We start from the raw sequence: 72,089 nt of genomic DNA, 5'->3' as shown, positions 1-72,089 counted from the left end.
AAAAAATGAGGTGAAGCGTCAAAATGCATTACACACTGAAAAGTACTTTCTATGTAAAAAATTGTGGTTTTCAAATAAACCCTAGCTGCTTCTGTGTATAACTTGGTAAATATAAGTAATTGACAAGATGGGAATTATTACTCTGGAAATATCAAGAGTAACAGTGATATGCCCATCAAAAATTAACAGTGCCACAAATTTCTTAGATTAGTTGTTTTCTTAGCAATATATGACATTTTTTTCTAGCCAGTAAACAACCAGAAAATGTAACATTTTTAATAGATAAACAGTATCTTAGAAATCATCTCCCTTAGTGACTAATAAAATTTTCTTTGAATAAAAACTGCTACTTTAATGTAATGTTTGTTTTAGTTATATGATGGCTAATAACAATAATGGTTATATGTATATGTATATTTAACTATTTAAATATATTATTCAACCAAAATAGTTAACTTTCTGTCATGGAAGCCTGTAATCTCCAGGAGATTAATAATAACAAGTGCTCTCAAATGTAAACATTGAGACAATATTTAGAAAATAAAGGGAATCTTTAATTATCAAATAAATCTGAGAAAGACCAAATTATGAAAGAGAAACATCAGATTAAAAAGTATTTATCTTGGTGGAAATATTTAATAGAGACAAAAATGCTTTAAATGAGCATAATTTATAAATTTATAAATAGAAAAGATATTGCCAGGCATGGCGGTTCACACCTATAATCCCAGCACTTTGTGAGACCGAGGCAGGTGGATCACGAGGTCCAGAGTTCGAGAAGAGCTTGACCAAGATGGTGAAACCCCATCTCTACTAAAAATACAAAAAATTAGTCAGGCATGGTGGCATGTGCCTGTAATCCCAGCTACTCATGAGGCTGAGGCAGAGAATTGCTTGAACCCTGGAGGCAGAGGTTGCAGTGAGCCAAGATTGCACCAATGCACTCCAGCCTGGGCAATAGAGCAAGACTTGGTCTCAAAAAAAAAAAAAAAAAGAAAAGAAAAAAAGATAGGTAATATAAGCAAGAATAGGATACTATTAAGAAGAAAGAATTATATATTGAAAAATTTATAATTTATTTGAGACTAAAACATAAAACTCAATAAAAATTCAATAGAAACACTAAATGGAATAATTAACAATTTAAGAATAAATTTTTGAGTTGAAAGTTTTATCTGGGAAAATAAAATTGTAAGTTGAACCAGAATTTTTATAAAATGATCTCCAAAAAAAACACAGAAAATAAAATAAAGACACAATGGAAGAATATATAGTTCAATACAGGCATATTGAAAACATTCACACTACCCTTTTGAAAAGTACCAGAAATATTGTCTGCAATAAAGAAGGTGATATTTTAGTGAATTTTGAAAATATTCTCAGGAATCTGAAGAGTAAATAGAATTCTTATAGGCAAATATCAGAAAAGTATCAAAAGATCCTCAAAACTTCTATTGGTTATACTAGATCGTAAGCAAAATGAAGCAATAGCTTTGAAAAAGGGTCTGAACAATAAATAACCTAAATAATTTAATACATAATGTGAAAGACTAAAAATAATAATTTTCAGATAAAAGTATCTTAGTGGGAGCCTACATAAATTATTATATAAAATAGTTGCTGTACTCTCTAGAAGACTAGAGAAATGCTGAACTCATACAACCCAAAGGAAAAAAAAAGAGAATAAATGAAAGGAAGACCAACAAAACCAAACACCTGGAAAACAAGTAAAAATGGAGTAAATTATAAAGGCACACTCTGAATATAAATAGTCATCATAATAACTGAGTTTAGATAAAATCCTTCTATAAATTTCCTCATGTTGAGTAAAAAACAAACAACTACAATATATGTCATCTTGTGCTTTTTAAAATGACACACAATGTGAACAAAGCAGGCAAATTTCTCCCCTCACAAAGACTGCATTCAATGGCATTATCACTGTGGATTCATCTCAGAAGTTTTAATTTTCTTGAGGATGTGGCTATTTCAGGTACCAGGTATCCTTGAGCAGCCCAGTACCATCAGCCCAGTATCATTCAAAATATGTCTGGACCCAAGTACATCAGGATCACTTTACATCAGGATCGCTTTGGGACACCTTTAAGAAAGTAGAAATCATGTTTTCTTTTTTTTTTAATCGAGATGGAGTTTCGCTCTTGTTACCTAGGCTGGAGTGCAATGGCGCTATCTTGGCTCATGGCAACCTCCGCCTCCTGGGTTCAGGCAATTCTCCTGCCTCAGCCTCCTGAGTAGCTGGGATTACAGGCACATGCCACCGTGCCCAGCTAATTTTTTGTATTTTTAGTAGAGATGGGGTTTCACCATATTGATCAGGATGGTCTCTATCTGTTGACCTCAAGATCCACCTGCCTCGGCCTCCCAGAGTGCTGGGATTACAGGCGTGAGCCACCACGCTCAGTCCGAAATCATTTTTTCTTAAAGAAAAGTCTGAAAATCTGCATCTTAACAAGCACCCCAGTACCACTTCACACAGAAATTTAAAAGCTACTGCTCCAGACATTTATGTTTAATATTTATTATGAGCAAATAAGAGGGAGAAAAATATTTGATGCTAAACTGACTTACTAATCTTATAACAGTACCAAAATTTTTGACTTGCCAAGAAAACTGAGTTCTTCCCCTTCTAGTGGGGTATTCTCAAAGAGGCTGCAGTAGTTTGGTATATTAATGATTTCCAGAACACATATTGAAAAATTAAATAAAATATGCTTAACAGATTTTGCATATTAATATTTAACTTTAAAAAATTAAATGAGATGTGCCAAAAACAATATAACATATAATTTTAAGGTAATAAACATAGAAAAATACAGGAAGAACAATGTTTACAAAGTGATTTATTGAGGTAATGTTAACATTACTGTAATAAGGAAATTACATATACATCAGAACATTCAAGAGAAACTAAGTTTTAATTCACAACTGAGAGAAAGCACTAAAAGATTGTGTAATATCCTTAACAAGAAATGTGCAGGCCGTATTTGAATAATTAATTAAGACTTTACTGAATTAAACAGGAAAGAATAGAATTCGAATAGATGAAGATAATTATGGTGCTGCTTTTTAGGAGGATAGAATATATTAAGTCTTCTTAATTTTAAACTTATAGCTTCAAAACAAATACAATTCTGGTAAGAGTCTAATGGAGAGGACCGACTCAAGATGGCGCAGTGAGAACAACCCAGGATTGAAGCTCTCAGTGAACACGCAGAGGGTGAATCAGGGCCGCATTTCCAGACATTGCCCACAGAACGGGGAAATTCCCAGATATAAAAGAGACACAGGACGCCAGGGCAGAGGTTTTGGCTGGTGCAGCTGGTGGCCGGCACGCAGCGCAGCGTAACTCCACAGCACTCCGCACAAAGCGCACTGGTCCGGGTGCCCTGTTAAACCGGCAATCTGAGACTTGAGAGGGCAGATTGGCATATCCATCTGATTGAACGGGACTTGGACAGTGAGCCCGGCCAGGAGATTCCAGGGAAACAGTGTTTGGGTCAGCGCAGTGGGACAAACAAAATGGAGATTTCAAACACTCCAGCTGGAGAGTTTCAGTGCGGGCACAGCGGTACCCAGGATGGTGCAGCTCAGTGGGGGAGCGGCGTCCACCATTACTGAGGCAATCCGCCCCTACTGAGGTAAACTCCCATTGCTGATGCAGCCTGCTGTTGCCGAGGCAACCCGCTACAACAGAGAGACCTGCCGCAGTGCCTAGCCTGTGGCAGCAGGGTGGAGACCTCAGCAGCAAGGCAGAGCCTGCAGCAATAGGGCGGACCTCACACCAGAAGGGCAGAGCCTCGGCAGGCAAATAGTGACTAGACTGCCTCCTAGCTGGGCAGGACAGCGCAACAGACACTCATAAAGAAAGCCCCAACCTCCCGAGACCGAGCATCCAAGAAAAAAAGTGTTTTTTTTAATGAGTTCTGCTGCAGCAGAATTAAACATAGAAGCCTAACAGCCCTGAATTAACAACAGAGCTCATAGCTCAGCACTTGAGCTCCTATAAAGTACAGACTGTCTCCTCAAGCAGCTCCCTGACTCCTCTATATCCAGAAGACTGACATTGGGCAGGCATCATTCTGGGACAAAGATAGAAGAAGAAGAAACTGGTAGCATCCCTCACTGTTCCACAGCTGCTATAGGTGCACACCAGACAAGCAGGGCCTGGAGTGGACCTCAGCAGTCGTACAGTGGAGGGGCTAGAATGGTATAAGGAAAACCAAGTAACAGAAATACTTCATGATCAACAATCTGGGTGTTTACTTAGAGACCCAACCGAAAAGTCAGCAACTACACAGACGACAGGTGAATAAATCCACAAAGATGGGAAGAAACTAGCGCAAAAAGGAGGAAAACACCCAAAACAAGAACACCTCGCCTCCTAGAAAGGACAAAAACTCCTCACCAGCAAGGGAACAAAGCTGGACAGAGAAAGACTATGACGAAATGACAGAATTAGACTTCAGAAGGTGGGTAATGAGAAACTTACTTGAGCTAAAAGAACGCGTACTAAATCAATGCAAAGAAACTAAGAACCTTGAAAAAAGGTTTGAGGAAATGATAACAAGAATGGATAACGTAGAGAGGAGTATGAATGAACTGAAGGAGCTGAAAAACACAATACGAGAACTTTGCAAAGCATGCACAAGTTTCAACAGCTGAATTGACCAAGCAGAAGAAAGAATATCAGAAGTCGAAGATCAACTCAATGAAATAAAACGCGAAACCAAGATTAGAGAAAAAAGCGCAAAAGGAAATGAACAAAGTCTCCAAGAAATGTGGGACTATGTGAAGAGACCTAACCAATGTTTGATAGGTGTACCAGAATGTGACGAAGAGAATGAATTCAAGCTGGAAAATACTCTTCAGGATATTATCCAGGAAAATTTCCCCCACCTAGCAAGGCAGGACAACACTCAAATTCAGGAAATAAAGAGAACACCACAAAGATATTCCACAAGAAGAGCAACCCCAAGGCACATCATTGTCAGATTCACCATGGTTGAAATAAAGGAGAAAATACTAAGGGCAGCCAGAGAGAAAGGTTGGGTCACCCACAAAGGGAAGCTCATCAGACTCACAGCAGATCTCTCAGCAGAAACTCTACAAGCCAGAAGAGAGTGGGGGGCCAATATTCAACATCCTTAAAGAAAAGAACTTTCAACCCAGAATTTCATATCCAGCCAAACTGAGCTTCATAAGTGAAGAAAAAATAAAATCCTTTGTGAATAAGCAAGTACTCAAAGATTTGTCACCACCAGGCCTGCTTTACAAGAGCTCCTGAAAGAGGCACTACACATAGAAAGGAACAACCAGGACCAGCCATTCCAAAATCACACTAAATGCTAAAGAGCATCAACATAATGAAGAATCTACATCAACTAATGGGCAAAACAGCCAGCTAGCATCAAAATGGCAATATCAAATCCACACATAACAATATTAACCCTAAATGTAAATGGATTACATGCACCAATCAAAAGACACAGACTGGCAAATTGGATAAAAATCCAAAACCCATCGGTGTGCTGTATCCAGGAAACCCATCTCACATGCAAGGATACACAGAGACTCAAAATAAAAGGATGGTGGGAGATTTACCAAGCAAATGGAGAGCAAAAAAAAGCAGGAGTTGCAATTCTCATCTCTGATAAAATAGACTTTAAAGCAACAAAGATCAAAAGAGACAAAGAAGGTCATTACATAATGGTCAAAGGATCGATACAACAAGAAGGGCTAATGATCTTAAACATATATGGACCCAATACAGGAGCACCCAGATATATAAGGCAAGTTCTTAATGACTTACAAAGAGACTTAGACTCCCACACAATAATAGTGGGAGACTTTAACACTCCGTTGTCAATATTAAACAGATCAACAAGACAGAAAATCAACAAGGATATCCAGGGCTTGAACTCAGACCTGGAGCAAGCAAACCTGATAGACATTTACAGAACTCTCCACCCCAAATCCACAGAATACACATTCTTCTCAGCACCACATCACACCTACTCTAAAATTGACCACATAATTGAAAGTAAAGCTCTCCTCAGCAAATGCAAAACAACTGAAATCATAACAAACATTCCCTCAGACCATAGTGCAATCAAGTTAGAACTCAGAATTCAGAAACCAACCCAGAACCGCACAGCTTCATGGAAACTGAACAACTGGCTCTTGAATGTTGACTGGGTAAACAACGAAATGAAGGCAGAAATAAAGAAGTTCTTCGAAACCAATGAGAATGAAGACACAACATGCCAGAATCTCTGGGACACATTTAAAGCAGTCTTTAGAGGAAAATATATAGCAATGAGTGCCCATATGAGGAGAATGGAGAGATCCAAAATTGACATCCTATCGTCAAAATTGAAAGAGTTAGAGGAGTAAGATCAAGAAAACTCAAAACCTAGCAGAAGACAAGAAATAACTAAGATCAGAGCAGAACTGAAGGAGATAGAGACACGAAAAGGCCTTCAAAACATCAATAAATCCAACAGCTGGTTTTTTGAAAAGATCAACAAAATAGACAGACCACTAGCCAGACTGATAAAGAAGAAAAGAGAGAACAACCAAATAGATGCAATAAAAAATTATAAAGGGGAAATCACCACAGATTCCACAGAAATTCAAACCATCATCAGAGAATATTATAAACAACTCTATGCACATAAACTAGTAAACCTGGAAGAAATGGATAAATTCCTGGACTCCTGTGTCCTCCCAAGCCTAAACCAGGAGGAAGCTGAATGTATGAATAGACCAATAACAAGGACAGAAGTCGAGGCAGTAATTAAGAGCCTACCACACAAAAAAAGCCTAGGTCCAGATGGGTTCACAGCCGAATTCTACCAGACACACAAAGAGGAGCTGGTACCATTCCTTCTGAAACTATTCCAAATAATCCAAAAAGAGGGAATCCTTCCTAAATCATTTTATGAGACCAACATCATCCTGATACCAAAACCTGGCAGAGACCCAACAAGAAAAGAAAACTTCAGACCAATATCCATGATGAACATAGATGCAAATATCTTCAATAAAATATTGGCAAGCCAATTGCAATAGCAAATCAAAAAACTTATCCATCATGATCAAGTAGGATTCATCCCGGGGATGCAAGGCTGGTTCAACATATGCATGTCTATAAATGTAATTCACCACATAAACAGAACCAAAAACAAAAACCACATGATTATCTCAATTGACGCAGAGAAGGTATTCGACAAAATTCAACAGCCCTTTATGCTAAAAACCCTCAATAAACTTGGTATCGATGGAACGTATCTCAAAGTAATAAAAGCTATTTATGACAAACCAACAGCCTATATCATACTGAATGGGCAAAAGCTGGAAGCATTCCCTTTGAAATCTGGCACTAGACAAGAATGCCCTCTCTCACCACTCCTATTCAATATAGTACTGGAAGTTCTAGCCAGAGCAATAAGGCAAGAAAAAGAAATAAAGGGTATTCAAATAGGAAAGGTGGAAGCCAAATTGTCTCTATTTGCAGACGACATGATGGTATACCTAGAAGACCCCATCGCCTCAGCCCAAAAACTCCTGAAACTGATAAGCAACTTCAGCAACGTCTCAGGATATAAAAATCAATGTGCAAAAAGCACAGGCATTCCTCTACACCAATAACAGACTTAAAGAAAGCCAAATCAAGAATGAACTGCCATTCACAATTGCTACAAAAAGAATAAAATACCTTGGAATACAACTCACAAGGAATGTAAGGGACCTCTTCATGGAAAACTACAAACCACTGCTCAATGAAATAAGAGAGGACACAAACAGACGGATAAACATTCCATGTTCATGGTTAGGAATAATTAATATCATGAAAATGGCTATACTGCCCAACATAATTTACAGAATCAATGCTATCCCCATCAAGCTACCATTGACTTTCTTCACAGAATTGGAAAAAACCACCATGAACTTCATATGAAGCCAAAAGAGAGGCTGCATAGTAAGCCAATTCTCAGCAAAAAGAACATAGCGGGGGGCATCACACTACCGGATTTCAAACTATACTACAAGGCTACAGTAATCGAAACAGCATGGTACTGGTACCAAAACAGAGATATAGACCCATGAACAAAACAGAGGCACCGGAGGCAACACAGCATATCTACAAGCATACAATCTTTGATAAACCTTACAAAAACAAGCAATGGGGAAATGATTCCCTGTTTAATAAATGGTGTTGGGAAAACTGGCTAGCCATGTGCAGAAAGCAGAAACTGGACCCCTTCCTGACACCTTACACTAAAATTAACTCCAGATGGATTAAAGACTTTAACATAAGACCTGGCTCCATAAAAACCCTAGAAGAAAATATAGGCAAAACCATCCAGGACATAGGAGTAGGCAAGGACTTCATGAACAAAACACCAAAAGCATTGACAACAAAAGCCAAAATAGACAAATAGGACCTAATCAAACTCCACAGCTTCTGCACGACAAAAGAAAGAGTCACTAGAGTTAATCAGCAACCAACAGAATGGGAAAAATTTTTGCAGTTTACCCATCTGACAAAAGGGCTGATATCCAGAATTTACAAAGAACTCAAACAGATTTACAGGAAAAAAACAAGCAAGCCCATTCAAAATTGGGCAAAGGAAATGAGCAGACACTTTACAAAAGAAGACATATATGAGGCTAACAGTCATATGAAAAAATGCTCATCATCACTGGTCATCAGAGAGATGCAAATCAAAACCACATTGAGATACCATCTCACGCCAGTTAGAATGGCGATCATTAAAAAATCTGGAGACAACAGATGCTGGAGAGGATGTGGAGAAAAAGGAACACTTTTACACTGTTGATGGGAGTGTAAATTAGTTCAACCATTGTGGAAGACAGTGTGGCGATTCCTCAAGGCCTTAGAAATAGAAATTCCATTTGACCCAGCAATCCCATTACTGGGTATATATCCAAAGGAGTATAAATCATTCTACTATAAGGACACATGCACACGAATGTTCATTGCGACGCTGTTTACAATAGCAAAGACCTGGAATCAACCCAAATGCCTATTGATGATAGACTGGATTGGGAAAATGTGGCACATATACACCGCAGAATATTATGCAGCAATCAGAAATGATGACTTCGTGTCATTTGTAGGGACATGGATGAATCTGGAGAACATCATCCTCAGCAAACTGACAGAAGAACAGAAAATGAAATACCGCATATTCTCACTCATCGGCGGCTGATGAAAAATGAGAACACATGGACACAGGGAGCGGAGTAGTAAACACTGGGGTCTACTGGGGGGAAAAGAGGAGGGCCAGTGGCAGTGGGCAGCTGGGGAGGGATAGCCTGGGGAGAAATGCCAAATGTGGGTGAAGGGGAGAAAGGAAGCAAAACACACTGCCATGTGTGTACCTACGCAACTGTCCTGCATGTTCTGCACATGTACCCCAAAACCTAAAATGCAATAAAAAAAATTTTTAATTAGAAAAAAAAGAGTCTAATGGAATTAAAAATGCTAATTTTTATTGATACATAATTGTACATATTTATGGAGGTACATGTAATATTTCGATTCATGCATACAATGTATAATTATCAAATCAGAGTATTTAAAATGTTCATCACCTCAAATATTTTTTATTTCTTCATATTGGGAAAATCCCAAGTATTTTATTCTGGCTATTTTAAAGTACACTATAAATTCTTGCCAGCTATAGTCACCCTAAAGTGCCACTGAAGACCAGAACTTATGCTTTCTATGTAACTGTGTTTTTGTTCCTATTAACCTACCTCTCCTCAATCCCTCCTACCCTTCCAATCCTCTGATAAACATCATTCTACACTCTACCTTCATAAGATTACCTTTTTTAGGTCTCACATAAGAGTGAGAACATACAATGTCCTTCTGTGCTGGCTTTATTCGCAGTAACATGGATACGAGTGGAGGACAGCATATTAAGGGAAAATCAATATACTAATCCTTAATTTTATATTGAAGAAACCATGTCCAAGAAAATAGAGGGCTAATTTTCCCAAATCAAAACATACCATAACATTATAATAGAATAATTGGTGTTTGCTTAGGATTAGGATTATTTTGCTTATTCTGCTTTATTTGATTCTGTATGAATTCCCTAGGACACAGACTCTGAGATGGTTTAATGTGTCAGTTGTTTATTTGAAAATACTCTTGAGATCAACACTTTAAAAAGGCAGAAGGATTGTATTAGTTCATCCTGACATTGCTGTAACTATCTGAGAATGGGTAATTCATGAAGAAAATAGGTTTAATTTACTCATGATTTCACATTTTGTACAGGGAGCATGGCTGAGGAGGCCTTGCAAAACTTACAATCATTGCAGAAGGCAAAGAAGCTGGCATGTCCAATGTGGCTGGAGCAGGAGGTAGAGAGAGCAAAGGGGGAGGTGCTATACACTTTAAAACACCCGGATTTAATGAGAAATTTATCACAAGACAGCACTAGGGGGATGGTGATAAACAGTTGGAAACCAACCCCATGAATTAATCACCTCCCACCAGGCCCCACCTCCAACACTGAGATTGCAATTCAACATGAGTTTTGGATGGGGACACAGCCAAACCATATTATTTCACCCCTGGCCCCTCCCAGATCTCATGACCTTCTCTCATTTTAAAAGACAATCATGCCTTCCAACAGTCTCCCAAAGTCTTAACTCATCCCAGCATTAACTCAAAAGTCCACAGTCCAAAGTCTTACCTGAGAGAAAGCAAGTCACTTCCACCTATGAGCCTGTAAAATAAAAAATAAGTCAGTTACTTCTAGGATACAATGAGGGTACAGGCATGGGTAAATGCTTCCATTCCAAAAGAGAGGAACTGGCCAGAACAAAAGGGCTACAGGCTCTATGCAAGTCTGAAACCCAGCAGGCCTGTCATTAAATCTCAAAGCCCCAAAATAGTCTTCTTTGACTCTGTGTCTTACATTCAGGCAACACTGATGCAAGGACTAGGCTCCCAATGACTTAGACAGCTCTGCCCATGTGGTTCTGCAGGGTACAGATGCCACAGCTGCTTTCATGGGCTGGCAATGAGTGTCTGTGGATTTTCCAGTGCACTGTGCAAGTTCTTGGTGGATTCAACATTCTGGGGTCTAAAGGATGATGGCCCTCTTCCCATAGCTCCAATAGGCAGTGCCCCAGTGGAGACTGTGTGGGGGTTCCAACCCCACATTTCTCTGCCACACTGCCCTAATAAAGGTTTTCCATGAGGGCTCAGCTTCTCCAGCAGACTTCTGACTGGACATCCAGGCTTTTCCATACATCCTCTGAAATCTAGGTGGAGACTCCAAGCCTCAATTTTTACCCTCTGTGCACTTGAAGACTTAACATCACAAGGAAGACACCACGGCTTATGGTGTGCACCCTCTAGAGCAGTGGCCTTAGACATATTTGGGGCCTTATTAGCTACAGCTGGAGTTGGAGCAGCTGGGAGTTTTTCTAATCTTCCTGTCTTCTTCTGGACCTTCCAAACTGTTCCAACCTCTGCCTGTTACCCAGTTCCAAACTGCTTTTACATTTTCAGGTATCTTTACAGCAATGTCTCACTTCTCTGGTTCAAATTTTCTGTATTAGTTCGTTCTCACATTGCTATGCTATAAAGAACTATTTGAAACTGGGTAATTTATGAAAAAGAAAGTTAAATTTGGGTTATGTTTCTGCAGGCTGTAAAGACAGCATGGCTGGGTAGCCTCAGGAAATTTACAATCATGGCAAAAGGCAAAGGGGAAGCTGGCACATAGTACATGGCTGGAGAAGAAGGAAGACAGGGAAGAGGGGCATGCTACACAATTTTAGAGAACCAGATCTTGTCAGAACTCTATCATGAGACTGCACTGGGGGATGGTACTAAACCACTAGAAACTAATTCCATGATCCAGTCACCTCCAACCAAGCTCCACCTCCAACACTGGGAATTACAATTTAAGGAGAGATTTTAGGTGGAGACACAGAACCAAACTGTATCAGGGATAAAACAGAATTGGATAGAGGAAGAAACTGAGCTGTAATGCAGGCCTAACAATTGCCCCAGCCCAACGTATGGCATGTTCTGGAGCTAGCATGGTTCTTCTGAGTTGTCCTCAATTTGGCAAACATGATCTTTCCACCTACAAATAAGGAGCAATCAGGTATACACTCTCCAGATAGGGCATGCTGGCCAAGGCTGCTCCCTGTAGCTGATGCATATAAGGATATATCTGCTGATTCCCTGCACCTGGGAGAAAAAAAGTGCTCTCTTAGAGTGAAGTCTGGAAAGTATTTCATACTGTTCTCACAGAATGTTAATGATACACTTGTCAAAACCTTATTATGTATTTCAGTCTCCACCAGAAAGCATAAAAGGTTTGCCCCCAGTAACAGTTTCTTTCAAAATGTTTCTCCTTAACACCTTTAACTTTCCATACTTGCAGCTTAACTTGTGCTTTAAAATATTTAAAAATATGGAGATTTCAGAAAATAAACAATTGTCACCTGTATGATAATTACTGCAGTCTCCATTTATAAATTACTTTTTCAATTAACAACATTTATATTCAATAAAGAAAACTAGCAAATGAAGTACAAGACGCAAAAATCAATACCAAAGAAAAGAGAGTAAAAACCATTCACAGATAGATTAACCAGTAATTTTCTCTGGACTACTTTCATCAGTTTGTTATACTTTCCCTACTTTGTTATCAGTTAACAATATAGAAAATATTATTGCATGTCAAGAATATTCTTAGATAATGTTTCTTCAACTTCTGTCCAGCATATCTTAAAAAGATATACGATATATTTGACTCTAATTTTATTTTATTATTTTTCACTATAAATAAATGTGTATATTCATGTCAGCCCACATCAGATTATTGTTTAATTTTAGATATCAAAGTTTTGCTCTTTCTTTTAAGTTACATGCTCAGGCAGTGGTTTATTTCATATTTAAAGTGTAAAGCACCCAAAATAGACATGTGCCCAGCTGAAGGCTGATGCGGCTGTTCACTGTTTGAATTAGAGTCAAAGAAAGTATCCTGTGCCACAGACCTTTGACTGTCTATTGAAGATTTTTAGGGGAACATTTAATAAAGCATTAGAGGGAAATATAAAGATAATATGAAGAGATCAGGAAATTTTAATAAAAATTAATTTAACAATAAACTTTGTACAGCTCTAGAAGATAAACGTATTTGAATTTCTGTTTTTATTCTATCACTTTGAGTAAAACAATGTAAGGGAAATGAAGTGATTACAAAGATTTTAAGATTGGCTGAAGTTTGATGTTGACATTAGATCTGAATGGAAATAGCTAACATAGAAATGTATCTCAAAACAAAAGTGGATGCTAACGTTTTATGGAAAGTGTTTCTCTTCCAATATAGAAAAGAATATCATTGGATTACATGTATAAAATTAAAGCATGATAATTTTTAGTGTGGTAAAATTGAAATTTTCTTTGTACAGTGTTAAGTATGTATCAACTTTCACTTTACATCAGCATAAAAATTTTAAAGCTTCCGTTTTATCTTCATTATAGAAATGCATGAGAAGAACCTCATTTCTCTTTATTCTTGCTATCATTTCTCATATCTTGTAGGGATTAAACAACACTAGGTCCCTGGTCTTTAGGTCTGACTTGCAGAACAGAAATCTGATAACTCATTCTTACATTTACGAAGGGAAAGAAAAATATTCATCTTCTCCTAATGTTTTAGCAGTCTTTTTCTTTTTTCCACAAAATGTCACTTTTTTTTCCCTGATGTTTAATTAAATTAACTATTGCATAGTTTACACAACTGAGATGGTCAGAGTGCTGATGTAGCAGTCTTTTCTAGAGTGGGCATATAAAATTCAGCAGAATATATACAACTTCAAAAAGAAAAATGAAACTCAGGGAAAACAACAAATGGGATTTTATAAACTTTATGCCTCATGGAAAGCAAAACATATAAGGGAATTCTAAAATTTAATATAGTGAGTAACCTATCAATTTATGTAAATATTGATGATTACATTTTCTATGTATAGTGCTTGTTTTTGGAAATAAATAGTTAATAAAAATGCAAAAGCACTGCCTTGTCATAATGAACAATAGTTAACAAAATGACATTGTTATTCATTCAGAAATTTAGTTGACTACTTGCACTTTATGGTGACAAGTTGTTGGTAAGTTCTTAGAAAAAATTGGTCAATAGAAGTATGCTAGAGAGCTGTCATATTTCTTCACATACCTTCTGTTGTGACTTTTGTCATGATGTGAGAAAATTAAAGCAGCCAATGTGTTCTTGATATTTCATCCTGAATGCAGAAAACCTCCTCGTAAGCAATGGTTTCACTTGTACTCTGTGTCACACAACTATCCAGGCCCTCACTCTTCCCCAGGAATTTGGGAATTGATGTTCATGTTCCTTTTGGCTTGAGATCTGATCTAATGAGAAAGTGTTGAACTTGAAAATTTTATGGTCATCATGGATTCTATGTTGCCTTTTGCTTATAGCTCCATTCATTTTTTTTTTCTCCATGACTATCTTCCAAATTTCTCTTCATCCCATATATCTATGTAATACGGGGACATAATTTAGTTTCTTTCAAACATTGAACCTGTCATTTATACTTACCAGTCCCTGAATCCAGTTTCAGAGAATATAATGCAAAAAAGGCTTAGATCTGGCTTATGCTCTTCTACTAACTTGTGTCATTTTGATCAGGTCTCTTAAACCTGTGACAGCTAGCGGGGTACATATACAAAAGCAATGTGTAAGTCTTCTTGACTTTCCTGCCTGAAGAAGAGACTAACGTATGCTTACAGGTTTTGTGTTTTCTTTTTGCTTAGCATTTTAACAAAGTGGAATGAAAAGAAACACTCCTGGTTTTACCATACACTGGAAATATTAACTTTTATTTTTATTGCAGTATTCGAGGGTAGCATTTATTATAGCTTTTATAAAGCACCCTGCTTTTGTGAGACCACAGGCAAATGATAATGTGCCCAGGATAAATTAGCCTTTTTGCTTTCAACTTGCTAGAGTGTAAAAATTTCATTTTTCATATCCATCTGTTTCCCTACAGAAAATAAAGCACTCAAAAGAGGCAATTGACATGATTTAAGAAGAGAGTGTTTAAAAGTTAATGGAAACCAAAGTGGAAGCGTGAATAAGCTGAGGGCTAATACTAGTGAGATGTTGCTTCTCTCTGGCTTGAAGGGTGCTAGAGGGGAGAGCTATGAGGTAGTTGCATAAAATTAGTGGCCTTTTATAGGGCAACAACTCCACTGGCAACTGGCCACGTCAGTAGGGAGATAGCTGGAGGAATAAGTGTCACAACTGCCTTTTCTTCCCCAGTGATTTTTCTAAAGTAACGACAAAAACTACTCATATCATTGAAAATCTTATCAAGGAACAGATCTAACCATATTACTAAGGAAAACACTGCTGGGAAGTTGGAGCTCCTATAAAGAAATGTGGTTGAGAGAGCAAGGAGGTATGAGCAATCATGAATATATGATGTAAGGTATGATATTCTGCTCTAGCTGCCATAGCAAAACACCACAAATTGGGTAGCTTAAGCAACAAACGTTTATTTTCTCACAGTACTGGAGATTAGAAGTCAGTGACCAAGTTGCTAGCAAATTTGATTCCTGGTGAGGCTTCTCTTCCTGCTTGCAGCTGTCTTCCTGCTGTGTCTGCACATGAACTTTCCTTGGTGCCTATTTGCAAAGAAAGAGGGAGAGGGAAAGAGGAAGAGAGAAAGAGAGACAGAAAGAGGAAGAGAGAGAGGTTGAGACATCTGGTGTCTCTTCTTTTTTAAAATTTTTATTTTTATGTTTTTGAGACAGGGTCTCACTGTGTTTGCCAGGTTGGTCTCGAACACCTGGCCTTAATCAGTGGTTCTGCCTCAGCCTCCCAAAATGCTGGGTTTACAGGCATGCCTGTGTAAACCCCCATATACTGCTAGTGTCTCTTCTTATGAGGAAAGTAATTCTATGGTATCAGGGCCCCACACTTACGACCTTATTTAACCTAAACTACAATTAATACATCAGAGGCCCATTCTTCAAATATAGCCACAGTGGAGTTTAGGACTTCAGCATCTTTTTTTTTTTTTTTTTTGATAGGGTGGAGTGAGAAGGACGAACAAATATTTGTAATGAATGGCAATGGAAAACACAGTGTTAAGACCTTACATTATAATATTATTTCAAAGTTATATAATTTTTTAAAAATATTGTTCTTAAATTTATTCAAAGTCTTTTTAAAGGAATATTAAAAGCTTATCTTTTAAATATGCATGTATTCTTTTTGTCTTAAAATTGTTAAATCTGGAAAGCAAATAATCACATCACCTGTAACTATTTACTCAGTTATAATATTTACTAATATTTTGTTTCAGAATTTTTCTTTTTGTATAATACTTTAAGTGGCAAGTTAAAATTAAAAAGATTCTTAATTTCAGGATTATTTAGAAAATTAATCTCTAATGTATATGGACACTTTCAAAGAAGAAAATCTATCATTCAGACTTATTTAAGAAAATTTTTGGACTCTGTCCCAATATTTCCTTTAATTGTAGTTTAATATAGAATTAACTTGATATCTTTCTATAATCATATTTCTACTGATTTTATGCTTATATGACCTTTCCTAAATGAATGAAAGATAAATTATTCTTCCTATTTCTATGAAGGGCCACCATTATCCCAGGTAGTATATTTGGTCATATTTCCAACAGTGAATCATGCCTCTGTACATATCTTAAGTTATATTTTTCTCCAAGCAGATGTAACCTATCTAGGCCACATACTTTCATAGAGGATCAAGAGCATGTTTCAAGGTTCACTCTTTTATTTTTGTGTCCTTGCTTTTAGTATCACAGGATCCAGGCAAAATAATATTTTCCAAAATAACTTAGGTATTTTTTTTTTCTCTACCACATTAATGTGGTTTTGCTATTTACTCGTAATACAATAAGAGTCACTGGTTACAGTTATTATTTCATTTGGGGCTCTTCTAGCATCTTGGATAAATGTTTTTGTAACTTTATAAACAGTATAATTAACTGTGGTATTACACTTCTATGAATTCTGACAAATGCATATATTCATCAACACAGGCAGTATATAAAACAATTCTGTCACCCATAAAATTCTCTCATTCTTTTATGCTGCTTCTTCATAGTCAGTCATCCTCCTCTATACTCCTATTAGTCAGTTTTATCAACAATTTTTAAGTAATTAGTTTAAAAATATCTTTAATTCTTCTTTTAATTTCTTGCAAATAATATTTTTTCACTTGTCTTTTGTACTTGTATATAATTGTTTATTCTTTCCACATTGTATCCAATATATTAAATACTTTTTGGTTTCCAGTTCTAAGATTTATTTATAAATTGTTCTGATACTTTGTTCATTAAACTTTTCCCCTGAATCTTTATTCACTCTCCTATTTCTTTTATTTGGTTTTAAGTGTCACTATTTTTCTTTCATTTTGAGTGGAATTTCAATTATTTCCATGTATAACTGAGTAGCTGCCAGAAAAATGAGGACTATTACTTTTTTGAAATGTGCTTTGTCTACATTATATTTTTATTTTTACATAATTTAATTCTAACTATGTTCTCCTAATTATTCATTGTGTATAGATATTTTATATTTTTCTTAAGATTTTTTGACCCAGACATTATTCAGAAAAGTTGTTTTTGTTTTTATATAATATTTAAATATATTCCATCTTCATTTAACTTAGTTTAACTTATGTTAAAAATAAAATATTACAGATATTGAAATTTATTGATTTTTTTGCATAGCATAATATATGGTCAAGTTAGATTATCATATTCAAATTTTGTACTTGAAACTAAGATACATTTTCTATTCCTAACACATGTTTAAATAAATCGTGTTTTATTTATTCATACAATGACATGCTATACAGCACCAGAACTTATTAAACCACATTTTTAACACATCATATATATGTCAGAAGTCTGATTGAAAAAACTAAGTTACAAAACAGTACACATAAGAAAACATAAAATAATGCCATTTTCTTAAATTTGAAAATAAATAATACATTATTCATTTCTCCATGAATACCTTCATGCAGTGAGAGTATAAAAGCACATTATACTCATGAGACTAATGTTAATCAAGTACCAGATACTGTTCACTCCTGGAAAAAAAAAAGAAGATATGGAGATAGAATAGTCATTTTATCTGTAAAATTTTATATGATATTATTTAAAAGAGAAACAATATGCAGTAAATAAACCAATATATTGACATTTGTTTAATTTTGATTTCACAATTTAAGAATCTTAAAGAACCTACAATTACAATTACATACACACACACACACACGCGTGCACACATGTATTTTTAGAAGTGAAAAAAATCTGAAACAGATCTGCTTTCCAATCCAACATGTTTCCAGTCCAACATATAAGAAGCTGGAAGTTGTCATTAAACTCTAACAAAAGTAAAAATAAGCTAAAAAAATCGACAACTACTCTTGATACAGAATAGTATCTAGACCCAGTCATTGGAGGCCCCCACACTTTTGTGAGTTTCATCTCCAGGAAATTAATGAAGTTTGCACAGAGAAAAGATCCCTCATGCTCCCATCAGAGTGTGGGGAAGAAGAACCATCTAACAATATGCCAGCGCATTCTTTTCTTCATTACAAGGTCTTCCCTCAAGAAACAATTTAACCACAGCCTAAACATGCCTGGGTTTTGTCAGAGCCTAACTGACCTATGTAAAGGAAAAAACTCAACTTCGTTCCTCTCCGAATTATTTTTCACCAAAGGCATTGGGCGGGAAAATGAAAAGGCACCTGTGAAGTTTACAATCCAGTGGTACAAACTCACTAAAAGACTGAGACTTACTCATACAACACAACCCATTCCAGCACAACTTACCACCACATTACTAAAGGCTATTTAGAGCTGTTCCTTTTACCCATATCCAGTGGTCAAGAAAAATTACAAGAAATACTAAAAAGCAAGCAAACAAACAAAGAAAAATACACAGTTTGAAGAGCCACAGAAGCAGACTTAAATATGGCAGGAAAGTTAGGATTATTAGACTACGAATTTAAAACAGTTATGATGAAGATATTTAGGGCTCTAATCAGTAAAATGATATCATTAAAGAAAAAGGGTGATGTAAGCATAGAGATAGAAATTCTAAGAAAAAAAAGTTAGAGATCAAAAGCACTGTAACAGAAATAAAGAATGCCTTTGATAAGCTTGTTGGTAGACTGCACACAGCTGAGAAAATAATATAGAAGTTTGAGGATCTTTCAATAGAATGCCAAAAGTGAAAAACAGGAAGTAAAGGGACTGAAAATTAGCTATCAGAACAGAATGTTCAGAAACTGTGGAACAACTATAAAAGATAAAACATACATGTAATGAGCAATCCAGATTAAGAGAGAAAGGAATAGAAGTACTGGAAGTATAATAACAAAAATTTCCCCAAATTAATGTCACAAACTAAACTGTGGTTTCAAGAGGCTCAGAGAAAGTCAAGCAGGATACATCACCAAAAACACCTACATCTATCCATATAATTTTTAAACTACAGAAAATTATAATTTTAGAAAACCTAAAAGAAGCCAGATATAGGGAATAAGGTTTTTCCTTATATACATTGGAGTAAATATAAGAAATACATCTATCTTAAAAACCATACAAGGAAGAAAGAATGGAGTAAAATATTTAAGGTGTTGAGAGAAAAATCTAACAATCTATGATCCTATCCTCTGAAATGTTATCTTTAAAAAGTGAAGGAGGGGTGGGAGAAATAAAGTCTTTCTCAGACAAACATAAATTGAGGGCACCTGTTGACAGTAAAGAAGGAAAATGATAAAGGTCAGAAACTCAGTTCTACATAAAGAAAGAACAGCAAAGAAGGCATAAGTGGGTAAAATAAAAACTTCATTTTACTCTTAATTGCTCTCCAGATGACAGTTTATTAAAAATAACAATAGCAATGATATATTCAATAATATCTGCTTACTTACACGTATGTATGCTTATAGGGCAACTGCTAAAACATGTACAAAAAGAAGTATAACTAATATGTTAATAAGTAGAAAAGCAAAATTATAAAATATTTAACTAAAAATTAAAACTAAAACCGAAATATAAAACTCAAAAATGTAACATTCCTAGAAGATAACAGGGGAAAATCAAGATGACTTTGGGTATAGGGATAATACAGAAAGCACAATCCATGAAAAAATAATTGATAAACTGGATATCATTAATATTAATAACTCCTGCTCTGTGAAAGACAAAAAATTGAGAAAAGCCACAGACTAGAAGAAAATATTTGCAAAGCACACATCCAATAAATGCTATCCAAAATATACAAAGAACTCTTAAAACTCAACATTTTAAAAAATCCTCTATTTAAAAATAGGCCAAAGATCTTACCAGAAACCTCACTAAAGAAGATATTCAGATAGGAAATAAACACTCATGAAAATCCACATCATATGTCATCAAGTAAATGCAAATTTAAATAATAAGAAAATACTACCACACACCTATTGTAATGCTCAACACGCAGAATACCAACAACGTTGAGTGCTGGTGAAGATCTAGAACAACAGGAACATTTATTTATTGTTGTCGGGAATGCAAAATGGTACAGCCAAGATGGAAGACAGTTTGGCAGTTTCTTACAAAGGTAAATATACTCCTAAGATACAATCTAGCAATTTATTCCTTGGTATTTACCCAGAGGAGGTGAAAACTTATACCCACACAAAAATGTGGGTATAAGTTTATACCCACAGTGATGTTTATACCAACTTTATTCGTAATTGCCAAAACATGTAAGCAACCAGATGACCTTCAGTAGGTTGTTAAATAAACAAACTTTGGTATATCCAGACAGGGAAATATTATTTAATGCTCAAAATAAATACTTATCAAGCCATGAAAACATATGGAGGAAAATGTTAGGCAAATACTAAGTGAGAAAAGCCAAACTAGAAAAACTACATACAGTATGATCCCCATAATATCAGTCTGAAAAAGGCAAAACTGTGGAGACAGTAAAAATATAAGTGACCTTTAGCAGGGAGGTAGGAATAAACAGGAAGAGTACAAGGGTTTTTATGTCACAGAAACTACTCTGATATTATAATGGTAGATATATGTCATTGGACAATTGTACAAATAGAATGTACTATGTTAAGAGTGAACACTAATGTAAGTTATAGATTCTGGTTGATAATGATGTGTCAATGTAGATTCATCAACTGTTATCAATGCATCATTCTCATGGAGTGTATCTATAAATAGGAGAGTCTATGCATATGTAGCAGCAGAGGGCATATGAAAAATCTCTGTACCTTCAGTTTAATTTCACTCTAAACCTAAAACTATTTTTAAAAAATAAAATCTATTTTAAAAAGCAAAAGACAAGTTTGATAGTTTTTAGTTTGTAAATGGCCTCGATGTCTGTGGAATTCTTTAGTAAATGAGAATTCAATAACATTATATTAACAGTAAAATATCTACAGAAGTTACAATGCTTCAGAATTTATTAAGGAGTTTAAATACATTAAATATATAAATGTCATTAAGCAAATGTAATTATTTGTAATTTACTATTGACATCACAAGATAAGGCAAATTATATAACCTGTCTCAACATGGTACTGAGTAAATCTATGTTCTTAATCACAATACAGTAATATTCTCATTATACATCTTCACCACAATGTTCCCTTTTGTTTCCTTATCTTAAACAATTTTTCCCTGGAATTTTCATATTAACTTTTTTATTTAAAAAGGTGCTTTTTATTATAGTATTCAGCATATTTTCTTTTCATTTTGCTATAATTTTTCTTTTAGATATATGTTTTCTCTATGGTAGTTTTCTTTTTCTGTCTTATAGGTTCTCTCTAATTATTGCCTTCTTTAGACCCCTGTGTTTTGTGTATAAGATATTGTTCAAACTGCATTTCAATGTAGAGTTTTCATGGAAATATTGATGTTAGTTATTTATATATATATATATATATGAACTTTATCAATATCAAGAAGATTAAAAATTGTGTATTATATTTAAAGCTCTTACTAATCTTATAGTTGTAAACAATTTTATCTAAGCACATTTCTGAAACTAATTTCACATCCATTGCAAACACACATAAGCATAAGCACACATATGCCTTTATTTTCTACATGGGATATCTCACATCAGGCAGTGTTTCTGTGCACATTTTCTTAGGTCTGCTGTTTGTTTCACCGAGGTTTTATGTCTTCAGTATTGATTTTGTTCTGTTGATTATACTGTTTAGCTATTGTGATGGACCTCTTTCTTCTTCTTCTTCTTCTTTTTTTTTTTTTTTGAGACGGAGTTTTGCTCCTGTTACCCAGGCTGGAGTGCAATGGCCGACCTCTGCTCACCGCAACCTCCGCCTCCTGGGTTCAGGCAATTCTCCTGCCTCAGCCTCCTGAGTAGCTGGGATTACAGGCACATGCCACTGTGCCCAGATAATTTTTTGTATTTTTAGTAGAGACGGGGTTTCACCATGTTGACCAGGATGGTCTCGATCTGTTGACCTCGTGATCCACCTGCCTCGGCCTCCCAAAGTGTTGGGATTACAGGCTTGAGCCACCGTGCCCGGCCCAACCTCTTTCTTCTTAATGATTTTTTTTTTTTTTTCATTATTCAGCTCTTGTACATTCAGTTTTCTATTACTCAGAGTTTCAGATTTCACATTTGTGGTGCTGGAATTATGTGGGTTGTTTAAAATTTCTTTTGTTAGATTAAATCTTCTTTCCAAGCATGTTTGAGATCTGTCTTTTGCAAGATTTTCTTTTTCTCCTCCTCCTCTATGTCCTTCACTGCTATTCCCTCTCTACAAAATCATTCCATTATTCCCATTTATTTTGGTATTATTTATTTTTCATCAGAAGCCACAAATGTCTAGATGAACTGTTTGCCTAAAAATCATATATATGAACTATTTTTTACATATCCACTATTTGAATTTATGCCTAAATCTCTATTGTGGGATATCTGATGTGTAGTCATTGTTCAGACATTCAGTTACTTGTGAGGAGGGAGAAGAACTTACGGACATAGTTAATGCTGAAGTCCATATTTTTTTAAAAATCTAAATTCCATGAAAGTTGGTTGAATATCTTAAATTCTTCTTAGCCATAAAGTGATTGGTGTATATTGCTTCACTTTCCAATGTAATGACAATTGAATTTAAATGTATTTTATTTACTTTCCATTCCAAAAGCTTCTTTTAGTCTGCTGCTACAATTTTTGTACATAGATGTTTACACAATTGCTTACTCTCCACACTTACCATTAGACCATATCTTTTCTGTTTCGGGATTTAGTCAATAAGCAAAACTAATGACATATAATTGGTCAGACTTTCCTTTTGTGCTGTATTGACATGCCCTGATGAAATTGACTGAAAAAAATTTATTCTGTCTCCTGTAAAACACACACATATGCACAATTTTGGTGTCTCTATATTGGAAAACATTTGTAGGATATTTTGAGATTTATTTTTCTTACATCCCACAAAGTTTTCCATACTTTTCATTAAGAGAGTTTTGTATGATATCTGAGGTCCTCTTTCATTTGCTCCAAATCCTATTAAACTTCCAGAAAACTGTGCATTTGTATAATGAAGCTAGAGGCATTCCCTTTCAGTAGGGATGATATTTTTTCACACCTTTTTCTTTAGCTTGGTTCAATGTGAATGAAGAAAATTTCACAAAGAGGCACAAATGCTAATTCTTTTTCATTTAATTTTTATCTCCTAACTTTTAAATTCAACAATATAATTTATAATTATTCTCTTAAAAATGGGTTCTTTACTGTTTCTGTCAGAAGCAAAAAGTTAGAAACCAAAGATGGTAATTGTTAGGATTTATTTCATTGTTAACTTAAAGCTACACATGTAGGAGGTATAACATATGTTTAAAATATTCATGTTGTTATAATGGATGTGGTATTGGAAGCAAATCTAACTTTTTACGATGCTCTTTAAATTTTGAGTTTGGATGTTGAACAATAGTCAGTTATCCTGATTATGACAAGTTGTACCAGCTATAAGAAAAAAAAGCATAATTGCACACAAAGTCTCAATTATGGTTCCTTAACCACCAGAGCAAAACTGCATTAACCCCTTGCTTGTATTTCTTCTGTCAAGCAAAGCACTATTTTTTAATCACTAAGTGAAAACTCAGTTTGTTTAGAATTACTGAAATATTTTCCTTTTAAATTATTTCACTTTATTATTAAAATGGCTTTGCTACTAATTCTAAATGACAGAATTTTCTTTCCTATTTCATCAACATATACTCAATCTTTAATGTAACTGCCATGTAGTAAAACATAAATATTTGTTGACTATGTGAAAATAAATGATAGAAAAAAATAGAAATTTGGTGATAAATTATATATTTTCTCTAAAAGAGCAATGAGTGATCAGGAAAATGTTATACATACTTAAAACAACATAATAAGCATTCAAATTAAGTAGCCTAGTAAGACCTAGAAAGTTCTCTAAAACTTCAAATACAACTTTGTATATTTTTAAATATACCTTACAATTTAAGTTAAATGTCAGATTTGATGTTTCTTCTCTTCTGCTACTAAACAAATGCTACATATAATTTAGCATTATAGTAGCTTGTCTTAAACCAACTTGATAATTTTAATGGATATTTAAAAATTAATCCATAAAAGACTGAATAAATGAGCATATTTTTCCTGTTTATTTTTCCCATGACGAATGCAAAAGTGTAGCATTTACTTTGCACTCTATGTTTTTCTCCCTTTTCACATGTACTACTTTAATAAGAGATTAACTTTGTTTATATTTCTTCAATAGAGTTCCTCTTTAGTTTGGACAATGTTTGAGCTGATGTAACATTAAAGGTTAAAATATCTTAAATTAGGCATAAAAGAGCATGTAAATGGATTTCCAGTGTCATTATAATAACCAACATTATAATTTTCTCCTTCATCCAATCAACTGTCATGTTTTGTTTAAAATTTTGATTAGCTATGGACCATTTGTAATATAGGGTACTGACTATCACAGAATAAACAACAGTGTTCCACAAAGCAAAAAAAAAAAAAATTGCAGTAAAGAAAGTCTGTACCACACTTGTTATGAGATCTTTAGTGTGTCTGTTTTCCTTTTTTTTTTTTTGAGATGGAGTTTTGTTGTTGTTACCCAGGCTGGAGTGCAATGGTGCGACCTCGGCTCACCACAACCTCCGCCTCCTGTGTTCAGGCAATTCTCCTGCCTCCGCCTCCTGAGTAGCTGGGATTACAGGCACACGCCACCGTGCCCAGCTAATTTTTTTTCCATTTTTAGTAGAGACGGGGTTTCACCATGTTGACCAGGATGGTCTTGATCTCTTGACCTCGTAATCCACCCGCCTCGGCCTCACAAAGTGCTGGGATTACAGGCTTGAGCCACCGCGCCCGGCCAAGTGTCTGTTTTCTTTCCCTGAAACCCCTGTTGCCAGTGGCACCTTTGCCGCTTGCTGAGTGCTTGTCCTGCGTCCAGGAAGAATGACGTTTGCTGAAAAGTAAAGGGTGAAGAAGACAAACAGGAGCTTTATTTAGTGTTAGAACAGCTCAGGAGACGACAGTGGGTGGCTCCGCTCTCTGGACAGGCAGGTGATCCACAGAGCGTTTAGCTCTCAGCAGACAGAAGGCCCTGTAAAGAGTAACTCCTCTCTCCTGCCGAGGTCCACTGCTCTCCAGCAGAGAGGGAGACCCTGGAAAGAGTAACTACTCTCTCCTCTCTGGTAGTGCTGACATCTGCTGCCCTCATTAGAAGGGAGACCCTGTAGAGGGTAGCTCCTCTCCTCAGGCAGGTCACGCAGGTCGTTTGGCAGTCTCTGCAGGTCTCTGAAAGTCTCTGAAGCTCTTAGCAGAGAGGACAGCTCCTCTCTGCTGCTGGTCCTCCAGACGTCTGCTGAGCTCTGGGTGAGCCTGGGGCTTTTTATAGGCTTCAGAGGGGAGGAAGTGTGTGCTGACTGACCACGGGTTTCCATGGGTTGACCTGGAAAAGGCACTATTTCCCATTCCAGTTGGTGAGACTGGTAGCAGCCTTCAGGTCCTCCCTGGCCTGAAGGAGGGACCTTACTGGGGACCCACCCCCTTCCACCTGGAACTGCCTCCCACTGTTCATAGCTCCTGGGGCTCCCCCAACCCCCATCACCCAACTTTGCTCCTCCGAGATCTGAGCTGGTGCAACAGCAGGGAAAGCCAGGCATATAGGGCAGCCACTTCTGAGCCTGCTAGGGCAGGGGCCGCCTTCCCGGGCTGCCTTCCCAGGCCCCTAAGAGTGCAGGGATACCTGAGTCTGCAGCAGCGGTTTGGGTGGTTGTATGGGCGGGGCTCCTCCCTGTTCCCTGGAGCAGGCAGCCCCAGCCACGCCTCCCTGCTGCAGCTGGGATTATAATAAACTGGCTGGAGCGGCTGCCACCATTGCCTGGACTCTTCTTCATGAGATAATTGCCTAAAAATCATAAAGTAACCAATGAATAACACTTTCTCATGATTATAACAAAAGGTTTCACCAGGTGAAAATTAAAAAGCTCTGTTAAAATATAGACTGCAAGTGTTGGTAGCAAAAAATCCCCCACAAAATAACATTGCTACATGTGCGTTATGTCACTTGGGGATGTTCTTAGGTCTTTCATTGGACCATGAAAATGACTGTTTTGGATATATAAAACATTTTCACTAAAGTAAAAATGAACCAAAAATATAACTTTTCCAAACCTATAATTTTATTTAATGTATTTGATTTGTGGTATGTAGGTGGACGTAATGGCATATTTTGTAAGACTAGTAGCCAGTTAAACACTAATGATAAAAAACAACCCAGAGCATCAGAAAAAGTTTCCACCTTGACAGGAAAAACAAGACTTGGGTCATTAGACTCTAATAGCTTTTAATGTCTTGGGACATTGAAACAATTACCACTTGGAGAAAATGATTTAGCTAGCTGTGAAAGCTACTCGGGAGCAGCTAAATACTTACAAATGTTTTACAGATTTGGTCTGTGAGCTTTATGACCATCTCTGGACAGATGATCAGCCTTGATATTGGAATTGCTCTGCATGGTGTGGAGCTTGTCCTAGAAAAGCAGGTACATTCTTTTGGGGCTTTTACCAAATATACAAAATTTAACAGTATGCCCAGCCATCCTCTCACATTTGCACATACTCAAAATAAAGGAAGACTCAGAACCACAGTTTCAACTAAGCCAATCAGTGTGATAATCAATCCTTCCAAGGCCAGTTCTTGCCTGAGTTCCCACAATACATATGTGAGTCTTTCCAAAGCTTAGCCATACTGATTCAGCAAAAATCTGAAAACTGTGTGTCTTTTGGAGGAAAACACTTTCTAGAAAAGTCTGTCCTTCCTTTCTCTTGTGATATTTGCACACTGATTCGCAGAAAACATTAATAATGCAATAGCTTCTATAAATCTCTTTGTCTCATTGAAAATTATTTACCTTTTATGTGTACCATATACCACAACCTCACTGCAATATTTTCCCAGGATAAATAATCAGATCTAGAGATCAAAAAGTACAACATACAGGCTACACTTTTCTTGAAGGCTCATTCTGTTTAAATGCTGAAAGCTCAGTCTATTACTGGTAGTTCAGTGTATTACTGATATTTCTGGGAATCCCTGAAGAAAGCTAGCATATTTCACAAATCTCTTCTGGTCATTGATAGTTAATTTTTATATCCACTATGCTTCCCACTCTCGTGAGCCACTTTTCTTCTTTTTTATGGCTTACTTCTTTTCCTTTCAAAAATAAATTTCTCAGGATGTTACTGCTTGCCTAGACTGATTCAAAAGGAACATTTATATATGTATAAAATATTTAAATATATGAAAAAAAAACAAGACTTGTGCTAATGTCAAGATATTTGTTGCAAGGCCTATTGTAAGAGAATTCTGCTCTTCTCTCATGTTATGAGACATTATTTCCAGGGAAGACACTAAGGTCAGTCTTAAAACTGGTCATGGGGTGGCTGATTTCACCCCGGATCTATTCTCCTAGGATTGATATGTTGAAGATCTTATAGGGAAGAGGAAAAGCTGAAACTAAAGGAAAACCAGGAATAGAAATGCTCTTCCAGTAATGATAGCAGATTTGCCGTTAACAAACATAAAACCAACTACATATTTATTTGTCTTATATCCTGCCATCTTCCTCAGGGTACATCAAATTTCAGCTGCAAGAGCAAGTGTTGAGAAGAAACAGGACTTACCCTTTGGAGAGAATGAGAACAGTGCTTTCTTTCCTCCTTGTTCATGCAAAGCACTCCTGCAGTTTCCAACTGGATGCTTTAGGGTATGAAGTTGTTCTCTTTAAGAGTTATTTGGCAGAATAACCAAAACTTTCAGATACTTATGTGACACAATAGTGCTCAGAACTAAATCTTTGGTATTGTATAAACAAACTAGACACTTTTGTTCCTTCACTACTGAAAGTTATATACGTTATATAATATGGCTTTCTGGAGAAAAGAAATAGGGTTTCTGGATTATTAATATTTCAACATTAAATTGAATATTTGCTTTTTTTACTTCAAAATGGCTAACGTCATATATTATACTAGCTTGATATTATTATAAAGCACATTTGTGTAAAGATAGCACATAATTACTATTTTGAAACTTCCAATTGCAGAAAAAGCTATTGGTAATCTTGTTATAATCAACTATACAATAAAGTATCTAGGGCTTTCCCGTGTGTGTGTGTTGGGTGGGGGGTGCGGGGGGGGGTGCGGTTCTCTTAGTGAAAGAAAGAATGGTTTTCCCTGAAAATCATATCCACATTTTCACCAAGTATGCATCTAGACTTCAAATTAGAACATCTAAGAACATTTAGCAAGAGCACTGCAATACTTTCAGTTTAATAAGGAATTCACCATATTAACTGGTTTGGTTCTTTATAAATGTTAACATCAACATGATATTAAGAGGAAAATCAAGTTAAATTTTTTCCCCAAATTATTATGAATGGAAGTAAAATTTGACAAAACCTGATAAATCTATATAGTGTTTTAACTAAATATTAAATATCGCAGTTAGACAAAGTGCAGAAAAATTTCAGTTTGTCTGTAGAATTGACTGCTATCATTACTATCTTTTCATAGGTAGATCTCTCTTATGAAAATTAAACCTAAGTCACTTAAGTCCTAATTCATAACAATAAAAACTTGTAAATGTGACAGAATAAATGCCCATGTAGCACTATACAGTGATTTATTTGTAAAACCATACTTTATTAAATACATATATCTAAGACAATGCATTAGCAGTTGATACTATGAGCAAACTAATGAATTTCTTAGAGGTTGTTTTTATTGTGAGTGATGAATGAATTTGATGTGAGTGATTCATTATTTAAATTAGAGAAAACAAAGTACTTCATTCATGAGAAAAAATAGAACCTAGATCAAAAGTTGATTTTGAACTAGAGCTATTAAATTAAGAGTCGATTTAAAAGGGAGCTTTGAGTATCATAAGAATACCCATCTAATATACATTTTGCTTCAAATGTGTACATGTTTTCAGTCTTACACATTTATATAATATATATTCCATATATATATAAATTATCATAGTCTAGTGATTTTATGAGGTATACTTTTTAGTCATGTTTAAATATTTTTCGTCAATATATTCTTAAGCTAGAGGAGTACATGACTATATTTTGGGTTCTTTTCCAACAACCAAATGCTATTGTAGGACAAATTTATTTGATATTCTAAAACTCTGGAATCTTTTATTTCAATTTACTGAATAGACTATACGCAAGCCAAATTTATCTATGGTAGCCTTCCTGAGAAATCGTATCTATTCTCAGAATTTAATTAAAGAGTTATTCTGAGTTAATGTTTGACTAATAGGTACTGCTATATTAGAATATTGTTGAGGTTCATTTTATCCAACATTCAGCTGAGTATTGCCATACCAATGTCCATAAAAACATTAAATCAGCATCTTGAGAGAAAAGCTCATTTTCTTTCCTCTAATGCACTGCTTTTTCCAGTTTTACTCTTTTTTCTTTATGGAAATGAATAATATCTAGGAGACATTATGGACTACTTTTCCACTTTGCAGATAATATCTGCAGTAATAAATTCCTGTGTATTCTGACTTCTCAACATTTCTCCTTTCCTTCTTCCTTCTAGCTTTGTTGTAGGCGGCTCATTGTCTTTTGATTAGAAATCTGCTTTCTACCTGCCTAAAGTCAAGCCAAGAAATGTGAATCAGTGTTAGAGAAAGCCACAGAGAATAAGGTAAATGTCATACATTCAATAGCATAAATAAATACAAATTTTAAAAAAAGAGCCACAGAGAAAGATCAGATTGGATGTACAATTAATTCATGGTCACCATCTTTAAGTAGGTTCACACAGTGCCTAGTAATCTTCCATGACTACTTGTCAATTGTGCTTTCATGCTTGCATGTATGCTGTTTGCATCTCTAAATCTGCACACTTTCCTTAACCATTCAACTTTATATAACCCTAACTTTTCTCACCCAAATTAACCACCTACTTCAAAGAGGAAAGAGAAGACACATATTGGAATTCCATCATTTTCCTGTTAACATAAAATCAACTACATATTTATCTATCCTGTAGCCTTACTGTAAATATAAAGTCTCTGTTCATTCTCTCATCTGAGATTGATTTTTATTGTCCCCTGCTGGCACGGTGGCTCAAGCCTATAATCCCAGCACTTTGGGAGGCCGAGGCGGGTGGATCACGAGGTCAAGAGATCGAGACCATCCTGGTCAACATGGTGAAACCCTGTCTCTACTAGAAATACAAAAAATTAGCTGGGCATGGTGGTGCGTGCCTGTAATCCCAGCTACTCAGGAGGCTGAGACAGGAGAATTGCCTGAACCCAGGAGGCAGAGGTTGCAGTGAGCCGAGATTGTGCCATTGCACTCCAGCCTGGGTGACAAGAGTGAAACTCCATCTCAATAATAATAAAAAAAGAACTTATAGCTATAAATACACATCTAAATACTAAACAATTTCTTATAATTTTTAAATTTTCTTAAGACTCTTCCATAAAATATAAAAGAAATGCCAAATGTGGGTGAAGGGGAGGAAGGCAGCAAAACACACTGCCATGTGTGTACCTATGCAACTATCATGCATGTTCTGCACATGTACCCCAAAACCTAAAATGCAATAAAAAAAGAAAGAAAGAAAGAAAAAAGTCTGACTCAAACTCTTTTCACTCTTCAGCTGCCAGTTTCTCTGCTTCTTCACAGCAAAATTATTCAAGATTTTTTAGTTTGACGTCTTTATTTCCTCACAACTCTTCACTTCAGTTTGGTGCTATTCTCTGATTCAGCAGTTGCTGAAACTACGCCTGCTAAGTTACTTATAACCTTAAGATTCTCATCATTCTGTACTCTTTAACAGTATTTAATTCAGTAACCCATTCATTCATCTTGGCTTTATTTCCCCAGCAATCTTCTGATTTCTGCCAGACTGATTGATCATCTCTGTTTCTCATGTTTTCTCCTAATTTCTCATACTTCTCAAACCTCTTGTACCTTTATATGTAGTTTTCTTCTGCCTGGAGAGTTTTTCTTTTCAAATTATTTGCTTGGTTAATGCCTTTGTTCTTCATATCTCTTCTGAAAGCTTTCATCATCTAGAACTCTATCTCACCCCATCCCCCATTACAAGATATCACAGTAGGATTTCTGTCTCCTTTACAGCCATTTTAACATTTACATTTTTACATTTCCCTGTGTTATCATTTGGTTAATATTTTTCTCCTCTATCTGCTGCAAAATAGTTTTGGGTAGGAGAGAACCACTGTTGGTTCCTATGTAAAGTCAATGAATGGGTATGGTATTATAATTTGATTATTATTATTTTTTTAATCTCAATGAGGCCAATTTTGAACTTTTCAAAATCTTGAACTCTGTTTATCTTTGCTTCCCTAGTATCAGCTACAGCATCAGTTACATAGATGGTACTCAAAAATTAGTAGATAAAATAAATTGAGTCATGTGGGTGCACATGACTAATTATTTAAGATAGAAATAAGATTGTAGTTAAAATAAGTTTTTCTCTTTAAAATTATTAAATATAAAAATTGTTAGATTTATTTTAATCCTATGCCAACATAATGTTTAATCAATACAAACAAAGCAATTTAAATTTTAGTGCTATAAAACCAGACACAATTTGAGATAGTACAAATAGAAGGCAAATATAAGCATTTCACAGGAAAGCTCTACAACAATATATAATATAATAATAAAATATAAATTCTTGTATGGGTGCTTTGGGCTTCATCTTAAGCTTATTCTCACTACTAAGGATTTGCATCCATCCAAAAAAACCTCACCTTGATTTATCTTTATTAACCACTGCCCTGTTGCTAATTTGCTTGACTCTATGACTACGTTTTTTATACAATTCAAATTTATAGTCCACTTGTCATAAATAGCTCAAAACAAATGAAGTGATTTGTACCTTCTTTCCTTTTCTATAAGTAAATATCTATGATCTTACTAATCAGTAATTTGAAATCAAAACAGATGGTTTTGAGACTGTATGGCTACCTAGTTGTATTTTTTTCCCAATCTCATGAAGCTTCATGATATAAAATGTATACTTTTTCTATATATGAATATATGTATATACATATATAATTTAACATGTATTTACACATATATTTCATGTATATGTACACACATTTATATGCACACACATATTAAGGAATCATGGATTCTGGGTCTACAACTAGTTTTTGATTATTTGATTTATGTAAATTACTTAGCAATGATGAATTTTCTAAAATGTAAATGGGGATTGGATGAAAATCTAAAGATTCTGCAAACCCTAATATAGTATAAATTATTAAATCTCAGTAGCCTGTTTGTATAGTCACAGTATAAAATTTTATAATTATTGAGTTTAAAAGCTGGAAAGAAAAAAGATATAAATGCTCTATTGTCCTGCTGCCATCACAATTTCTATTTCTATTCAAATTACACAAAGTATTAATTAAAATAATTATAGATCTCAAAAATGTTAAAAGCAGAGAAACACACCCAATAAATTACTGATTTCTTTATAAAATCTATGATAACAATGTTTTTAGATGAAACACCATTTAATGACATTCTCACAAATGTCAAGTTAAAAGTAAAACCCCTATGCTTTATTCTTGTTTGTTGCTTTTCTTAAAAAAATATAATAATAAAAATATTGTAAAGTATAGCAAATGAAATCAAGCATCTGACTTTCAATATATTACTGTTTAATTCAACTAGCATCAAATTAAGGTGAAGTAATCTTTGATGAAATTAGAAAAGGTAAACACTAAGAAAACATTGCTGCTTTTTTATAAACCATAATTAAGATTTCTGGTGATTGCATCCCAGACATGACATTTATTTTTTTATTGTTGACAATTTTAATGTGTGGCCTAGCTTTCTGGATAAAATCACTAAGAAATCTTGTTGTTTACGTTTTTTTAACTACCATATACTTCCCTAAAATCATTTTCTAAAAATTGTGTAAGTTACTGGAAGTATTTTCCCCTAGACAATCATACTTGAGTGTGAGCAAATCTGTATAAGTGTGGGCACATGGTCATAAACAAAAAACTATGGTGTCATAGCTTATAATGTGATCACTTACTGTAGCTCTGAAGGGTTGAAAACTTTCCAAATTACACAAGGGCCTGAGACTAGTTCTGCAAACAAAGCAACAAAAATGACTGGCATGTAAGAATGTAATGAAAAGCAGAATCAGCTTCATATACTTAATGCTAAACAAAAAGTAACTCTAGGAGTTGTTGCCTCTAGGAATCTCTTAGATTCATGTTTCTACTTTAACAAACTACCGTAAATGTAGTAGCTTAAAGCAACACAAAGGTATTATCTAACAGTTTCTAACATCAGAAGTCTAGAGCAGGCTTCCCTGGGCTTACATCAGATGTTGCCTTTAAGAATGGTCTTGGGAGAATTTGTTCTTTCGTATTTTCCAGCACCTAGAGGGCACTTGCTTTCCTCCATCCCACAGAATAGCACATCCAAATTCATCTCTCTGACTTTCTTGGCTACCTTTTTTAAAAATTATTTTTTATTTATTTAATGTATATATATTTTATTGTGTTTTAGGTTTTGGGGTACATGTGACGAATATGCAGGATTGTTGCATAGGTACATACATGGCAATGTGCTTTGCTGCCTTCCTCCCCATCACCTATATCTGGCATTTCTCCCCATGTTATACCTCCCCAACTCCCCATCCCCACTGTCCCTCCTTTAGTTCCCCCCTACAAATCTCAGTGTGTGATGCTCCCCTCCCTGTGTCCGTGTGTTCTCATTGTTCAACACCTGCCTATGAGTGAGAACATGCGGTGTTTGATTATCTGTTCTTGTGTCAGTTTGCTGAGAATGATGGTTTCCAGGTTCATCCGTGTCCCTACAAAGGACACGAATTCATCATTTTTTATGGCTGCATAGTATTCCATAGTGTATATGTGCCACACTTTCCCTGTCCAGTGTATCATTGATGGGAATTTGGGGTGTTCCAAGTCTTTGCTATTGCAAACATGCTGCAATGAACATTTGTGTGCATGTGTCCTTATAATCGAACGATTTATAATCCTTTGGATATATACCCAGTAATAGGACTGCTGGGTCAAATGGAATTTCTATTTCTAGGTCCTTGAGGAATTACCACACTGTCTTCCACAATGGTTGAACTTATTTACACTCCCACCAACAGTGTGAAAGTGTTCCTATTTCTCCACATCCTCTCCAGCATCTGATGTCTCCAGATTTTTTAATGATCACCATTCTAACTGGCATGAGATGGTATCTCAAAGTAGTTTAGATTTACATTTCTCTAATGACCCGTGATGATGAGCATTTTTCCATATGTTTGTTGGCCTCATATATGTCATCTTTTGTAAAGTGTCTGTTCATATTATTCACCAACTTTTGAATAGGCTTGTTTGTTTTTTTCTTGTAAATCTGTTTTAGTTCTTTATAGATTCTGGATATTAACCCTTCGTCAGATACGTAGATTGCAAAAATTTTTTCCCATTCTATTGGTTGCCGATTCACTCTAATAACTGTTTCTTTTGCTGGGCAGAAGCTGTGGAGTTTGATTAGGTCCCATTTGTCTATTTTGGCTTTATTTGTCTTGCCTCCCTTTTAAGAAGACCTTTGTGATTACATTGGGCCCACTGGGTAATCTACGACAATGACTCCATTGTAAGATTCTTAACTAAATCACAGAGGTAAAGTCCCTTCTACGATGTCGGTTTCCATATATACAGAATCCCATGATTAGGACGTGGATATGTTTACTCTTCCCATCACAGTTGCCTATAAAAATTCAACATCACAAAGGCATATATCTAGATATTTGAAGAAGACATGTCTGTATTCCAGAAAAACAGGGGTATGTGGTAGAAAATACTTAGGCTTTGGTGTCACTTTGAGCATGTTTAGAACCCAGAGGTGTCAGATACAGAACCTGTGACAAATCATTCAATCTCTCTCTTAGTCATTTGTATCATTTCTTGAATGGAGATGTAAATGAATTGTAAATTGAGGAGTTCCTATGTGAGCTGCAAAGATCTTACCTAGCAAATAGTAAGGTACTAGTTATCAAGTGATTACTGAGATTATTATTATAGAGATTAATTCCAATTTTATACATTTATCTGAATATTCTAAAATTAAATTATTTTCCAGCTACTATATTCATTCAGATTGCTACTTAATTAAGCACATTTTTTTTGTGGCTAGAAACAGGATTGATAGCATAAATAAAATAAAACATTTACAAGAAAATATTTTAATGTGCCCCCAAATTATGAACGCATTCTCATTGTTACATACCCCCATCATGTATTTACCCCAGCTGCCCTAATCTGAAATGTGATCTTTTGTATGTGTATGTGACTTTTTTTATTGTTTGTTTATAGATTTAATATTTTAATTCTGCTGTTTATTTTTATAAGTTTAGAAAGAAAAAAATGAAAACTGGTGTAATTTCTTAATTTCAATAAAATGAGGGATATAATATAGGTTGTTATAAAGTGAATTAATGTTTGAACTATATTATAACCTCTTCTGACCCAAATAAGAAAAATAAAATGAACAAGGAATTAGACAAATAGTATATAAAGGAAATGAACATGCAAAAACACAAATGACCAGTAAACATATGAAAATATTGTTCTCAGATTCCCTAGAAATCAGGGCAATGCAAAATTTAAATAACAATGAAATAACTGTTTTACTTGTAAGGTTGGCAGAATTTAAAAGATTAATAAGAGTGCTAATGAATATGTGAGAAATAAGTGCTTATAAACTATTAGCATAAATTGGGTCTTTTGGAGATCAATTTGTTAAAATACCAGCATTTCAGTAAAGTAACTTTTGTATATTTTACAGCACTTTTGTAATAGTGGAAAAATTCTAAAAACCTAGATGTCCATTTTTACATCAAAGAGGGCACTTCCATATTATAAAACTGTGTATCCTTTTAAAGGATTCTGTTGAAGCTCAATTTACTGATAGGGAAAAATGTTTAAGATGTGTTTTTAAGTAAAAGCACATTGGAGAATCAAAGGACATGATAATATCTGTGATAAAAATCTATATATGTAGTACATATGTGTGTACATATATTTATATACATATGTGTGTATATTGTATGTATATGAGTGTATTTGTATATAAATAGATGTATGTAAAGGAAGTTTGCCAAAATAAAGATAATACATACCTCTAATTAGTAACGTGACATTTGAGTGAGAAAAAATGGAGCTTTAATATTTTTTTGACATATTTGTATTTATTAAATCTTCAAATAACATTTTTATATACATCCATAAAATTTAAAAAGAGAAAAAAGTTTGGAGTTTCAGTATGAAAATAAAGTAAAAATCATGAAAAAATATGATTTTTAAATATTTAGGTTAAACTTTAAATTATGACTAGGGTTTTTATCGAGCAGAAAGGGTGGGAAAAGCCATTTCAGTAAAGCAGAAAAGCATGGAAAAAGCATACATGTATCAATGTACATGTGTAATTAGTTCATTTTAGAGTATTCATTCCTAGATGAGTATCTCTTACTTTTTGCTGTTATCTAGGACATAAACCCATGTTATTAGGAACTTAATTAGTCCCCTTTAATGAGAGTGGTGACTACAATATTCCATGGGGTACCAGTTTAGCTTTTATGTGAGTTCTAATTAAAATGTAAACATATTTTCAAAGTGTAGCAAAATTACTCTCCAAATCCATTTACTCCCCTCTTGTTTATAATTGCACATATTTATTTTATAAATATCCACTAAGAAAAATGAGTATTTCAGTTTAACTGTTAAGTGTTATTTGAAGTTCTAACCACCCCACAATCAGAAGAAGGAAGAGGGAAAGGAGAAGGAGCAGACCTGGAGGAAATAGGAGGCAGAAAAGAAAGGGGTAAGGGTGACAGAGAAGAAAAAAAGAATGTGATATGGGGGAAGAAAGAGAAGGAGAAGAAGGAGAACAGTAGAGGAACTTGTATTCATCCAACCATTCATTTGTTGTGGAGCTCTTATAGCATACATTGCATACTGGCCTAAGAACAGGAAGAAGATCAGATTCTATACACTCAAGACTGTCTGTGATGTAGAGGGTTGCGTACAGGTAAGCTGCTACATTTAATACAGTGGTAGGAGACCAGAAAAATTATTGGTAAATCACATAAAAATGATTTTTCTCCAGAAATACAAGGAATCCAAAAAGGTTTCATGGATGACTTGATAATTGAATGGATTTGAGAGTGGAGAGATGAACATAATTGCAGCATAGGGAGAAGTTTAGAGGCTATTGCTGCCTGAAATGAAGGGGGAGTCATATGAACAAGTGCAGAAAGTGATGGAATATCTTGCTGCATATGTCTGTCATGGAGAAGGACTAAACCTGAGGAGTCATCAGAGGTACAGCTGGAGAGAGTGAGATTTGCACTACAGAATATACATACAGCTCTTCTCTTACATTTCTATACATTTTCTCCTCATTAAGAGCTCTTGTCTCAAGATGGCTCTGTCTTGTCCAAATTCATCAGTTTATTCTGAAAAGACTTCCCTTTCTTTCCTCTCTGGCCTAGGCTTGCCATCTTAATATTATTCATTGTCTTACCCATTTTGCCAAAGCACCTACTTTGGATTCATACAACCATACTCTTACATCTCTCAACATATGGGCTGCTGATTGCGGTAGGAGAAACCACATGATCATGTTGAGAAACCACATGACAATTTATGACCTCCAGTAATACATAAGTTCTAAGTATTGTGCGGGTAAGTTTCCTCTACCAATCACATCAGAGCTATATTTCAGTATCTTACATGTTGTTACTCATATTTTATATGTCCTCTATGGAACATATTTTTATATGTGCACATATGTGTATATATATGTGTGTGTGTATGTGTATGTGTTGTATATGAATCTGTGCACACACACATATATATATACACACACACACGTGCATATAGCTCAATTTAGCTGTTTGCTCCTGAAATTTATGTAATTTGATTTTGTAGTATGCACTTTTTTGTGTCTTTATTTTCCCAACATAACTTAATGATTGTGACATACATAGCTTTGTATATATAGCTTCTTGTTTTTAACTTACGTTGTGTACGATTATATCACAACATATTTATCTATTTTCTTATCGATGGGCTGTTTTTAAGTTTGTTTTATCATGCAATAAATATTTCAGTACATATTATTCTTGAATAAATATAAATAATTTCCTATGAATATGTAACTAGAGTTGAAATTACTGGCTCATATATATATTGTATGTTATGTTATGATAACATATATGTTATGATTGTTTCAGTTGTTTTACTTCCTTGCCAACATTCTGTGTTTTCATTTTTAAAAATTTTAACCAATCTAAATTAATTAGCATATTCTTGATGACGAATGATTTTGTGCATCTTTAAGTATCTCAATTAGGGATTTGGATGGATTTTGGTTGAAATGTCTCTTTATGCATTTTATCCATTTTTAAAAAATATTGAGATCTTTGCTGTTTTATTATTGAGTTCAATAGTTCTTTTTGTATTTTATTATTCAAGTCCTTTGTCAGATATAATTCACATATCTTCCCCCAGTAATTGGTTTGTCTATTCATTTCCTTAAGGATGCCTTTTGTTAAACAGATGTGATGTTAATAAAGTTCAGTTAATCAATTATATTTTTCTTTTTTTAATTCACCTGAAGAAATCATCGAATGAACCAAAGTCCTGAATATATTCTTTTATATTTTGTTCTAGAGTCTACAGTTGTACATTCACATTTATGCCTAAAATCTATGTGTAAATAATAGGAATGTGGTATAATGAAGGGGTCAATATTATTTTTTAAAATATAGATATTCAATTACTACAGTACCATTTATAGAGAAGACCACTATTTTCCCCTTGAATTGTGATGCCACTTTTATTTATATCTTGTTGTATGTAGTATATGTGTGCCAATTTCTGGACTTTCTCTTCTCTTTCAGTAGTCTGTTTCCATTATCACACTGGTTCAATTATTGTAGCTTCAAAGTAAGCCTTGAAATCTGGTACTGTAATGGATAATTCTGCTAACTCACTTTTAGGGTTCTCTTGGCTAGTCTTGGTCTTTGCATTTCCGTATTAATTTTAGGAAGAGGTTTTCACACAGACATCTTATTGGGACTTATCTTAAAATTATACTATATAGATGAATATATAAATTAAATATGTAATATGCTTAATATAGATAAAATTGACACCTTAACAATATCTAATCTTACAATTTATGCGCATGGTTTATTTCTATTTGTTTACATTTAGGAATGTATCCCATATTTTGAAATTTTGCAAAAAATTTACAATAATTTATAGATTTTAGTGTAGGTCTTTAAAGCGTATTAGATTTCTTCCTCATTATGTGATATTTTAATTTATTTTTATTCACTTTTTATTTTATATTTAGCAATTTATTTTTAATTTTTATTTTAATTTTTTATTGTTTGTATGTATAATGGCCTTGTATTTAGCAACCTTATAAAATATACTTATTAACTCTAACAAATTTATTTTTAGACTCTTGAGTTTTTGCACATGCAATTAGGACATTTGTAAATAAAAATTTCTATTGCTTCTTTTCCATTTTTATATATTTTCTTTTTCTGCCCTCATTGCACTTTCTAGGCATTCTAAATGTTGAATAGAAGTTGTGATAGTGAATGTCCTGTGATGGTTAGAATCTCAGAAGAAAGCATTTAATATTTCACTATAGTATTATGTTAGCCACATAATTTTCTGTTACCTATTAATTTGTTTATTTTTGGTGACTTGATTTGGTATTTGAGAAATCTGACAAACTTGAGGTTGCCATCGTTTGAGTCCAGGCCACATGAAGTGTCATGGTGCTATGATTGTCTCCAATAGAGACACAGCTGATATCCAGCAACAACTGTCAGGCACGTAAGTAAAAGCATCCCCATATCATACCATCATGTGAACGTCAATTGTTGAGTCAACCTTACTGATCAAGTATTTAAAGCTGAATTCCTATATACAATGGAACAGAGACAGCCATTCTTCCTAGGCTTTTCCAAAATTCCTGATCCGCAGGAATATTGTGAACATAATAGCAAAAAGTAATTTTTCATGAGAAAATGTGTGGTGGTTTGTTATGTAGCAATAGTAACCAAAACAATGGTTTATATTAATAAATGTTTCATTTATTTATAGTTTGTTGTAATTTTTTAATTATAAAAGCATATTGAATTTTATCAAATATTTTTTCTGCATCTATTGAGGTGATTATATAGCTACCATTTTTTTATTCTGTTAATATGTTAAATTATATTAATTTTTTAAAATGTTAAGCAAATTACATTGCTATGCTAAATCCCAATTCGTCATATTTTGTTTCTTATAACTTACTTAAATTACATTTGATAAATTACTTTTAAGACTATTATGTTTATTAGATATACCATAAATTTATGCTCTTGTAATATCCATATCAGGTATTGATATCAAGGTTTTGCTAGTCTCACATAATGTGTTGGTGTTAATTCTCTCTATATTATTCTGAAGTATTTATGTAAGAATGGCATGTTTTTCATCCATGAATTTTTGAAAGAATTCATTAGTCCAGAAGTCACTGGACTATTTGGACCTGGAGCTCTCTTTCTGGGAAGGTTTTTAACTATGAATTTAGTATTTTTAGTAGAACAAGCCTATCTAGATTTTCTTCTTACATTGTACCAAATTGTTTTTTCCAAGGAATATGTACATTTAGTTTCCATTTTCAAATGTATAGGTAAAATGTTTGAAATGTTGTGCAACTTGCCCAAGATAGTCAATTTTTGTGTTTGTCCATCTTTATTTAACTTCTAAATATTAACATAGTTAATATTTGAACTTATAGTTTTGACTAATAGTTTTAAAGTTTGTATTCTGTTTGGGTCTGTTTATATTCATTATTTTACCTTTCAACTATCAGTCACATTGTTTTTCTTCTTTCCATGTCGAGATGATAATGATGATAACGGTGACGACGATAATAATGACTGTGTGTCTGTTGTTGCAAATAATACATTGTAGGGGATCTAACTTATATTACTATCATCTAAAGTTAGTTGAAAATTGTTGTGGTAGTTACTTAAAGTGCCATTGGCACACTTTAATTCTGTGAAGATTTTTTCTAGATGAGTCTATTTCAGTTTGTTCTTCTTGCTAAAGCATATTTCTTACTGTTTGGACACTTTTTTTTTCCTTACAACCTTTAAGTTTGAACTCCACTGTCCAATTTCTTTGTACTAATACCACACTATCTTAATTACTGTCATTTTATAATATCACTTAATATATAGTTGTGAAAACTCAACTTTAACCTTTTTTACTGTTATTTTGGCTATGCTTTTTGCATTACCCTATACACTTAGAATTAGGTGTAGTTTGGGGAAAATTGCCTTCTTTAAAATCTACTAGTTGAAAATGATATCGCTTTATTAGCCTGGCTCTTCCTTAATTTTTCTCAGTAATTTTTTGTGGTCTTTCTGTAGGAATGCTAGATAGGATTTTAAAAGTAGCTTTTTGATGATGTTAAATACAACCTTTTAAAAATTTTATTACATGGTTTTGTGTAGCTGGTACTTAGAAATACAATAGATATTCACATATTGATTTTAGATTCATCAACTTACAAATTAACAAATTACAATCGTTTCTCTGCAGGAACTTTTTGTATTTGTCAATATAAACATTTTTGCAGCTGAGCATGTCAGTTTTATTTCTTCTGTTTAATTTTTATATTCACGATTTTAATTTATTAGCTTTATAACACTGGATAGATTCTCCAGTGCAATGCTGAAACTAAGGCATTTTTCTCATTCCCAAATCAGAGAGAGAATATACAATATTTCATTATTAACCAGCTTATATCATATGTTTTATTAATGATTATTTATTTATTTACTTATTTTTTGCCCAGGTTAGAGTGCAGCAGGAGTATCACAGCTCACTGCAACTTCTGCCTGCCAGGCTCAAGTGATCCTCCCACCTCAGCCTTCAGAGTCGGCGGGACTGCACCACCATGGGCAGCTGATTTTTGTATTTCTTTTTGCATAAATAGGGTTTTACCATGTTGTCCAGGCTTGTGTCCAACTCCTGGGTTCAGGTGATCCACCTAACTTGCCCTCTCTCTTTTTTTTTTTTTTTTTTTTTTTTTGAGACGGAGTTTCGCTCTTGTTACCCAGGCTGGAGTGCAATGGCGTGATCTCGGCTCACCGCAACCTTCACTTCCTGAGTTCAATTCTCCTGCCTCAGCCTCCCGAGTAGCTGGAACTACAGGCACACACCACCATGCCCAGCTAATTTTTTTTTGTGTGTGTGTTTTTAGTAGAGACGGGGTTTCACCATGTTGACCAGGATGGTCTCGATCTCTTGACCTTGTGATCCACCCGCCTTGACCTCCCAAAGTGCTGGGATTACAGGCTTGAGTCACCGCGCCTGGCCCGTGCCTTGCCCTCTCAAAGAGTTAGGATTATGGGTGTGAGTCACTGCGCCTGACCTAAACATAATTTTATAAGCTTAAACATTTTCACTTTTATTTCAAATTGGCTATTGGTTTTGTTTCATTTTGTCATACATATATTTGAATTCTATTAAATCTTTTGTATTATTTATCAGCATAATCACATTATTTCCTTATTTATTAATATAATAAATCACATTGATTTTGGAAATGTTAAAGTAAATTCACATACTTGCAATTAAGCCAACTTGATCATGCTATATTCTCTATTAGATTTGATTTGCTAATATTGTGTATGAAATTTTGGCATCTTTTTGAAAAATATTGGCCCAAAATTTTTCTTTCTTTGAATGTATATGTCATGCTTAGAGTCAAAGTTTTAGTTACTTAACAAAGAGAGTTAGAAACATTCCTCTTTTTTCTTTATTTTTTCATTTTCCATTGGTTACTGTAAGTTTTAAAGATTTAAATTCTTCTAAGCAGAAGTTAAAAGTCTACTTCTGTGATGTGCTTTGTCTATTACCCTTTTGTTCTGTCAATTTTTGCTTTCTACATTTTCAAGCTAGTATTTGGTAGTTGATTGATTTTATAGCTACCCAATAGCCTGGTATTTTTAAACTTACATTTAAAAATTCCTGATTTTAATGATGTTTCTTACCTTGAAATCTAATTGGAAAAATATCTATTTTATTTAATGTTTTTGTCATATAATTTTTTCAATTGCTAACATTTTAATTTTTATTTATATTTAAGTGGGTCTCTTTTAGGGCCTATGTAGTTATACTTTTTAATCCAGCTCATTAATTATTTTATGTGATATATTACTCTCTTCACAGGTAGTAAAATTACTGACACACACACACAATATACGTATATATTTTAGACAATATAAAATTATCATCTTAATATTTGTTTTCTAATGGCCTTTTTTATTTAAGACTATTCTAGTTTGAATGTTTCTAAGACCAGCTCTGTTTCAAAGCTGTCCTTGGGTTTTTATTGAAGCTCAGCACCTTTTTCCGCCTAATGCTTTCTACCCTTCCTTCCACAGGTGTTAATCATGAGAACACTCCTTAATAAATACAGTGCACAGTAAACCACACCGTAGAAGCCACTTCATAGGGAAGCAGGCAGTCAGAGAAATTGGGTGTGCAAGCTAGTTGCTGAATCATGTATTTCCTGGGTAACAGTAAAAATGCTATCACTGGTCGTAAGTACCAATAAATCCTAGAAAAAAAAGTTGGTTCAATTGTCCAGTGGTACATTCAAGGACATACTAATGAAAATTAATAGATTAATTAGTATAATAGTCAATGTGGTTGATAGATATGAGGGAAAGAGAAGTAACTCCAAGAATGATGGAACTGGGTACCTATTAGAACAAGATGCCAAAAACTGAGAAAAATTAGTCATGAACTGAAAACAAATTTGAAAGTCAGAGGGCCTCTTTAGCAGCATCTACTGAAGGGAGAGAGTAGAGGAAGCTGAGAAAATGGCCCATGACACAATTCCACATTAGCCAGAAAACAAAAAATAAATTATCAAGCAAGGCAAGTCTGTTAGGCCATGGCCAAGTTCCATCTTGGGAAAGAATGGGATTATGATAAGGACTACCCAGGTTAATGCCCCTGAAAGTCACAAATTCTCACATTCCCCTGAACACTTTTGGACTGTACAAGTGATCCACTTGTCCAGGTTAAGAGCCATCATCCTGCCTCCTTGTTTGAAGTTAATGCAGAAGCTTCTGCCCTGGAGGACAATATATACCCCACTCATGTGTCTCTCCTTCTTCTCATTTGGTCAACATAAAGTAGCTGAGGATTAATTGCACCTGATAAGAGAAAAGGGGGAGGGTCTATAACTACAAAATACTGTGTGATCTAAGCAGAATTTACCTGCAGAAGCTGAGAGAAGACATTTGGAATTGTATTTTGTGGGGGATTAAACAAGGTGTGTACCTTTTTTATTTAGCATGATTGACAATATTTTGTCCTTTCTTAGTCAATTTAAAAATATTACATATTTTAAGTGCAGAATTATAAACATAGAACTACAATTTAATTCACATTACATATGAGGTATTCTCCTATGACCTAGAATTTCATATAAATATGGTACATTTCCTGCTTATGAAGAATCTACAGTGGAAGACTGATATGGTTTGGATCTGTGCCCCCACCCAAATCTCATGTTGAAATATAACCCCCAGTGCTGTAACCTGGTGGTAGATGAGGACTGGTGGTAGGTGATTGGATCATAAGGGAGGTTTCTAATGGTTTAGCACCATCCCTGTAGTGCAGGTCTCATAATCCAGTTCTCAGGAGATCTGCTTGTTTTAAAGTGTGTGTCACCTCCCCCTCCCACCCTCTCTTCCTCCTGTTCTGGCCATGTGAGCTGTATTCCCCCTTTGCCTTTTGCCATGATTGTACATTTCCTGATGCCTCCCCAGAAGCTGAGCAGATGCCAGCATCTTGTTTCCTGTACAGCCTGAGGAACCATGAGCCAAATAAAACTCTTTTCCTTTTAAATTACTGATATGGCTTGAATTTGTTTCTTCACCCAAATCTCATGTTGAATTCTAATTACCAATGTTGGAGACGTGGGCTTAAAGGAAGTGATTGGATCACAAGGGTAGATATGGCCTTAATATTCTCAGGATAGCAAGTGAGTTATCATAAGACCTGGTTGTTTAAAAGTGTGTGGCACTTTCCCCTTTGCCCTCTTCCTTATTCTCCAGCCATGTAAGATGTGCCTACATCTTCTCTACCTTCCACCACGATTGTAAGTCTCCTGAGACTTCTTCAGCCATGCTTTCTGTGCAGCCTGCAGAACTGAGTCAATTAAACCTCTTTTCTTTGTAAATTACCCAGTCTCAGGTAGTTCTTTATACCAATATGAGAATGGACTAGGACAATCTCCCAGTCTCAGGTATTTCTTTATAGCACTGTGAGAGCAAACTAATACAGAAAATTTGGACCTAGAAGTGGGGCATTGCTATTAAGATATGTGAAAATGTGGAAGCAGATTTGGAAATGGGAAACAGGCAGAGATTGGAAGAGTGTGGAAGAATCAGAAGAAGATAGGAAGATGAGGGAAAACTTGGAACATCTTAGAGACTTGTTGAATGATTGTGAGCAAAATGCTTGTAGTGATATGGATAGCAAAGGCCAGGCCAATGAAGTTTCAGATGGAAATAAAAAACTTACTAGGAACTAGAGCAAAGGTCTAGTGGAGGACTGTTGGGAAGGCATGCTTGTATTTTGATGATGTGAGGAGGACAATTTGGGAGGAACCAAGGTGGGAATGATATGGTTTGGATCTGTGTCTGCACATAACTCTCATATTGAATGTAATCCTCAGTGCTGTAGGTGGGGCCAGATGGGAGGTTACTAGATCATGGAAGCAGTTTCTAATGGGTTAGCACCATTCCCCTAGTGCTATTCTCATGATAGAGTTCTCATCAGGTGTGGTTGTTTAATACTGTGTAGCACCTCCCCCGCTTTTCTTTCTCCTGTTCTGGCCATGGGAGGTAAACTTCCCCTTTGTTTTACACCGTGACTGTACATTTCCTGAGACCTCTTCAGAAGCCAAATAGATGCTAGCATTTTGCTTCCTGTACCGTCTGTGCAGCTGTGAGCCAATTAAACTCTTCATTATCAATTACCCAGTCTCAGGTATTTCTTTCAGAATGGACTAATACAAAGACTAACACACAATATGCTTTGTGAGCAGAGATAAATAATTGAGTAATCTCAAGATTCACAAAAGATGTTTCTGGAGAATTTGTTTCGTGAACTTGATATTGAAGTTTTCAGGATCTTCCCTGAATCCTTGTACACATCCCCCACAAAAAAAGAAAGACGAAAAACGTTTCAGAAAGTAAAAAAATATATAAACCAAATGTTAGAGATAAATCTTCTTGTGAATTAGTATTACACTAATAACATCCCTCAATCTATCATCCCTCCCATTCTATCCAGCATGGGAAAGATTGAGAAAATGTACATTCCTTCCCTGGGAAAACATCCCCAGGAAAGTTGTATATACAAAATATTTTTAAGGTACATTGAATTCAGAATTCATAAATTATGTCTTCTGAAGTATAATATATAACTCTTATTTCAAATTGGTCATCTTACTTAAATTTGTTATATTGATATTGAAGTTATACTACCTAAAGTTCGAAATCATTGCACAATTTCTTTTCTAAACTAGAAAAATAACTTTGGACTTGAATTCGTATCTTTTCCTTTAGCATAAAGGTATGTTTTATCATACCACGTTATTGGATTCCCTTTATGAACAGAGCTTTAGCATCTTAGTCCCACATAAATCAGTGATTCTTTTTCTAGATTCATCTGAAAGCGTTATCATGGATGATTCAATGACATATTTACATTAAGTCTAAATTGTATATTTAAAAATTTTAACTTATAATAGCAAGCAGGAAAGTGGGAACAAGATTTCAACCCAGTGCAAGGCAAAAAATAATAATATTTTAATCACACGTTCTCTTCTCTTATGACTTGTCACTTTCTCTAGTTGTTAACTTATTTTCAGAAATAATTTATCCAACACAGATGTAATTATTCTAGGAAACTTCTCTATTTGCTACCTTAATCTTCTGAATTCCGTGATTAATAAAATAGATATCTTAAGCTTTGATGAATAATAATGTCTAAAATTTATTAAATATTATTCATCCAGAACTGTATAGGACTCTTTTTAACAAGCTTCACTAATAATCATAACCTAAAACATAACATATTAGTATAACTCACTTTACAGATTAGAAAACTTAGTTTCAAAAGTAAAGTAACGTATCAAGAAAAATGGATATAATCATTACAAATGGAGACAAAACACTTTATCTTTTCACTTCCACATTCTGAAAGGTATCAAGAGGCTTTTGATGAACAAACCTGGAACCAAACCTGGAGTTTTAAAGTGAACATCACAACGTCATGTACTTTTTATATCATGTCCCCTGATATGACAATATGAGTAGCTTTCATCTTTCAGTTTGCTCAATCTATTTTTATTGACCAATCTTGACATAGACTAGTAAAGTTTTTTCAGTCTGCTATTAAATATAAATTGTAAGTCAAAGATAACATGACACTGAGATAAGCTTCCTATATAAATAGAAGCCACTAAAAACTAAACAAACCTTCAATGTGCACACATGTATTTATACTTTGTGGTGTGTGTGTTTGTGTACCTGTGCAACTGCATGACTTCACATGGTATCCTGTTATCGTAGTGTATGTTTTTAGATGAGCAGTAGAAAAATATAAGACTAGTATGATTGAGGCACAAGGCCAAATCATAGAGCTTGAATTACATAAGAAATCCAAGGAAGGTACTTAACAGAAACATGTCATAGTAAGCACTTCATTTTTTGTTAGGTTTTCTGCCTATGTTATGAAATAGGTTAGGATATCATCTAGGGATATTGCAATAGTCAAGGTGAAAAGTAATAATAATCTGGAATGTATATGATGTATTTGAACAGTTTACAACAAGTTCCTATTAAGGTGCGGACTGTATCCTGAAAATCATTTCTTTTAAAAGATAATTACAAAGAGAAAAGAAAAATTTAGTGTTCAGTTATTGTCCTAAAGGAAAAATAAAACTTGGCCTTGAAAATCTCAGATTCTAATTACTTTTCTCTTAAATTCAACAGTCTGGAAAAAAAAGTATATAAACAAGAAAGACTATGGATCAGAGGAAACTTATATGTTATTTTTCTAAAATGTAGTGGTTTGTCAGTTACCTCCCAAGAGATGCATAAGCAGTAAAACTAATGTAGAATTTGCCTGGCATAAATAGTCTTTTGTCCTCTGGGAGGTAGACACCTGCATATTTACAAGCTGCATTTTTTTGTAGACAGCAATTTATCTCCTAGCACTACTTAATATCCATTACACTATGGAGGGCACCAACATTTGCTTTCACACACAAGAATGCAATGTTTGATTTAGGGTTTACAATTATTTTTTATTGAAATATTTTATTGTTATATTATTTCAGTATCTTACATATTTAGGAGAAATCCAGACATAATGAAACAAAACAGGAACATTTCTACTTCCATGAAAATGTAATATCATAATAAAATTATTGCTTCTGAACAAAGACAGACATTGCATCTATCAATATTAATGAACTACTTCAGCAAAATGTTATCTAACACACAGAAATATTCTGCTATTATAATTTTTTATTATATATAACAAGGCAAGGCAAACAAAGTTAGCAGTTGGGAAAAAGGGATACAGGAAAGACACAAGAATCCCCAAATATATAAATTCAGATAACAATATAAATTTACCTAAAGTAGAAATTATACACTACATATTAAAATAGAATACTGAAATGGAAGTTTATGTTCAGATTTTTTTAAAAAGAGTTAATTTGAATATTGGATACACTCCACTGTGTCTCCCCAACAAAGGCAATTTTCCATTTATGAATAAGAAATGCAAAGCTTGACATATCTGTATTAGGGTCTAAACATATAGCTCTATAATAGTAAAAAAAGTGTACTGATATTTTTAATTATCGCTTTTCTAGAATTAACATTTTTTTGTATTCTCAGGTTAAATGTCATAATTTGCTATGTAAGTCCGTAGGTCACTGTTCATATCATTGTTTTTCTAAACACTTTATCATTTTCTACTATTATTAATTATACCTGGTGTGTGTTTTGACTTACATCTATGTGAGTTTCTCTTATGCCAAAACTTTTATAGGTAGATTTAATAGAAAAGTTATTAATAAGACTTGCTTGATTTTAAAACAATTTAAAAAAATCAAAGCATTATTTTGTTTGGGTGCTGTTTGAATATGTAATCTATTTGATTCCCTTACTTATTGAAACCACTGGTTTTAGTAATATTCTTTAAGAATTCTTAAATCTTTGATCATAGGCTTGATTAAACATAAAACATATTGATCCAAGTTTAGAAAATGAGTAATAAATTATGATAGAAAACAGAATCAGAATTCAAACAGACCTAAGCTAGCTAAAATGATGATGAAATACTAAAAGCTGAAATTTAAGATGAATAAGTATAAAGATCTACTTTTAGGTTTTAAAAATCAAATTTACAAGTTAGAATTAATCTGACATAATAATGTGAAAAAGCCCTAGGAATTACAGCTTCCTATAAGCTAGAAGTGTCCACTGAATTCTTGAAGGGATTTTGAGGGCATATTTTCTATCTATTTTATCCATTTATCAACTATAGCTTTAAAAAATTGCCTGACACATGACAGGAACAGGTACCTGTAAACATTAAAAAGAGAGAAGGAGGTTTGCGTTTTTGACTCTTAGCTTGGAAGAGTGTATGATTTGTTGTTTTACATCTCTGGATTTCAGTGTCTTCATTTCTTAGGAAAATAGCTAGTTTAATTGATTACTAATGTTTCTTTTAGCTTTAATTTCTAAATTAAATGTAATAATATATCAACACACCCAAAAAGAAGAATGATATGTTTCAAATCAAGGCAATTAACACAGTGTTGAGATTTTACCTATCATAAACCATGTCAAGGACTTTCATATTGTCAAGATAAGAGATATACTTTGGAAGAAAAATATATCCCAAATATTCATCAAGGGATGAATATTACAGCAAAAATAATTTTGTTTTACTAAAACAAAGATGAATGTGTCACAGCATTCAAACAGTTTAACCACTTATTATGTAAATTTTAGAGATAATTTTTACAAGCATTGTGATATGGTTAGGCTTTGTGTTCCCACCCAAATCTCATCTTGAATTATAATCCCCATAATGCCTACGTGTCAAGGGAGAGACCAGGTGGCACTAATTAGATCATGGGGGCTATTTCCTCCATGTTGTTCTCATGTTAGTGAGTGAGTTCTCACAAGATCTGATGGTTTTATAATGGGCTCTTCCCTTTTTTGCTCCTCACTCTCCTCTCTCCTATCACCATGTGAAGAAGTTCCTTGCTTCTCTTTCACCTTCTGCCCTGATTGTAAGTTTCCTGAGGCTTCCCTACCCATGTTGAACTCTGACTCAATTAAGTCTCTTTCCTTGATAAATTAACACAGTCTTGGGAAGTTATTTATAGCGATGTGTAAATGGACTAATCCACAGTGGGACATAGTAATAAATCCAGGTTCTTAATATAATTTGTGTTTTTGAATAGTGGGTAATAAAAACATTTTGTAGGTAGAGTTAGAGTCATTTGAACAAAATCCTTTCACATGATTTGAGAATATTGTACTGAAATACTTTAGAAAATAGAACAATACCTCGGGGATAATACTTTCCACTGTAGGAGATCTTATACTTGCAGTCATGCTATGAAGAAGACACACTATTATTTCCTAATTCAGTTGACCGTTATCACTCTTACAACCCCATTGTTCCTATCTAATCAATATTCATGTTCTGTCAATTTAACCCTCCACTATTGTCAGAATTCAATAATCTCATCCACTTAAAATCCATATGAAGATTCTATTTGTTATCCATTTCTCTATTCTGTAATGTATCTTATATAATGCCACAAGACTAATCCATTAGAGTGGGGGGAAATTATATGTGCATAGAAGAAAATTTTTAGATAAATATCCTTGGGTCATCAAGAATGAGTGAGATTTAGTGACCCCAAGAAGTCACTGGCCTGGATCTATAAGTTTCTGACTAATGCTCAATGTATCTCAGAAATGCAGGTTAAAACATATTTATAATATGTAGACTGTACCTGTTGAGACAATGAGTTCCTTCATAATGATAATTTACTTATTTTCTTCATTAATAATGTTATTGAAGTATTTAAATAGTAATTGCCAAAGTTAGCATTTATTCAGGATGCATTTTTATAATCTTCAAAACACATTGGTAATGCATATAATTATTATTACTTCAACTTTCAAGAGAGGAAAATTGAGGCTTAGAAATGCTGAGAGTGTTGGAACCATGTCAATAACTAGACAATATTAGAAGTGAAATGCAAATTCTGATTATTTGGCTGCAAAAACTTTTGAATATACTTTGCTAAATCTTATTTAAAGGCCCTCTTCACTCCCTTCACACATGCTAGATAAACTAGAAATATAAGATTACAGAATATTTAATCTACCAGTGACCTCAGAAACCTGCTCAAATTAAATAACTTATTTAAATCTATATAGCTAATTGGTGGCTAGGTCAAACCTCTTTTCTTTCCAATGCCACATAATGGTTCAACAGGCAAGATAATTCAAAAATAAAGAAAATGTAAAATTTGTCACACATTTTAGATTTTCCATTGTTCATTGTCGTAATAGAGTGGAGGTTACTTATCTTTCTGTGTTTGGACAAGGATGTTATTAGCTACCAATAATTAATCATAAAATTAATGCATATTTATTTAAAAATATAATTATATAATATTTGAATATATATTTACTAGTTTTCTGGTACAGTTTGAGATTTCTCACTTGAGTATGCATTCTTTTAAAGGTGCTTAGCAATATTTTTCTTATATAAAAAACAGGTTAACATTTTGAGTTTGAGTTTTCTTAAAATGAAGCCAGATTTTAAAGAATTGGTTCAAAACATTCTGATTGTATATTACCTCTATAGATTTATTATATTATCCCCCATCTCCTGCATATGTTTAGAAAATGTACTCTAGATTTGAAAATAAGTGGGAAGTACATGTTCTTCAAATTTCATGAGACACCCTACCCAAGTAGTAGTTAATTTTTAGGAGAACATACATTGACATTTCTGTTTGTTATTTGATTAGAATTTTTGTTGAACTGAACTGGGTTCACTTGCACCACATAGTAAGACCAGATACCCACACTGAGGTTTGCAGTGGAAGAAAGCAAGGAGGTATTTATTTGCAGGGCACCAAGCAAAGGGGCTCAGGCAGCTAACACTCACATTTCAACTTTTTCCATGTCTTGTAGATACATTGGTTTTAACCTAAAAGGGTAGGAGCTCCTGAAGCAGAAGTGGTTTGTGGGGTGTGACTTCCCCCAGGTCCCTCAGGAAGAAATTTAGAACAAACAATGGTGGTCAAAGTTCAACCCTTAGTTCTCCTTTATCTTAGGTCTAGGTGCCAGAGGATCCCTTTTGTGGGAGTCCAGGTTTCTGAAAAACAACTCAACATATGATAAAATGCTATTGGTAGTTTCTGTAGTGGAACCAAACATTCCAAAATTCTAGCTTCTCTGGCTATTGTTTTAAGTCGCCATTACCTTATTGCTTATCAAGTTACTTATTTCTCAGGTCTAGCTAGGTGCATGGAATTTCTTATGAAAAAACTCAAGATTTTCCTTTATTTCCACACTTGGCAGGGGCCCACAAGAAGCCCCTAAGATGTGTCTCTGCTCCATCTCAGAATCTGTATATGGTAAAGTTACATACTAATCTAAACAGTTTTGACAAAAAGTTATGGTTTTGATGCTCTTTAGGATATTGACTAAGTTTTCTAATTAACCTAGCAATTTAAATTAGATTGCCTTGTTTTTTATATATCCATAATGTTGTTAATGCTTTTGGAAATTGTGCTAAGATCCTACCAGTGTCCTTTATTACTGAGTTAAATAACATGGTGACTTTTGTTCATTTTATATTTTTATAAAAGACATTTTGTGAATGTTTGTAAAATTTATACTTTGTCATAGCTAATTCAACAGGTATTTTCAATTTTATTTTATATTTTAAGTGACATACCTCCTTGAAGCCTTTTCAAAGCATTAAATTTACTTTCATACTAACAATCTTTTTTTACACACATATTTAATAGGTTTATATAAATTAAAATTATATTTACAATACTAGTAAATGATTGTAATCAAGGTTAAGAAAAGTAGCTAACAAATAGGAACAGAGTGCCTTGGAGTAATTAGAGACGAGACCAATAGCATTGAAAATTCTACATGTTATAGGCATCATTGATATATTAGAAAATAAGAATACTTACCAGGTAGGCTATTAATTTGTGACTGCATAAATAAAAAATAAAATTCTAAGACCTCTCCAACTAACTGAGCAGATGCCTCCTCTTGGCCAAAGGTATTCCAAAGGTAACTTCAAAAACTAGTTCAGGCCATGATGGGAATGGGGGTTGGCCATGCCTCATTGTGCCCTCCTCCTTTTGGTATTTGGGCACAACTGACCAGTATTAATATTAAAAGAGAGGTTTTAAGACTTTTTTGTAGTGATGAAACATCAAATTAGAGCCTGGCTCTAGTATAACATCACATGACAAATAGCAGGCCCTGAAAGAAATTGAAGTATTTTACCCAAAAATGTATTTTCCTGATGTATTTTGACATGGTCCTGCAAAGCTGTATCTTACGGGGAAAAATCTACATTCTGTAGAGAATCCCTATCTCTTTCCACATATTTTCCCCGGATCCTGGAGAGATTATGGCACCTATCTAAGTCTGATAAGAAACATTAACAATATGTCCTCTCTAAAGCCTGCTATCTGGGGGTTTCATCCACATAAAAATCTTGGTCTCTATAACCCCTTATCTTAACCCAGACACACCGTCCTGTGGATTCCAGTCCTTAAGATAAACTTTTTCAATCAATTTCCAATCAGAAAATCTTTGAATCTGTCTATGACCTGGAAGCCCTGACTTCCAGTTGTCTCACCTTTCAGGAACAAACTAATAAATATATTATATGTACTGACTGATGTCTCCCTAAAATGTATACAACCAGGCTGTAGTCTGATCACCTTGGGCACATATTCTCAGGATCTCCTGGGGCTGTGTCACAGGCCCTTGGTCACTCATATTTGTCTTAGACTAAATCTCTTGAAATATTTTACAGAGTTCAAATCTCTTGTTGACAGATAGTTAAATAAAGCATCTTAACTATGCCACTTTCTGTCAGAGTATTATATATCTAAAAAGGTTTCTGTATACCCACTTTTCAAGTCTTTAAAACAGTTTGTTATTTCCTTTGATCAGATTGATTTATCTTAATGGGTCAAATTTTTCCACTGCATCTGTTTTCTACAATGACACACCCTATCAATGCTTGTACTTTTGCTTGTGAGTGGAGGGGTTGTTTATTTTCTAGTTTAAGCAGTGAAAAGTGAGTGGTGTCTATTTTAGCCTCCTTTATGAGAAAAATTATCAACAAGGAGTAAACAGTATTCCCGGAGAAAAAAGAAGTTAGCCAATTGTGTTTCAAAGTGGAAATATTATTAGGGAATAATCAAGAACTATTTTCCAGAAAAAGAAGTAACAGCCCTTTAAAGTGAAGATTTAAAGGCAGTAGGTCGTCAGGAACTAGAAAAGGATATGAATAGCCTAGGAAGCTCACATTTGCTACAAATTTGGCCAGGGAGACTTGACTGCACTAGAAACCTACGGGATTGCTACAGATGGTGGAGGATTTAGAGTTTAACACTGGCATCCAAATGTAGCAAGAAAAACAGCAATTGTAGCTGAATGATAGATTATAGAGATGTTCCCCTCTTTGGAGGGAGAATAATGGACTTGTGCTGTACCATTTCGTTCCTGCATGTCTTGAGGTTCTCAGATCATCCACAGGAGAGGAGTAGTGGCAGGATGATAAACAATATGCTGGACTTCCTGCTAATCTGGCTAGTGAAAGCCTGTTTCATTTTAATTTACTCCAGAAAAATAAAGAATTTATGCCCTGAGTGTTGTGCAGCCTTTCACATAAAAGGAGACAAAAAATTCATAGAAATTCAAGCACCAGTGTGAAAGATGAAGAACCTTATTTTAGAGGGAAGAGACAGATTGAGTGTTATGCCTGAAAATCCACAGGTAAATGAAAAAGCACCATTTTAACTGTAAAAGACAAGTTTATCAATTAGCAATAGTTAAAGCATAAAATATATAATAAATAACAACATATGGCCTATCATGAGCGGCTCAGGAGAGGTAACATTAATTAAGATTATTTTGTCTCAGAGTGTTTAAGAAATGTGGGAAATGGCCCTTTAGAGAGAATCCCTTAGACGTTTAACATCATATTTGTTTAAATATTTTGCAAAACTCACATTAGAAAATTGGCCTGCCAACTACACTGATTTATTGCCTCCAGAAAGAATAAGATGATGAATCATTCCCCCCCTCAAGTTTCTTTTGTTTCAAAATATTTTAAGGATTTAAAACTGACTGAAACTGATTTTATCAAAGACATAGCTGTTTAAAGCAGTGATTCTGTACATGCCAACTTCTAAATGCATACAGAATGTAGTCTGGAAATAAGGAGTCCTCATTTGGGATATCTACTTTGTATGGAAATGAAGGCACTTAAGGGCTAAACAAATAGACCTTTTCTTTTCTCCTTTCCTATGCATAAAATACAGGAAATGAATACTAGCATAGTTAACATAGTCAATCATTCAACTCGTTTACTATTTTAACTGCGTTTCTTAACATATACCAAATGTCAAATAAATTGGGGCATATTTTTAGATATTATCTAAAGAATTATTCTCACTAATAAAACTGGAAGGCCATCTGTACATAATGTGCAAAGTAAATTGAACTGACAGAGCAATTTTTTTAGTGATTTAATTTACCCAACACCAGTGTACCTTGGAGCTTCTGGGTTTTATTCTTCCATGTTTTGAAGTCATAACTCATTTTCCTTCATGGTTCCTCTATTTTAAAAGTTATTGAAAATAACAGTTTTCTTACTGTGCAGAATAATGCCTATCCAGCTAGAAAAATAGGTCTTTTAAAGAGATAAGTCCACCTTATTCATGTTTGTTGACATCTAATGGTAAAAGCAGCAGACCTTGAAAGAATACTGGTCTTCAGGGAGTTTCTTTAAATCATAATCCAACTGTAAACTGGTTAAGGTAAGCACTGATATGCAGAGTACCTATTAGTATGTTGACAACCCATTCAATCTCAGTGTAATTTAAAAAAGCTAAAGAGTGGGGTACATTTCACTACTCATGTACAGTTGATTTGTCTTTGTAATTTAAATGTTGTGGATAGGAAATCCAGAAAAATGCAATAGAGAACTTTCTACAGTACTCAATGAAATCATGATGTGGTATTGTACTGTATCCTATGACACAAAAACTTACATTTTATTGTTACTGGGCAGTGAGAGAAATGTTTTTTTTTCTTTTATACCTTAACTGTAAAGGTTGTACCTTTAGTTTGCATTTATTTTGATTATATGACTTAAATTCTGGGTCTGTTATTTATAAAGTATTCCAAAGAACAAAGAAAAGCTAGTTACTAGGCTGAGTTTTTAGTATTCAACAAAACAAAATAAACTAAATGATGAATCTAGACACGTGAACTTGAATAAATGTGTTTGCTAAACTAAACTGAGAAACAATGAATAGTTCTATGTTAGAAAGAACATAAGGCCAAGAGATGTTAAATAAGTAGCCCAAGACCCCACCTCTAGGAATTGGCAAGGCTGGATCAAACCAGCCAGCCAGTTGGTCCAGGGCTCATGCTTTCACCACTTCGGTAAACTTTACAGACCTGGGAGAAAAGAATTTGCACATAGAATCCTAAACCTGGTCAAACAATCATTGAAGTAAACTAAAAAATTAATATATTTTCAGATATCTAAAGACTGAGGCAATTAACCATCCATGAACTTTTCTAAAATAATTTGTTGAGATTGTACTATAACAAGATAAAAAGTGGTACAAATAGAAGTCATGGAAAAACTATAATTAGTTCCAGTTAATACATTTGCATTTTAAATGCAAATAATTGTCGACTGTAAAAAGAAAAAGACAACATATTTTCATTTTTTAAATTCACATTTTTTTCTGTTTAAAAATTAATTGTATGGCATACTTAGGGCACCCATCATTATTATTTGTTAGTTTCTTTAAAAAAAAGAATGATCCAAATATTAGTTTGGTTTCACAATGCCAATGAAGACATACCTAAGACTGGGTAACTTATAAGGAAAAAAGAATTTAATGAACTCACTGTTTCACATGGTTGGGGAGGTCTCACAATCATGGTTTAAGGCAAAAGGCAGTTTTTACATGGCAGAAGATGAGAAGAGAGAGAGCTTATACAGGGAAATTTCCCTTTATAAAACCATCAGATCTCTTGAGATCTGGAAAAGACCCGCCCCCATGATTTAATTACCTCCCACTGGATCTCTCTCACAACACATGGGAATTCAGGGAGCTACAATTTAAGATGAGATTTGGGTGGGGACACAGCCAAATCATATCATTTCACCCCAACTCCTCCCAAATCTCATGTCCTCACATTTCAAAACCAATCATGCCTTCCCAACAATCCCTCAAAGTCTTAACTTATTTCCACATTAACTTAAAATCTCCAGTCCAAAGTCTTATATGAGACTAGGCAAGTTCCTTCTGACTATCAGTCAGTGAAATCAAAAGCAAGTTAGTTACTGCCCAGATAAAATGGGGGTTCAGGCATTGGATAAATATACCCATTCTAAATGTGAGAAATTGGCCAAAATGAAGAGGCTAAAGATCCTATGCAAGTCTGAAATCCAGTGGAGCAGTCAAATTTTAAAGCTCCAACATAATCTCCTCTGACTCCTTGTCTCACATCCTGGTCAAGCTGATGCAAAAGGTGGATTCCCCTGGTCTTAGGCAGCTCTGCCCCTACGGCTTTGCAGGGTACCAGCTGGCTTTGAGTGTCTGTGGCTTTCTAGGTGCAGGGTGCAAGCTGTCAGTGGATCTACATTCTGAGGTCTGGAGGACCGTGGCCCTCTTCTAAAAGCTCCACTAGGCAACACCCCAGTGGGGACTCAGTGTGGGGATACCCACCCCACATTTCCTTTCTGCACCACCCTGGCAGATATTCTCCATGAATGCCCACCCCTGCAGCAAACTTCTGCCTGGGCATCCAGGCATTTCCATACATCCTCTGAAAATAATTGGAAAATTATTTTCAAATCTTCCCGTACCTGAATTCTTGACTTCTTTGCACTCACAGGCTCAACACTACATGGAAACTGCCAAGGCTTGGAGCTCCCACCCTCTGGAGCAACAGCCTGAGAAGTTTCTTGGCCCCTTTTAGTCATGGCTAGAGCAGCTGGGATGCAGGGCACCAAGTTTCTAGAGTGTACACAGAGTGACTCTAGGCCTGGCCCAGGAAACCATTTTTTCCTTCTAGGCTTCTGGCCCTGTGTTTGGTGTGGCTGTTGCAAAGGTCTGTGACATGCCCTGGAGACATTTTCCCATTGTCTTGGGGATTAACATTTGGTTCCTCATTACTTATGCAAATTTCTGCAGCAAGCTTGAATTTCTCCCTCAAAAATGGAATTTTCTTTTCTACTGTGTTGTCAGACTTCAGATTTCCAAACTTTTATGCTGTGTGCCTTTAATAGCACCAAAGTCACCTGTTAAATGTTTTGCTGCTTAGAAACTTCTTCTGCCAGATACTGTAAATCATCTCTCTCAAGTTCAAAATTCCACAAATCTCTAGGGCAGGGGCAAAATGCTGCCAATCTCTTTGCTAAAACATATCAAGAGTCACCTTTACTTTAGTTCCCAATGACTTCCTCATCTCCATGTGAGAACATCTCAGCCTGGATTTCATTGTGTATATCATTATCAGCATTTTAGTCAAAGCCATTTGACAAGTCTCTGGAGAGTTCCAAACTTTCACACATTTTCCTGTCTTCTGAGCCCTCCAAAATGTTCCACCTCTGCCTGTCACCCAGTTCCAAAGTTCCTTTCACATTTTCAGGTATCTTTTCAGTAGTGTCTCCCTCTACTGGTACCAATTTCCTGTATAGTCCATTTTAACACTGCAGATAAAGACATACCCAAGACTGACTAATTTGTAAGGAAAAAGAGGGTTAATGGACTCACAGTTTCATGTGGCTAGGGAAAGCCTTGCAATCATGGCAGGGGGAAAAGGCAGGTCTTACATGGCAGCAGACAAGAGAATCGAGCTTGTGTAGGGAAACTCCCCTTTATAAAACAATTTAATCTCATAAGACTTATTGACTATCATGAGAATAGTGCAGGAAAGACCTGCCCCCATGATTCAGTTACCTGATACTGGGTCCCTCCCACAATATATGGGAATTTTGAGAGTGACAATTCAAGATGAGATATGGGTGGGAATACAGCAAAACCAAGAGAAAGTTAAAATTAAATCCAAGAGACAGTTAAAATAAAAAACTAGCAAACAATGATCATGGCAACCTAAGAATGCCATACAACTTATAATTAAATGGGAAAAAATGTGGATTTTCAAACACATAAACAAGTAATAATTACTTGGAATATTCCCTTTTTATATGCTTTTCCAGGATTGAGAAAGGGGAAGGTAAGAATATAGATAAATATACACACAGTCATCCGAGGTCTATCACATTAGACAATGCTATATATGTCTTCATATAATAAAAACCTTAAATTTCAAAGGAATGGTAATATCTCTATTCTAAAAACTATTTTAAAGTGAGGAAAAAGGGAGAAGACATCTTACATAATTTTATAAAGTAACTTTCCTTGACACTGAAACCAGGCAAAAATAAATTAACAAAGTAAAAATGTAGCAAATCTCAATTATGAAAATAGAATACAAAAGTCTTCCCATGGGAATGTCTTCAGATATACTAGGTGACCGATTTAAAGTCTAGAGGCAAAAAAATTCATCATATTATATCATTGAAATGGCAGTTACAGTGTTACTTTCATTTGTAGAAGCTTGCCTGTGACAGAGACAATATAAGAAAATTCCACAGCAAAAAAACACAAAAAACAAAAAACAGACTTTACAAGAGTAGGTTAATTTGAATTGTACATTTGCTTAAGGGGTATCTGCTAATATTACCTGGTCTGCATCATAGCAATAAAGATTGTGGGTCTGAACAGACTGAAGAGAATTTTAGAGTTTAGACCCGGAGAAATCTGGGAATGCAAATAAACAGCATGTTCAGTGTATGCAGTAGGTAAACAAATTAACAAACAATAATTTCCTTCAGAAAACAGTTGTGAAAATTTGTCCTTGAATACATATGTCTGAGTATGGAACAGAAAAAAAAACAGAAACAGACATGCACAGATCTCCTTTGAGAATTTTTTTTTTTAAATTTTTTATTGGATTTTAGGTTTTGGGGTACATGAGCAGAGCATGCAAGACAGTTGCGTAGGTACGCACATGGCAGTGTGCTTTGCTTTGCTTCTCCCCTTCACCCACATTTGGCATTTCTCCCCAGGCTATCCTTCCCCACCTCCCCCTCCCACTGGCCCTCCCCTTTTCCCCCCAATAGACCCCAGTGTTTAGTACTCCCCTTTCTGTGTCCATGTGTTCTCATTTTTCATCACCCGCCTATGAGTGAGAATATACGGTGTTTCATTTTCTGTTCTTGTGTCAGTTTGCTGAGGATGATGTTCTCCAGATTCATCCATGTCCCTGCAAACAACACAAACTCATCATTTTTGATTGCTGCATAATATTCCATGGTGTACTTCTGCACGGCAAAAGAAACAGTCACTAGAGTGGATCGGCAACCAACAGAATGGGAAAAAATTTTCGCAGTCTACCCATCTGACAAAGGGCTGATATCCAGAATTTACAAAGAACTCAAGCAGATTTACAGGAAAAAAACAAACAAGCCCATTCAAAAGTGGGCAAAGGATATGAACAGATACTTTACGAAAGAAGACATATATGAGGCCAACAATCATATGAAAAAATGCTCATCGTCACTGGTCATCAGAGAGATGCAAATCAAAACCACATTGAGATACCATCTCACGCCAGTTAGAATGGCGATCATTAAAAAATCTGGAGACAACAGATGCTGGAGAGGATGTGGAGAAAAAGGAACACTTTTACACTGTTGGTGGGAGTGTAAATTAGTTCAACCATTGTGGAAGACAGTGTGGCGATTCCTCAAGGCCTTAGAAATAGAAATTCCATTTGACCCAGCAATCCCATTACTGGGTATATATCCAAAAGACTATAAATCGTTCTACTATAAGGACACATGTACACGAATGTTCATTGCAGCACTGCTTACAATAGCAAAGACCTGGAATCAACCCAAATGCCCATTGATAATAGACTGGATTGGAAAAATGTGGCACATATACACCATGGAATATTATGCAGCAATCAGAAATGATGAGTTCGTGTCGTTTGTAGGGACTTGGATGAATCTGGAGAACATCATCCTCAGCAAACTGACACAAGAACAGAAAATGAAACACCGCATATTCTCACGCATAGGTGGGTGATGAAAAATGAGAACACATGGACACAGAAAGGGGAGTACTAAACACTGGGGTCTATTGGGGGGAAAAGGGGAGGGCCAGTGGGAGGGGGAGGTGGGGAAGGATAGCCTGGGGAGAAATTCCAAATGTGGGTGAAGGGGAGAAGAAAAGCAAAGCACACTGCCATGTGTGTACCTATGCAACTGTCTCGCATGCTCTGCTCATGTACCCCAAAACCTATAATCAAATAAAAAATTAAAAAAAAAAAATATTCCATGGTGTATGTGTGCCACATTTTTCCAATCGAGTCTATCATCAATGGGCATTTGGGTGGATTCCAGGTCTTTGCTATTGTAAACAGTGCTGCAATGAACATTCGTGTACATGTGTCCTTATAGTAGAACGATTTATAGTCTTTTGGATATATACCCAGTAATGGGATTGCTGGGTCAAATGGAATTTCTATTTCTAAGGCCTTGAGGAATCGCCACACTGTCTTCCCAAACTCTTAGCATTTGTGGTACCTGAAATTCAACTACTTGGAAATCTTGAAAATTCTAATGTCAAAAATTTAGTGTGAGTGTTCCTGGGTCATCAATGACATTAGGCATCTGGCAGAAACAAAGCAAAATCTCTCTGAAAAAAGTCCATTTAAACTCAGGTCTCAACATATTCCCAAAGATGGAGTTGCAAAGGACTCAAGTTCACTGTGTATGAGTGTGTATACATATATATATACACATACACACACACATATATATATACATTTATACATATATGTATACATACATATGTACACATGTATATGTATGTATGTGTGTATATATATACATGTACGTATATAAGCATATATACACAAACACAAATATATATATGTATTTATGTATAGGTATATATACAAACAAAAATAAACAACAAATATGTAATTATGCATCATATATAGGGATAAATGGTGATAAGCAAATAGTAAAAATGAATAGAGATGCATGCAGAATTATATCCACAAAAATTACAGAAAATGAATTTAAAGATACAGAATGGTAAAAGAGGGTGACATTCTGAATATTTTAAGAAATAAAAAAGGGAGCTGAAAATATAATGAAGAAGCAAGGGCCTATTAAAATTTGATAGACAGACTTGAAAAGAACCAAAGACAGCTTTTAGACATAAGAGATCCTGAGGCAGGCTAACAAAAAAATTAAAACAAAACAAAAGAAAACAAAAAATTTGGAAAGATGTCATATTTGAAGAGAATTTCCAGAATTTATGAAAGACAACAATAATATATTTAGAGAATGCAGTACATCCCCAGGAAGGATAAATAAGAAGAGTTTTATATCAAGACCCACAATAATAAAACTGAAGACCCACAATAATAAAACAACAACAAAAAATGGTTATAAAGAAACAATTAAAATAAGAGCTGATCTCTCAGTAGCAATTATGGAGATCAAAATATGTTGTAATGTTTTCTTCTAAGTGCTAAAAAAAAGTATTTTCAACCTACTATTTATATGCAAAAAAACTATTTTTGAAGACAGACACCATGGCTGTTTGTAAACAATTCATCTAAAACATATGAACACAGAAATGTGACCAAGAAAGTCTAATGTTCCCTTCAGCTTGATTAAAATTTACTTGAAATTTAAAATTTAAAATTATTTACTTTAGAAAACTTGTACTTTTAAATTTTTTTCTCTACCCTTTTAAATTAAAATCATTTTTAAAAACTCTTGCCAATTTTACAACTCAAGAGTGTCTTTGTCAAGGACCTAGGAACTATCTTTTTCAAATGTAATCATCAAAAAAGACAGAGGCCCTATTGCCAAGATTCTGTGAGTAGTTAGGACTCTACCTTCTATCAGCACCAGTTAGCAAAGTCAAGTAGTCTAATCACAAGTAAAACATTTAAAAACTCAGGAATGTCTCAGTCTTCTGGACATAGTCCCATTGATCAACCTCCCATAATGTCCTGGAATACTTTTTCACTATTTCCCTTCAGCACTTAAAAACACTGCTGGATTTGATTCATGGGAGTTGATTTTAGGTTGAGTTCTGACCTCTCTCCCACTGCAAAACCTTGAAAAAATTCTTCCTTTCCTGTTTGATATTGTCTGGTGAAATTTGCTTTGAGAATTCAAGGTAAATGAATGTAAAACAGTTTTCCTAATACTAACCAAAGGCTATATTATTACCAATCAAAAAAGACTAGACAAATCTGGAGACAACAGATGCTCAGGAGCATGTGAAGTAAAAGGAACACTTTTACACTGTTGGTGGGAGTGTAAATTAGTTCAACCATTATGCAAGACAGTGTGCTGATTCCTCAAGGATCTAGAAATAGAAATTCCATTTGACCCAGCAATCCCATTACTTGGTATATACCCAAAGGATTATAAATCATTCTATTATAAAGACACATGCACACATATGTTTATTGTGGTGCTATTTATGATAGCAAAGACCTGCAACCAACCCAAATGCCCATCAATGATAGACTGGACAAAGAAAATATGGCACATATACATCATGGAATACTATACGGCCATAAAAAACGACGAGTTCATGTCCTTTGTGGGGACATGAATGAATCTAGAAACCATCATTCTCAGCAAACTGACATAAGAACAGAAAACCAAACACCACATGTTTTCACTCATAGGTGGGTGATGAACAATAAGAACACTTGGGCACAAGGAAGGGAACAACACTCACTGGGCTAGGTGGCAGGGTGGAGGGGAGGGACAGCTGGGGATGGGAGGATGGGAAGTTATAACACAGGGAGAAATGTCTGATATAGGCGATGGAGGGGTGGGTAGGGGGGATGGAGATAGCAAACCACCATGGCATGTAGATACCTATGCAACAGTCCTGCAAGATGCAGGATGTGCACATGTACTCCAGAGCTCAAAGTACAATTTAAAAAAAAACTAGGCAAAAGAGATTACTAGAAATAAGGAGATTGTTCTATAGTTTTTAAAAATTAAATTTCAAAGAAAATATAAAATTATAAACTATTTTTACTTCATGGTTTCAAATATTCAAAATAGAAACAATTAGGACTACAAGGAAATTTGACAAATACACCAATATAGACACACATTTTAAAACATGGCTTAGTCAATAGATAAGAAAAACAAAAAAGTCAATAATAGTATAGCCAATTTGAACTATACAATTATTATTTTTAATCACTTTATCCAATAACTTGATAATACATATTTTAATTGAATAATCATACATTATGTACAAGGATAAAATAACTCAAGAAATTTCACAGATTGTGTATTACACATATCACCAGCTCTAAACAAAATGAAATTAAATCACAACACAACAGGGAAGAGGCTTGGAAAATGAAAACCACCCTATTATGTGATCTGTGACTCAAATAAGAAAAATAATAAAAATAAGTAGACAAATGTGATAAAATATTACAATTTGAGGAATGGGGTTGGGGGTAAGTGGTATGTGAAAGTTTGTCTACTTTTTGCAGTTTTCTTGAAGTCTAAAATTATTTCAAATCAAAAGGGTAAAATGTTATAAGTTTTAAGAGAGGATTATATTTTCTAACTTAAAACTTACTTCTGAAATTTTTTTGCTTCATTGTAGGGGTTCACTGAAGTGTATCAGTTAAAGAATATCATGCTGCATAAAAGTTCTAAAGACATAAATTTCAAATTAAATCACAAAACAAAGATTTGGGTCAAGTGAAATCATAAGATATACAGACTGGTTCAAGAAAGCCACAACAAATATTAAAATACAAAACATTGTTTAATGGCATTTTACCAAATATTTCCACTTTTCTAAGGAAATTTGTACAAAAATACATTAAAACAAAGTAGTTTGCTTTTCCATGTATTTTAAATAAGCTAGGCTGTTTCTTAAGAATATTATGAAAAAAATTTCTGACATCAAGGGTAATTAGATTAGGTTATATTTTAATGGGTATTTCCAAATTCCTTTGTGTTTTGCCAACCATTGGCTTACATCCATTTGACAGCTCTCTAAGATAAAAACTACCCAGGGACTCATTAAGAACTTGACCATTGGTAGTTAAAGTTTCAATGTGATTTTCAGCATTTACTTTTTCTTTTCTTAACTAAGCTTTCTTAATTATTAGAACCCCTGTAAATATGTCAGAAGTTTGAGACAGTTTCCCTCCAGCACATAAGGCCAGAAGGAACCCTCTCAGTTGAGCTGCTTAAGTAAGAATTTCATTTACTCTAGCAGTCATTGCTGTCACTGACAGATAAACACTTTAGGTAAACGAGCTAAGATGATTATTACAACTGTGGACTTAGAAACACTTTAGATCAGTGGTGAAGAAATTTAGTGTCATGCTGATCGCCACCAAGGCCAAAGGTAAAAATAAAGCTGTGGAAAGGGTTTGTGAATCTTTTTCCACCTCAACAGAATGAAAATTGGAGATGATGTTATTCCTATCATTTACAGGAATTATGATGAATCTGAAAATATCAGTCATACGATTTTAAAAGACTTCTGTACTATAAAGAAATGACAGGAAGTTTGTTAAATCAGCCTCATTTCTCTTTTGAATGACTGCAAGAATCAAATCTTACAAATTTGAACTAATAAATTCATACTAAAAAAAAAGAAATGACAGCAATAATTTAGCCATTTAAGAGGTGTTAATTTTGAAAACAAAACTTATATGCACATAATCACATACAGCAGAGCGTTTGCAACATTTAGGTATAATTTAGAAGCTAATACAATATCATTCTGTATACTTGATATCTAGTTTAAGAAATAGAATTTAGAAGCCCCTGAGCACTTTCCGCCAATGAAATCCTTTTCTGTCTACTTCAGAAAATTCTTTTTTTGAATTTTGTGTTAATTTCTCCTTGTCATTGGTTATATTTTATCACATAAAGGTACACCCTAAATCATATACATTTATATATCTATATTAATGAAAAGTGTGATTAGAATACACATGACTTTAAAAAAATATATGCTTTTAAAATACGTCTATGTTGATGTGTTCCATAGTGACTCATTCACTTTTTAGTCCTCTATGCAAAGAGTTTATCGGCAACTCTTCTTATGGGAAATTGGATTATTTCTAGCTTTGTTATGTAATAGATTGTGGCTGTGAGCATTACTACACAAATCTCCTTATTCATGTTTAGAAGAATTTCCCTAGGCTATGAAACGCTGTGATAGTGTATGTGCATCTTCAACTATGTGAGGTAATGCTCAATTGATTTCCAACCAAATTTTAGAAATTTATTTATCTATTTCATTAATTATTTTAAATTCTTCTATGGTTAGGTTTGGGAGGTTCAGGTACAGGTTTTGTACATGACTAAATTGCCTGTCACTAAGACTTGTTGTGAAAATGATCCTACCATCCAGGTAGTGAGCATAGTACCCGACAGGTAACCTTCCAATCCATGTTCCCCTACAACTCTCAACTTTCAGCAGTCCTCAGTGTCTATTGTTCCCATCTTTGTGTCCATGTGTAGTCAGAGTTTAGCTCCCACTTATAAGTGAGAATATGTAGTATTTGATTTTCTGTTTTTGCTGTAGTTTATTCAGGATGATGACCATCAGCTGCAGCCACATTGCTGCAAAGGACATGATTTATTTTTTTCTGGCTGTACAGTGTCCCCTACTGTATATATACCACATTTTAAAAATCCAGTTTACTGTTGACGGACATCTGATTTATTCTGTCTTCACAGTTGTGAATAGGGCTGTGATTAACATATGTATGTATGTGTCTTTTTGGTAGAATGTTTTATTTTATTTTTTAAGTATATATCCAGTAGTGGGATTGCTGGTTTAAACGATAGTTCTATTTTAAGTTCTTTGAGAAATGTCCACACTGCTTTTCACAACGGCTGAACGAATCGACATTCCCACCAGTATTGTGTAAGAGTTCTCTTAGTTTTACCACTTAATTTACATTCTCACCAACATCTGTTGTTTTTTGTTTTTTAAGTAATAGCCATTCTGACAGGTGTGAGGTGGTATCTCACTGTGGTTTTGATTTGCATTTCTCCAATGACCAGTAATAAATTGTTACATGTATTTGTTGGCTGAGAATTTTCACATGTATTTGTTGGCTGCATGCATGTATTCTTTTGAGAATTGTCTTTTCATGTCCTTTGCCCATTTTTTAATGGGGTTGTTTTTTGTTTGTTGTATTGTTTAAGTCCCCTATAGATTCTGGATACTTGACATTTGTCAGATGTACAGTTTGTATGTTGTTTGTGTACTGTGTTGATAGTTTATTTTGCTGTACAGGGTTTTAGCAATTTATATTTACACCAGTAGAGTTTAAGAGATTCTGCTACAACACATACCTGGAAAATAGTTGATAATAAAAATCCATTTGTGAAACTAGAGGTTTATTAATACTATAGTAGAATCCCTTCGTTTTACAAATTATGAAATATTGGCCCAGAGATAATTTATGTTTCTCTGGGACTACACAGCTAGTCAGTAGCTCATTTGGAAGTAGAAATCTAGTCCTTTGATTTTCCATCTTGCTATCTCAATTAAAACAGTTGCATTATCAGCTTCTTAACTAGAAGAAGACGTTCTGTGGAGCAGAAGGAGTCAAACCAGAATGATTGACCAAACTTGACGGTTTGAGGAAACCATTGTTTCCCTAAATACCGCAAATAAAAATGAGATTTCTTGATTACATTAGAATATATGGAAATGCATAAATGAAACAGGATTTTCTGTATTTAGAATACTACTGAGAACTAAAACTCTATGATGCTTTAAATAGATAAGAAAGCCTGCAGTATTTGCCGAAGCTGAATAGAAGAAGTATGTAAAGTCAAAACAAAACAAAGAAACAGCAGCAACAAACAAACACCAAAGAAGAAAACAAGTGAATCTGATTAAATAGAGGAGCTCTAAGACTAAAATTTCTACCCTGAAATTATGAACTTGAGAAACATGTTGCTAGTTATGTTCCTAATATTTAGACAATATTTAGGCTATTAACTATGAGTCATTAGAAGCCCATACAGAAAATTATCTAATATGTTCCATAAAGTGGCTTTCTATAGCAGATTATCATTTTAAACAGTGATATTTCTTGGGGAAAGCCAGTCTCTACTAAAGATACCAAAAATTTATCCAGGCGTAGTGGCCAGTGCCTGTAATACCAGCTACTCAGGAGGCTGAGTCAGGAGAATAGCTTGAACCCGGAGGCTATTCTTGTGTTACGGTGAGGAGAGATTGCACCACTGCACTCCAGCCTGGGCGATGGAGTGTGAATCTGTCTCAGAAAAAAAATTTCTATATCATTTTTATTATTTCTACGATGTGCATAAATGTATATATATATATTTGTGTATGTGCATTTCTGTATATCTACAATGTGCATTTTTTCTTTAATCTCAGAAAGCTATTCTATATGAATTTCAATTGTGATTGAAATTCATACAGAATTGTATTTTAAATACAGTGTGACCTTAAAATAATTCTTAAGTTTCAAGTGCTAATTTATTCCAATCTAGGTTTATCCTATTTGAAAAGGGAGATATTTAGATTTCTGAGAAATCATGAAGAAAATTACAAATGTTAGAGCAATTATATTTAAAAGCAAGCATAATTAGTAAAGGAAGTAGAAGTAATATTTACCAAGAGTTTGCTAGGTAGCAGGTTCTCTGTAAAGTATTTTTCATAAATTTTATTTCTTTCATAACATTTTGTGTGGCATGTTATTATAACTTTACATTATTCTTAAAGAGCTTAAATGAATTAGTATTATCACAGATTTATAATGAGCAGATTCCTGAAGTTGACCGCTGGAAGATGCAATGTATTATAGAAGTACACCCAAGTCATTTGTGACTTTTGAAAAATCCCTTGTGGTGATTACAAGGTTTTTTTTTTAGTTGTTGTTGTTTTTGTTGCTGCTATTATATTGTTGTTTTAAATATCTCTTTTGGATTTAGTCATTAGCCTTATGAAAACTGCTTTCCTCAAAATTTCTTAAATCTGTTCAGATTAGAATGTATTTTTCTTGTAGTGTTTCTATAACTTTTACTTTCATTAATGCTCTGTAGTTTTATACAGAGTATGATTGAATATTTACCACCATAATTTTTTCAATGTATAGTATTTTTCAATAATCGAGTGTCTCTATATCTATAATTGTAATTCAAAAGTATATTTTTGACTGTGATGCCAGGTGTTGTTCTTTTCTATCAAGTCAGAAGCTTAATATGTATGTGGGCATTTCCCTTGTTCTAAAATCATGAAATTCCTAAATCATTCACCTTGAAATTGGCTTCTTGATAAAGAAATTGCTGATTTCCTGCTACTCACAGTTTTTAAGAGTTGTGTAATTCTCAGTACTCTGTTAGAAGGATACAAAGAGAAGACTTGTTTACAATGATTCTAGTCTGCTGGAGATTTCATATATTGTACAGACAAAGGTAAAGTTTTATTATACCACGTTTACATAGTTGAAAGATCAATAAATGTTATGTTTAATAAAAGTCAAATCCTAAGCTTTGAGATTCAATAACGGTAAAATTTATAAAGACTTATTATATTTATCCTAGCAAAGTTCAAGGAAGTATACATTTTGAAGTATTTGTCTTTAATAAATCATATTAAACAACACTGAGTCAGTGAAACATGTTATTACTCAATCAAAACACTCCAAAAAAACTTGTTCTTTAATGCTATTTAAATAATGTCTGCATTCTGATATCTGAATTTTCTTAACTTCAATAAACCTATTTTGAGTTCTTAATATTTTAAGAAAACTTTCAGACAAAAATATTCATAAAATAACTGCCTTAAAATTTTAGAATATGTATATTATTTTCTATTTCTATAAATATAGATAATCTGTGTATAGCCTTCTTAATACCAAAAAAAGGTCATAGTTACAATTATTCTTCTAGAATAGAATCATACCAGAAGTGAATTAATTGGATTGGTTCATGAATTTTTTCTGTCTTTCCATAGAAGTAATGCTATAGAGCTTTCCAAAAGGTCTCTGCATAGGGCCTTATTTACAATGTATATGTATGTTTACGTAAATACATTTTTACTAGTTTAACCAAGAATCAGCCTAACATTTAATATATTAATCTTTATTTTAAAATTATATATAAAGTTATAAAACCAAATAGTACAAGAAAGCCTTTAATAAATAGCAATTCCTAATCTTACCCATTTTTATTCAAAGTTCAACTCCCTTGTAAGAAAACCTCAACAGAGATTGTTAGCTACTTCAACTTAAACAAAATGATTTTCAGTTAATGGGCTTAAATTTCTCTATTTAAAGCACATTTAGATGATACACTTTTGCCTCCTGCTCTGAGAGAAGACTTTGCTATTTCCTATCATCCACACCTACTTCCTTATATTTCTACCATTATTGTTTTCTTTGACTTAAAACCATTGTCAATGTATAGACTATTTATGATTAAGAACGTCTCTTTTCCTTTCCTTATTTTCCCTCAATTCTCTTTCAGGTCTCTATTTAACCTATTCCTTTTTCTCTCTATGCCCTTTTCTTCTAAGTTGGTAAATATCATGCCCACAGTTATGATAGGCCACTGACTTCTGTCCCAGAGTTATCTCTTTCTGTCTCAATAAGTAATGGTTGTACCTTTTTTCCCCCATGGTAGGGTTGAGTCTTATGTTTCCTGAATCCTTGGCCTTCTTCATTCTTGGTCCACATCCTTATGCTGATGAGCACATTTTAGGCATATTCCTTAAAAGTATCAT

The sequence above is a fragment of the Callithrix jacchus genome, chromosome 2 (genome assembly GCF_049354715.1).
Source record: "Callithrix jacchus isolate 240 chromosome 2, calJac240_pri, whole genome shotgun sequence".
NCBI lineage: Eukaryota > Metazoa > Chordata > Mammalia > Primates > Cebidae > Callithrix > Callithrix jacchus.
This window is presented reverse-complemented; position numbering follows the sequence as displayed.